Source organism: Pleurodeles waltl, chromosome 12 (assembly GCF_031143425.1).
Source record: "Pleurodeles waltl isolate 20211129_DDA chromosome 12, aPleWal1.hap1.20221129, whole genome shotgun sequence".
NCBI classification, from domain to species: Eukaryota; Metazoa; Chordata; class Amphibia; order Caudata; family Salamandridae; genus Pleurodeles; species Pleurodeles waltl.
Window position 1 is genome coordinate 573,001,535 of NC_090451.1, and position 72,089 is coordinate 573,073,623.

Sequence of the window (72,089 nt, forward strand, 5' to 3'; positions counted from 1 at the left end):
ACAACAGGTACAGCCGCCACCCAGCGCACCAGCCCCGCCCTCCCAGGAGCCCCTCAGCCTTCGCTCCGTGCCCGCTCGCCCAGGAAGGCGGGCATCTCCTTCGCCCCAGGCACCTCAGGCCCTGCCCCAGTTACCCCTGCTGCCCTCAGTGAGGTGGTCATTGACCTCCTGAGGACGCTCATTGTTGGGCAGTCTACCCTTCTGAATGCCATCCAGGGTGTAGAAAGGGAGGTGCATTGGAGCAATGCATACCTGGAGGGCATTCATTCGGGTCAGGCTGCCCATCAGCGATCGTTCAACGCTCTGGCCTCAGCACTGACGGCAGCCATTGTCCCTGTCTCCAGCCTCCCTCTTCTGACTCCCTCCACCCAGTCCCAGTCTCCTGTTCCTCTGCCTATCCCATCCACACCATCAGACCAGCCTGCACACACCTCTACACCCAAGGGCAGCTCATCCGGACATAAGCACCACAGATCCCACAAGCATTCACCCAAGCAACATCCAGATGCAGACATGCCAACAGTCACTACCACCTCTGTGTCCCCCACCTCCTCATCTCCCTCCTCCCTCCCTGTGACGTCTCCACTCACACCTGCATGCACACCACCATCAGCCAGTACTTCCATCACCAGCACACCCTCCATTACAGTCCGCACACGTGCAGTCACCACCCCCACTGCCATTTACACGTCCCCTGTGTCCTCTCCCAGTGTGTCTGTCACCCCCTCTTCCAAACCACACAAACGCAGGCAGCCACCCAACAGCCATCCACCTCACGACAGCCTCCGTCACAAGCACCTGCACCCAAAGACAGCACACTTGACTCTCCTACAACCACATCCTCTTCCTCCACTCCCATACCCACTACACCTACCCGTCCCTTTCTTCCAAAGTGCTTTTCCTTTCCAACCTTGAGCTCGTTCCAATCACTGACCCACCCCCTCCATCTGGTAAGAGTAAAAAAAGCACCTCAGCCACCACCAGCCCTGCATCTACTGTGACCATAGTGCAGGGCTATTGGAGTCCACCAGCTCCTAGGGCAGGAACATCGGCCAGCAGCAAGGGGACAGCCAGCCCACCCCCTGGGAAGAGGACAAAAAAAAATAAGGGCCGTCGCGACAAGCCTGAGACGGCTGCCACCAAGGACAGTAGCCTTGCCCCGTCACCTGCCACATCATCAAAGGGAGGCAAGGGCCACAGAGCTTCAGCGAAGGAGGGCAAGGGCAGCAGGGCGGAGAAGTCAGGCAGCAGGCGAGCTGCCCAGGAGGGCCCCACCAGCCCCATTCCGGCTGTGACGGACGACACCCACGGGCCCAGGACTCCATCACAGGAGGGCCCCGCGACCGCAAGGTCGGATGGCGACTGAGCGGGAAGTCTTGGCCAGGTCTGGCTCCCTAGAAACACAGGACAAGCACCGCTGAACAGGGCCCCGCCGTGACAAGAACCGCTAAACAGGGTCCCGCCGTGAGAAGCACCGCTGAACAGGGCCCCGCCGTGACAAGAACCGCTGAACAGGGCCCCGCCGTGAGAAGCACCGCTGAACAGGGCCCCGCCGTGAGAAGCACCGCTGAACAGGGCCCTGCCGTGACAAGAACCGCTGAACAGGGCCCCGCCGTGACAAGAACAGCTGAACAGGGCCCCGCCGTGAGAAGCACCGCTGAACAGGGCCCCGCCGTGAGAAGCACCGCTCCGCTGGGCCTTTCCTGTCAAGCACCGCTCCGCTGGGCCCTTCATCTCAGGCACCGCTCCGCTGGGCCCTTCCTGTCAAGCACCACTCCGCTGGGCCCTTCATCTCAAGCACCGCTCCGCTGGGCCCTTCCTGTCAAGCACCGCTCCGCTGGGCCCTTCCTGTCAAGCACTGCTCCGCTGGGCCCTTCCTGTCAAGCACCACTCCGCTGGGCAACGCCGTCTCAAGCACCGCTCCGCTGGGCCCTTCCTGTCAAGCACCGCTCCGCTGGGCCCTTCCTGTCAAGCACCGCTCCGCTGGGCCCTTCATCTCATGCACCGCTCCGCTGGGCCCTTCCTGTCAAGCACCGCTCCGCTGGGCCCTTCCTGTCAAGCACCGCTTCGCTGGGCAACGCCGTCTCCAGCACCGCTCTGCTGGGCCCTTCATCTCAAGCACCGCTCCGCTGGGCCCTTCCTGTCAAGCACCGCTCCGCTGGGCCTTTCATCTCAAGCACCGCTCCGCTGGGCCCTTCATCTCAAGCACCGCTCCGCTGGGCCCTTCATCTCAAGCACTGCACCGCTGGGCCCTTCCTGTCAAGCACCGCTCCTCTGGGCCCTTCATCTCAAGCACCGCTCCGCTGGGCCCTTCCTGTCAAGCACCGCTCGCTGGGCCCTTCCTGTCAAGCACCGCTCCGCTGGGCCCTTCCTGTCAAGCACCGCTCCACTGGGCCCTTCCTGTCAAGCACTGCTCCGCTGGGCAACGCCGTCTCAAGCACCGCTCCGCTGGGCCCTTCATCTCAAGCACCGCTCCGCTGGGCAACGCCGTCTCAAGCACCGCTCCGCTGGGCCCTTCATCTCAAGCACCGCTCCGCTGGGCCCTTCATCTCAAGCACCGCTCCGCTGGGCCCTTCATCTCAAGCACCGCTCCGCTGGGCCCTTCCTGTCAAGCACCGCTCCGCTGGGCCCTTCATCTCAAGCACCGCTCCGCTGGGCCCTTCCTGTCAAGCACCGCTCCGCTGGGCCCTTCCTGTCAAGCACCGCTCCGCTGGGCAACTCCGTCTCAAGCACCGCTCCGCTGGGCCCTTCATCTCAATCACCGCTCCGCTGGGCCCTTCATCTCAAGCACCGCTCCGCTGGGCCCTTCCTGTCAAGCACCGCTCCGCTGGGCCCTTCCTGTCAAGCACCGCTCCGCTGGGCAACGCCTTCTCAAGCACCGCTGGCCCATTGACAGTGCCGGTTCTGTGTCGAGCAGGGATTCACGAAGCACTATGGGCACCATGACTCCTCCATTAACAGTGGAGTCGGTAATCCATCTGATGGACTGTGGCTTGGCACTTCCCAGGATGGAACAGTGGGCAAGCCATCCACTGTAGAGACTTGTGAGACTGTGGCTTTGCACTTCCCAGGATGGAACAGTAGGCAAGCCACCCACTGTAGAGACTTGAGAGACTGTGGCTTTGCACTCCCCAGGATGGCACAGTGCGCAAGCCACCCACTGTAGAGACTTGTGAGACTGTGGCTTTGCACTCCCCAGGATGGGACAGTGGGCATGGAGGCCCCTCGTGGATCTGGCGTCGTGGACTCATGTGGCTGAGGTGCCCCCCCTTCCCTTCCCCCTGAGGTGCCTGTAGTTTTATCATCTGATGCCCCAGCAGTGTTCTCTCCATTGGTATCTGGTCTCCTGTGTGGGCTTTGCCCATGTGTTTGTGCACATTGGGCCACGGACTATGGGACTTTGACAGAATGGGCTGGACTTATTGCTTATGTATATATTTTTAACTATGTTCATTCCTTATTTTGTATCTTTCATTATGCATATTTCCCATGACTTCAATGCAGCTATTTATACATATATTTTATAGATCATTTTAATTGTGTCTTTGCATTATTCCGGTGGGTGTGGGGGGTGTCACTCTGACTTGTTGCTCTGCATTGGGGTGTTGGTATTTGGGGTGGGGGGGTGGGTGTATGGCGTATGTGTGTGCCCGTAAGCTTTCCTCCTCCCCCCTCCCCTGTGTCGTAGGTGCAGTACTCACCGTTGTCGTCTGCGCCGGCGTTCGTACTCCTGGTAGATGAGCAGGTAGACAATAGCTGGTAGGATGTTTAATTCGGGTTCCATGCTGTCCTCCTTCCTCGTGGAGTGTGTAGAGGTGAGCGTTTTCCCGTTCGTAGTCTGTTTCCGCCGTGTTTTTATCGGCGGGCTCCCGCCCCGGAAAAGGTGGCGGATTGGTGAGTTGTGATAGGGTGGGTGGTACATTGTCTGCCGCCTGCCTGTTGGCGGTGAACGCCGCTCTGTTTGTCTGTCCCGCCGTGGCGGTCGGAGTGTTAAAGTGGCGGCCTGTGTTGGCGGTTCCCGCCAGGGTCAGAATTCCATTCTTTTGACCGCCTGCCTGTTGGCGGGTTGGCCGCCGCTTTATCACCAACCGCCAGGGTTGGAATGACCCCCTATATCCTTCATTTTGATAGCTTTGATCAGTTGTTTGTTTAAGGCCCGGCCCTATTATACCAAGGGTGTTTCCCTTTGAGACGTTTGCCGCCAAGGTTACCACCTACCATGAAATGGGCCGCAATACTTTCAAAGCAAAGAGCATGACATGCGATCAATTGCACATTAGTTATAGAGCCCGCTTTAATTGTGCCAGCCAATACCTCCAGACAGCATTAACAGAACTTAAAATGTCAGGCCGGGCTACTAATTCATGCCACTTCAAATGTCTTTTATCGTTGGTCATACTAATGTATGACTTCAGGTCCCATAATGCACTGCCTGGTAGTCTGTAAGACCTGTAATCTTCTGTCCATTGCTTCCTATGGGAAAAGTCCAGTTGTCCCCTTATACTGGATTCTCTCCTCCACGACTTGTGAGAGACTGAAGCTGCACACACCTGTGAGCTCTCTCGTGCAGCCCAGCCATTTGACTCTGCCTTGGCCTTGCTGCTCCCTGGAACTGCTTAGAAGCTGCCATTCCCTGAAGCTCCTCGTCATGCATTGGAGTACAATTCATTTGTGTACCAGAGCCCTTGTTGGATTGTGTTACAGTACTGATTACACCTGAAACTGGTATCTGTTTACTCAGTGCTGATCCTGCTTTTTCCAGTCCACCCTGCTCCCTGTTTTTCAGCCTTGGTCGTGGTTGTTCCTGACAGAGCCTGATTTCTGTTACCGAGGCCTGTTCCATTCTTTGTGTCAACCAGAGCTTGTTCACTGTACCTGCATTTGCCTCCTAGATGGTTCCCTTACCCTCCGTTTCCTCTTGGGGTATCGTGTCTGGTAAGTGTACTATCAGTCCTCAACTGTTTAGAATTGTTTCATTTTGTATTTGTTCTGGCACCTGTTTTACAAAAGGCGAATACAGCCCCCATCCTTTGTCTAGTTTTGCATGTATTCATTTGTGCCTAACGATGGCAGTGTGCTATGGCTGTATTCAAGGATTTGATACTGTGTCTCCAGCCCTACAAACAAGGGCTAGTCTTGTGTAGGTAAGGACAATCCATGTTTATCCCATGAGGGTCCAGACACAGATTCACTTCTGCTGCCACCTTTTGATGGGGGTTGCGTGGTGACTCTCTGTGAGATAAATCTGCACAGAGGCACTGATGTTTCCTGTTGCTGTGGGAAGTTCTGAGCCCTACCCTGTGTACACTCTTAGTGATAAGCCCTGCGTGTTTGTCCATTACTGACCCGTTGCATATTTGTACACACTAAGGTTGCTCTGTATTCACTCTTCTGTATTATCTGCCGTTCCATAGCTTCCCTATCCCCTTGTATGCCTTTAGCTGATCTTCTGCTTTAGGACACATCTGTCTTGCAAGATACTCTGTGAACTCAAGGGTTGCCCTAACAGACTCCTGACTAGACCTGCACGAAACAGTAACACCATCGAGCCCAATACTGACACAGGGTACACATGCCACACACTTGAACTGGACACTTTTGTGCAATGCACCTCTAAAAATATGTGAACACATGGAGCCAGGGCTGCAGGCCCACCACAGCCACAGGAGGAACATAAGTAATTTACATCAGTCAAACTGACGTGTACATAACAATTTTATGATTGGAACTGAGGTTCAGTGTCACAAACACTGTATCTACCACACATGTACAAATGTCCAACATATGGGTAGTTTACACACAAGTCACCAGGAAGTCGTAGTCAACAATTAACGACATGTGAGGGGTAACATATCCAACAAAGCCCTCATCAGCCATCCTTGATCTTCCCATTGAATTGTTTATCATGGGAAATGTAATGTCCCCACAGTCAAACAACTACACACATCAAATGAGTCAACACATATTACAAACACATATCATGACTGTTGTACATCAATGATTGACATCTGATGTTGATACCCATTTGTAACACATTCACACATGACCATTATGTCAAATGTATTGCATGCCGTTCACTCAGAAGCACACATATAGTTGTAACAGTCAATTCACACACAAAACACACAGGCCATGATTTATACTTTTGAAGCGCAGCCTTGCTGTCATTTATTGATGCAAAATCTGTGCAAACTTAAAAATTCCATTAGAATATCCTAATTTTGCGCTGCTTCTGCGTCAGAAAAAAAGGAAATCCTGCGCAAAGATAGTATAAATGTGGTCCACAGTTGCATGGTCTTCCACATGTGGCCAAACACTATAACACACCCTGCAGGCCATACCACCATATCTTCGTCTAGATTCAGGCCGCATGCATGTTAAATAATTAAAAATCACACAAACACAGTTTGAGGCAGAAATGTTGATGCAAATGTGTAAAAAAACACGCAAACGCATACTAAACATCAATGGGTCCCTAGCGTTAATTCCACCAGGGCACCCCATGCATGCGGATATCCATAAAAATAGTTGTTTCCCAGTTATGCGTGGTATTGTGCGGCACATGTAGGTTATGCATCAAATATATTCATGCAAACCACGATTGCATCAAAAAAATACACAGAAGACGGAAAACGGGGCGCAAAAGGGACAGGAAGTGATGTAATAGGAAATCCCGTTTACAGACATGGTACAGTGGGTGTACTTTCACTTTGCAGTCTGACTTTTCTTGACTGTGTTGCTGTGTGTTGGTGTTGCTCTCGTTTGGATTGTGTATATTGTATCATGTGATGCCCATCTTTTGCCTTTTGGTGTATCCTATTTGTATATTGTACCTGTGTAAGTGTTTTTGTGTATTTTATTGTTGTCTGAATTGTATTTGTACTGTCGGGTGTCTGTTTGGGGTTTATATTAGTTGGGCTAGTTGGGGTCTTTATTTTGGTTTATAAGTTTCCTTTTTTCTTATTTGTTTTCCTTTTTTTTTCACTTTTCTTTTTGAAATACTGTACCATACCATGTCGGGAAGGGCGAGGCTGAACCGCATGGGCCAGGAGGAGCTTCGGGCATTTGTGTGACTGGTGTGCCATTTTCTTCCAATGATGCTGGAGGCGGGGCTGTGTAATACAGGGGTATGACACGGAGGCAAGGCGCCTGCATTGGGCGAAGGTGCTCTTCCACCTGAAACGTGTCTTCACCTCTCGGAAAGAGCACCAGCTGAAGCATTGCTGGGCTGACCTGAGTGGCATGAGAACAGGACCTGCTGGACCACCCGGGTGTGGTGATTGGTATCCCTGTTGGTGAGTATCACTTTGACAAATGTATACAGTAGAATGCTCCTGAGTGACAGTAGCAGATGTCTTGACGTGCTGCATGCAATGTTTGTGGCCATGTGGAATGCTAGTTGAAAAAAGTGTTAGTGTACCAGTACTGAGATGTACTATGCATGTTTATACATGTCAACAATGCAGTCCAGAGTTTCATTGAGCCATGTCCAACTATTACTTAGGGCCATATGTGGCAAGCTATTTATAACTTTCACAAACTGCCTAGTTTTCTGTATTTTTGTGTTTACGTCAGGACAAATATTCATTCACATGCACAATCCAAATTTTGCCATTCGGCTATCATATTGCACAATCACAACACATGGTTTTCAAGTGGCATTTAGGAATAGGCGTTCCTATCCTATTATTGAGTCGCAGGCGGCTAATTGTTTTTTTCTTGGGCACAAATGCTAGCACTAAGCAATTACAGTTACCATCCGTTTCAAGTTGGTGCTAACCCATTTGCAAAAGGGGAGGGGTCCCCATGGGATCCCTTCCTCTTCGTGACTGCATGGCCAAAAATGTATTATGAGCTGGAAGTTGTGCCACAGGCCACTGACTGCTTCCAAAAATATTTTTCAGTCATAAAATAGGTTTTTCAAATACTTTCTGTTTATCCCTGCTGAAATAAGGCTGCAATTAAACAAATATTGACATCCCAACACGAAAGCAGTCACAGACAGGGTGGTCTGCTGAGCCCAGCAGGCCAGCATCCCTGTGAGTGCCACAATTCCCAAAGGGTTTGCAAAACGAGACCTACCTCATCATTATTCAAGAGGAAGGTCATTTGCTTCCCCATTTTTGAATTGCAAACAGTGCCATTTTGAGTGTTCTACCTCAGATCATTCTACTTGCTAATTGCTAGTTGCTAAGTCTCGCAATGTGTGACTCACAAAACCTGATATAGGTACATATGGCCCTGAGGGACACATTTCAGGTGCAATGACTAAACCTGTGCTCATGCATTCTGTAAATGATGATCAGCTAAGACACTGTCAGCATACCATATTTTACAGTTTTGGGACAGCAAAGTGGGCTATCCATGAATACACTACATTGCCATCATTACACACACACAATCCCTGCCATCATGTTGGCATAGGGGGCACATACGGCTTAGGGGACACTGCCAGTGGGGCATTTGTTACCTATATACAACTATGCCACATCTGCTATGGACCACTGAATGGACAATAAATGCTGACTGAAAATTGACCCACTTGTCTATCACACAGTTAATCATTGTCCCTTGATACACAAGCCACATACCTGAGTCACCTGTATTGCAGTGCAATAGGGAAGACCATTGCAATTGTCACCCAATTACAAATCACGACATGGAGTACCATATGAAATACATTAGCCACCAAACTTTGTAGTCCAGTTTAGCACCACATAATTGTTAGGCCCAGGGCATGTGTGCATATGTGTATCTATCACTCACTGGAGTGTCAGTGTCAATGCATGTTTGCAGTGGTATGTCTGTTGGATTGTCTACATGCTGGATCAGTAGCTCACTCATATAAAATGTCACACACTGTGATATGTTGTCCACACGTTTATACAGTGATCAGAGATTGAGCATATATCTCCTTTCAATATCTTACAGGTGGACCGGCGTCCTATACCATCGGGGAAGTGGCTCGATTTGACGACCTAGACATATCCAGTGAGTGTGAAAATGTCTGTCCTGTGTAGTGATTGCAACTGTTGTGTGATTGACTCTTGTGTGTTGGACTCATTGCAAGATATCATGGGCTGGCACATGATCTGATATATGACTTTACTGGAGATTGACATAGGTGGTCATTCCAAGTTTGGCGGGCGGCGGTTGCCGCCCACCAAACCTACGCCGCCACTTGGCCGCTCCGCGGTCAAAAGACCGCAGGGGCCATTCAGACTTTCCCGCTGGGCCGGCGGGCGCCCGCCAAGGGAGCGCCCGCCGGCCCAGCGGGAAAGGCCCTGCAACACAGAAGCCGGCTCCGAATGGAGCCGGCGGTGTTGCAGGGGTGCGACGGGTGCAGTTGCACCCGTCGCGATTTTCACTGTCTGCTATGCAGACAGTGAAAATCATGCTGGGGCCCTGTTAGGGGGCCCCTGCACTGCCCATGCCAGTGGCATGGGCAGTGCAGGGGCCCCCAGGGGCCCCACGACACCCGTTCCCGCCATCCTGTTCCTGGCTGTATAAACCGCCAGAAACAGGCTGGTGGGAAGGGGGTCAGAATCCCCATGGCGGCGCTGCTTGCAGCGCCGCCATAGAGGTTCAGCCCAGCCAGGGGAAATCCGGCGGGAAACCGCCGGATCCCCTTTTCTGACCGCGGCTTTACCGCCGCGGTCAGAATGGGCAGGAAAGCACCGCCAGCCTGTTGGCGGTGCTTTCCGTCGTTCACGGCCCTGGCGGGTTTTACCGCCAGGGTCGGAATGACCCCCATAGTATTCCATGCAGGGGTTAGACATTCACAGGCAGAGAGTCATATCTTGGGAGTCTTATGCTGCACAATAGGCAGCAGCATGTGAACAAGGTGATTAGTAGCCACATGTAGGCCCATTTTTGATTTCGAGGTGGTCCAGTGTATTGACAGCACATCATACACTCATTTACACAAAACAGTGATGCATCACTTTTCCACACAAAATCACACATCCCTGTATTATAATGTACATGTAGGACTGTATGGGTGACTGTCCCCTAGCATCTAGCCCCAACTGTTGTACTCCATTTACGTGGCACTTATGTGGTATGTTATAAGCGGGCATGCAGGTCAAGGCAGATGTGTGCTTGCATCAATGTGGGTGATTTTGGACATGTGTTGGCAGATCAGATGTTGATGGTTGTCCACAAATGGAAATATGAATGTAGATGTGATTGACTAATGGATACCTCACTCCTAGTTGGCAGACTTCCTCACATGTGTTCCACTCACTAAATCCATGTACAGCTGGACATGGCTTCGTGGTTGTCCTTGACGATTGTGATGATGTATTGCATGCCCATCCCCCTTGAGGCACAGGGGTAGGGGAGAACATATATGTAGGTAGGTGTGATGGTCACAGTGTAGATGATAGACATCTGATTCAAGCATGCATGTGTCCCAAACAACACTGACCCCTTATGATTAGCAACTGCATACCATCCTGCCAAATATATATACAAATCACAGGTCTTGTGTGCCTTGAAGTTGATCCAGATGATAGGGATTAGTCGGCCTGGCCCATGTTAAGTACTTGCTGCATTTGCATTGTGGCACATTGTACTACATAAATGCACATATCAGTTTATTTGGTCCACACCTTATTGTGCTTTGCTGTGCTGTTAAATACTTGATAGTTAGGCCGTGGTGCAATGTCATTCCTCGGGGGCAATGTATCATCTATACTGTGATTTGGACTGCAGGTGCAATTTGAGGGAGGGTGTTAGATTATCATCTGTACATGCATCACACAATGATGACACTAATGGTTGCCTGTCTCATTTTTACAGCTGCCAACATGAATGCCGCTAAGATAAGGGAGTTCCAGAGGCGGGAAGTGAGATACAGGCATATCTTGGATGTGGAGCCTGGGTTCAGAATGATGGTAAGATGCTATCTTAGGGAAAGAGCCACAGGAGCATGACGGGCTTTCAGCCAAGGGGGCCTGGCATTGGCCTCAACAGGTGTCACCACCACCACGACTGCAGCCGGTGGCACAGTGGCCACCAGTACATCAGCCCCACCGGCTGCACCCTCAACCTCAGGAGCTACAGCCACAACACCTGCTGCACCTTCACTTACAGCACTCCTGACCACGGCACCTGCAGGAGCGACAACTTCAGGGACACAGACCACAACAGCAGCTGCTTTGGAATCAGGCAGCTACAGAGGGACATGAGAAAGGTCTTAAGGAAGATTGGCACTCTCCAGCAGGACGTGGATAGGAATAGGCGGGGGCTAAGATCTGTTTAAAAAACTCTGAAGAGGGCAAACCTCTGAATTCCTGCATCGCGTCACCCCTAATTCCGTCCCCTCCCTCCTCTTTCCTTATCCTGTTAATTAGTGGGTTTAGGGGGTTTAGTGATAGGTTAGAGTAGGCTAGTAATTTAGATAGGATAAGTAGGTTGGAGGGTGGGGGAGGTTTATATTATTACATGTTAGTTTGTGGGTGGGTGGGTGGTTGGGGGTTGATTTTGGGACTTTTGTGTATTCTAAAAAAAAATATATAAAACATAAAAAAAATACAACAAAATATGTATTTGTTTAGTATTAGTATCTGTTTAGGTTAGTCTATGTTGCCCTACATGTGTCCCGTCATATAAGGGGGATGGGGGCTAAATGTTTAGAGTGTTAAGTTAAATGTGGTAAGTAAGTTTAGCATAGGGTAGTTAGGGCCAGTTGTGGGTAATGTATAGTTAGGATAGGTTAGGTTAGTATAGGTGTGTGACATAGTTTTAAGTTCTCTTTTATACATAGTTATTACAAAGTTTTAGGTACTCCTTCACGGCATGTGTCATAGGCTTGGGATTCTAGGTCTTTGCATGAGCGTACAGTGCCAATTGTCTGTTGGCTTGTGTATTCCGTCCTGCATCCACATCCCACTCTTGACATGTTAATTCCCTCTTCTAACTGAGCTGTCACATTGGCAGCTACAACAAAGCTAAATCTCTATGCATCTGCCATCCATTGTACCCACCACTCAAGGTGACTATGGCTCCCATGTATTGGACAGGTAGGTGTGATTTTAAAGCTGTCATCATTTGGGTCCTGTGTTGGAATGTTGGGCACTGTGGGACGTCTGCCTGCAGCCTGATGTTCATGTGAACACTGATAAAATGAAGGGTGTCAATTTCTGATGAGGTTAAGTATACAAATTTCACTCCTATGGGTTTTAATTGTACTCCCATCTGAAGTTATTGGCAAAACACTCTTACACAGCCATTCCTGCTGTATGTTGTGGAGGGTGTGCCATGTATGTTTTGAGTCTAATGTCACATACACAATGATTGTCTTGTAGGGGATGTGGCCAGCATTGAGTTTAATCTTGTAGATACCTTGGGCCTGAAATATACAATTTTAACACAGCATTTGCCTCATTTTTTAACCAGCAGCAGCGCAAACTTACAAATTCCAATGATATTTCGTAAGTTTGTGCTGCTTTTACTTCAGAAATGAGCGACAGGCAGCACAGATGATTAAAAAGTCCTGACCCTTGCGCATAAATATCTGCGCCACATTATTTCTGCACTCTGGTATTGACACTCTGTGACCATTGACATGTTACATGCATCACAAATCTCTAGCAAAGTAGATGTGTCACATTACACAGAGACAAAGTGGTGTGTAGGTGCTGTTTATTTTAAAGTGCTGTAGTGCAATATTTACATAGTCCAGGTTTGTGAGCCCATTAGTGTAAAGCAGTCTATTGTGATGCAATACAAGTGCAAGGTTGAGGGGACATGTCATTGGACATGCTGAGATGAAGTGTCATTCAGTGCAGAGGAACATTAATTGCCAATTGGGTAGTGGGAGACCATTGCAGAGTTGTATGTCGGAATGCCGCCTGCCGCAACAATGAGTGCCTAAACAACAAGGTCAGAACAACGACCTCGTTGTTACCACTAATGCCTTTACCACGAATGCCTTAACAACGATATTTCTTTGTAAAGGCATTCCTGGTAAAGGCATTAGTAATAGGCATCCATTGATCCTGCATGCGTCACCCCGACCCCCCACCCAGCCCCAAAACCTAAAACCCCCTGACCCCACACCCCACCACAAAACCTAAAACCCTCTGACCCGCCACCCCTGCCCCAAAACCTAAAACCCCCCGACCCCCCACCCCGCCCCAAAACCTAAAACCCTCCAACCTCCCACCCCCGCCCCGCCCCAAAACCTAAAACCACGACCCCCGACCCCCACCCCAAAACCTAAAACACTCCAACCTCCCAACCCGCCCAAAAACCTAAAACCCCCAACCCCCGCACCAAAACCTAAAACCCCCCGACCCCCCACCCCGCCCCAAAACCTAAAACCCTCCGACCCCCCACCCCACCCCAAAACCCAAAACCCCTGACCCCCCACCCCGCCCCAAAACCTAAAACCCCCTAACTCCCCACCCTCGCCCCAAAACGTAAAACCCCCCAATCACCCCCACCCCAAAACCTAAAACCCCCCCGGCCCCCCACCCAAAACCTAAAACCCTCCGACCCGCCCCAAAACCTAAAACCCTCCGACCCCCCCACCCCGCCCCAAAACCTAAAACCCTCAGACCCCACACCCCGCCCCAAAACCTAAAACCTCCCGACCCCCCACCCCGCCTCAAAACCTAAAACCCCGACCCCCCACCCCTGCCCCAAAACCTAAAACCCCCGACCTCCCACCCCACCCCAAAACCTAAAACCCTCCGACCCCCCACCCCACCCCGCCCCAAAACCTAAACCCCACGCCCCCACTTACCTGAGTCCTCGCCTTGTTGTCCGCACCGTCCTCCTCAGCCGACTCCCTTGTTTGTGCCTTAACCACGCATGTTCGTTGTTCAGGACATGTGTGGTTAAGGCACAAAACAACAAAGTCGTGGTTAAGGAAAGCGTTGTTCCGCTTTCGTTAACCACGAATTCGTTGTTACAGAGTCGGCGTAGAAGACGTTTCCCCAATTGCAGTCCATAGTGGTAAGGTTAACAGTGTGTGGGTGAAGAGTGCATGTCAACAACTGTAACAACACTGGCATGTTGTCAAGCACAGGAGAAAGGAAAAACAGTGCCCATGTGTCATGGGCTGGTCCTGCCGGGTACTCCTACGGGTGAAGGTCATCTGTTCCACATCTTCATCCTCTGATGTGTGTGTTGTTTCCTCGGCACTTGATGGAGGTAGTGGTCGGTTTGAGGGGGCAACACACACTTCAGTGTTTGGAGAAGTGGACTCCAAATACCTGGCAGCTGCTATCTGTGTAACTAGATATGGCATAACTGCAGCAAGGAGGAGCTGCTGATTATTGAGTATGGCAGCAACATCCCTGTGGTAGGCAGTTGTGTCTGCCCTGAGGGAGTCCAGCTTGTTGTCATGCATGCAGCTGCAAGATTGGGAGGGCAGGTGTTGTTGCAACTCCCTCACATCAGTGGTGAGATCCCTCACACACTGTTGGACTCCTTGTCATTGTGATTGGGTGAGTTGTATAGCTGCTGACTGTTCTTCGGATGTCATCATGCATTTGTGCATCCCCTCAAGGCTGGCTGCCATAGTTTGCATCTCCACCCGCACCACCTTGGCCAGCTCCTGCTGTACTCCCACAACTGTCCTTTCAAAGGTGGTCCCAGTGTCATCAGAGTCCTCAGCTGGGTTTGAGCTGGCAGGTCGTACAATTGGGATGGTGGGTGATGCCTCTGGGATGGCTGCTACATATGTGCTCCTTGCAGCTGGAGGTGGTGCCTGGAGGGTTTCGTGGCTGATGGTTGTCAACTGGTCTTCCATTTCATCAGGATAGTCCAGGACAGGCAGATCCACAGGAGAGCCATCGTCCTCTGTAATGAGATATTGTACAATTAGTGTGTCTTTGTTGTGGCAGTTGTAATGTGACGTCACTGACTTCCTATTGGTGATACATTGTAATCTTGGTTCCCATGCTTTCTTCCTGCCATTAATGTTTTCAGTCTCTCCGGCCTATGCCCCACCTGCATGTCACAAGTAGTGTGGGCACTTTGGGGATTTGTCTGGGTCACATCTTCTAGGTATGATTTCTGTCCAAATTGTGGCTTGCCACCTTCTTGTCCTAATCAACCCGCCCTCTGCTTCCATTAGCATGGTGAGGCCTTACAATGCATGTTGGTGTGCTGATGCCACATGTACCACACATAAAAATTTGGCCCTGTCCCAGTCTATCATTTTTCACATACACCTATACAGTGCTGAGACCTAGCACCATACCATGTATTGCATTTCCATGAAACGATACAGGTGTCACCATTGGTAGTTTCTCATGTTGATGTTTGCTTATGTGTGCTACTTTGCATTGCACTGATGGGCCATGGTAGAGTTCCATTTCCTCTTATGACTGTGCAGATGTGTTTTCCTAGCTACACACATATGTCCTCCCCCTCAATGCAGTTGTCTAAGCACTATGACACCTGAGATGTTGCATGGTTGCATTGCAGCTATTGTGACACAGGTGCCAGGATAGACCCTGGAATGGGAAGCATGGGTATGAGATTACTGCTGTGTACTTCATAATGTATGTAACAGTGCCTGGTGTTTATTTGGTCTATGGACTTGAGCAGTTGACAGGAGTTGCACTTGGTTAGGGATTGATGGGGACTGATCACGTAGTCATACTGACCCCTCATTTTGGGTGTGTTTGTGCCACGGGCACCTAACTGTCATTTCCTATTTGACCAGCACACACAGCACAGGTAGTAGTGGCAAGTGTTGTCAATGCTAAATGCGGCTTGAGCCAATGGCCTGAGACTGGGTTTTGTCCCCTAGCTTACATTCTGACAATACCAGGTGTCCTGTGACAGCAGCCCAGCTTTACATTCTTTCCTACCCTCCTGGTCTTCTTTCGCATTTCCAGCAGCCTTGGCATGGCGGTGTACCCCCATGCAAAGGTTGTTTGTGTTGTGTTGTGCTGTGCCCCGGATGCCCCTGCGCAGCCCATGTACCTGTGCAGTGCCCCTGTGCCCTTTCCAATGCCTGATTTTCAGGGCTGACATGCAATGTGTATTAGGTATGTGCCTCCCCCTTCTTGCACTTAACATTGAGGCATTTTTGTTCCCCATGCAAATTACCCTGCATATGTGTTGTTTCCTGGTAGACTGTGCTGTCCTGTCCTGCGATTCCTGTGACAATCTCCTCTGGGATGATGGCTGCAACCATCTCCTCCATCTCGTCCAGGGCCTCTTGCGGTGCTGGACTCCCACCTCCCATCTGCAGTGCTGCCTTCCTGTTCCTTGCCATTTTCCCCTTTGTCCTGCACTTGCACTCATGCCAGTGTTTCTTACACTCGGTGACAGTTTTCCTGACCTCTGTCACACTGATAATCTTGTCAACAATCTGTTGCTAAATTGCCTCTCTCCTCCCAATTGGCAATTCAGAGGTGATGAATAATTGATGCTAGTGCTCCGCCACCTCTCTGACCTGAAAGTCATGCTCCTCTGCAATGAAGCGATGCTTCTTCTTCTTTTTGTCTCTCCCCTGAGTCTTGTCTGTGTCCTCCAGGCTGGTTCCTGGTTGATTGAGATCTCCCTGGGATCTCTCCTGGCTTCTGAGATCCATTTTGGGGCTCCTTAGCACTGTTTGCTGCATTTGCGTCGCTTTTTGACGCTATTGCAGTGAAAAATGGCGCATATCCATTTTGCAAAGTTTTTCCATGTCGCAAACTGGATTAGAGTAATTTTTCCTGCGTTAACGTCATTTTGCCTTAAGACAACGCGCAATGGTAAACGTAAAAAAAAGTGACTCTAACCTGTTCTTAGCGCCACCGTGCTTCAAAGTATAAATTTGACACAGGGGTGGCGTTAAGAAATGGCATTGGCTTGCGTTAAAAATTTTGACGCAAAACTGTGTTGGTGCAGTTTTGCGTCAAAAATTATAAATCTGGCCCATAGTTTGTTGCTGAAGACAACTCCATTGCTGTTGCGATGAAGGAAATGTGGAAGGAGATTTCTGCAGAAAAATCTCTATCCACGAAATTGTACAGTTTCAGCTTGAAAATGTTTTCGCATTTGAGTTCTTTGACAGGTTGAGTTAAGCTAACTTGTACTCAAAGTCTAGGGGAATTGCTTGGGTTAGTATAGGCCATGCCAACACATGAAACAGAGTCTTGAAATATTTCCCAGAAAATCAATACCTAGCAGAGTTTGATCCGGAAGGTACAGATATTGTAAAAATAAATATATTGGATACTTACTATCCAAGAAGAAGTGCATACTTCAAAGTATGTGTCTTTACAAAATTCTGCAACACTTTAAGTACAGAAACAATGTGATAGAAAACATCAATGAAGGGAAATATGCTGTAGTTGGGTCCAACAGTTTGGTTCAGCATGTTAAGGGTAACTTAATAAACCACAGAAAACATACTTGTCAACCTGCTGAGAAAATAATGATATTTCTAATTAGCACTTCTCCAGCTATTTAAACCTTGGTTTTCTGATACAGTTACTAAGAGTATATGACTGCTATGAAGACTCTTTCAAAGCTATAAAAGACAGCTTTCCAGGGCATATTTATACTCTGCACCAAATTAGCGTCTCTTTTTTACTCTAATTCTGTGCAAAACTAACTCCATATTTATACTTTGGTGCTAGACCTGTCTAGCGCCAAAGTTATGGAGTTAAAGTCATTTTTTGGAAGTGGAGACCTACCTTGCCTTACTGAGATGCAAGGTAGGCGTTCCCATGCAAAAAATGTCTCTATGGCCTTAACGCCATATTTAGGGGCATATTTCTACTCTGGGGCATATCTATTCTCTGTTTGCACCGAATTAGCGTATTTTTTTTTTACTCTAATTCGGTGCAAAACTAACTCCATATTTATACTTTGGTGCTAGACCTGTCTAGCACCAAGGCCCTGATTTATACTTTTTTGCACCACATTAACGTCATTTTCTGACGTAAAAGTGGCGCATACTTACAAAGTATTGGCCCTTATTTATACTTTTTGGTGCAAAACTGCGCTAACTCAGTTTTGCACCAAAAAGTTTAGCACTGGCTTGCACCATTTCTGTGCACCAGTCGGGCACCATATTTATGGAATGGTGCAAGCCGGTGCAAAGGGTAGGCTAGAGTAAAAACAACTGACTTTAGTGGGTGGGGCTGGCGGTTTAGAAGAAAGGGGTTTAGCACCAAAAAATGATAAGCTGAGAGCTGTTCTAAAAACATATAAAGCTGTGTGTTTTGAGGCTAAATCTGTTTATTTGTCATCAAGAATTAAAGATGTGTCGAACTCCCTGAGAGACTTATTCAAGGTGGTCCGATCCTTGACCATTCCCCCTCCCTCCACTGACGCAGTAATTCTCAGGAAATCTGCAATCAAATTGCTTCTTTCTTTGAAACTAAAATTTTACAAATTTATTGGATTTCCCTCAATCTGCTGTGATGCCTGCTTCCCCTTCTGTCCGGGACCCCATCTCTGACCTTGATATTCCTTTGCTTATGAACTTCCCTCCTTTACTGCCAGATAGGATTAAAGAATTGTTAATGGGGATAAAGTCGGGCTCACCATCTGACCCCTGCCCACCTTATATCCTTCAGATGGTTCCTGAACTTGTCGTACCGGCATTGATGATGATTTTTCAGGAAGTATTATCTTCTGGAGTATTCCCCCCCTCTTGGAGGGAGGCTACCGTCATTCCCCTGAAAAAGAAGCCGGACCAAGCCCCTTTTGAGTTGAGCAATCTGCGTCCTATCTCATTACTGCCCACATTGGCAAAGATTTTTGAAAAACATATTAATCATGAACTTTCCACCTTCTTTCATCGTGCTGGTTGTCTTGATCAGTCGCAACATGGTTTCCGGATGGCCCATAGCACTGAATCAGCACTTCTTACGACTTCTGACTCCATCCAAAGATTATTGGATGAGGGGCAGGGCGCTGTCTTAGTCCTATTGTATCTCTCTGCGGCATTTGATACCATATCCCCGCATATTCTGGTGTCTCGTCTTTACCAAGCTGGGATAAGAGACTCCGCTCTTAAGATCTTGAAGTCCTTTTTAGGCAACAGACCCATTACGGTGAGCAGGGCTGACTTCAAGGCACCGGCCTTCTGTCTGCCTTGTGGGGTTATGCAGGGCTCAGCTCTCAGTCCTACTTTGTTCAATCTTTATGTTGCCCAGCTGGTTAAACTGATTCGTTCATATGGTTTTATTCCAACCTCCAATGCGGAAGACACTCAACTTATCATCCCTGTGTCCAGGAACAACTGGGAGGAAGTGGTCTATCGGTTCAGCAACTGTATGCACGAGATTAACTACTGGATGGGCCAGAACTGGCTAAAGCTTAACACTGACAAGACAGAGATTGTTCTGTTTGGTTTCAGTAATGAGGTGTGGAACACTCGATGGTGGCCTTCAGAGTGTGGGATGCTCCCCTCCCCCAGTGTTGCCACCAGAAACTTGGGAGTGATCTTTGACAACTCTTTGAGTTTTAGGCCACACGTTAATGCCATAGCGAAATCCAGCTATTGGATTTTAAAGACCTTGAGGAAAATGTTGCCATACTTGAAGCAGGAGGAGAGAGTTACGGTCATTCTGGCTTTGGTCATGTCCAAGTTGGACTAATGCAACTCCTTGTTGCTGGATCTGGACTTAGGCGGTCATTCTGACCGCGGCGGGCGGCGGTCGCCGCTCGCCATGCGGTCACCGCCAAATGCCCACTCCGTGGTCAGGAGACCGCGGATGCCATTCTGGCTTTCCCGCTGGACCGGCGGGCGACCGCCAAAAGGCCGCCCGCTGGCCCAGTGGGAAAGCCCCTGCAACATAGAAGCCAGCTCCGAATGGAGCCGGCGGTGTTGCAGGGGTGCGACGGGTGCAGTAGCACCCGTCGCGATTTTCACTGTCTGCAAAGCAGACAGTGAAAATCTTCATGGGGCCCTGTTAGGGGGCCCCTGCACTCCCATGCCAGTGGCATGGGCAGTGCATGGGCCCCCAGGGGCCCCACGACACCTGTTCCCGCCATCCTGGTTCTGGCGGTGTAAACCGCCAGAAACAGGCTGGCGGGAAGGGGGTCGGAATCCCCATGGCGGTGCTGCAAGCAGCGCCGCCATGGAGGATTCCCTGGGCCAGGGGAAAACTGGCGGGAAACCGCCGGTTCCCCTTTTCTGACCACGGCTTTACCGCCGCGGTCAGAATGGCCCTGGAAGCACCGCCAGCCTGTTGGCGGTGCTTCCGTTGCCCTCCACCCTGGCGGTCATAGACCGCCAGGGTTGGAATGAGGGCCTTAATGTCCTTGATTAAACTTCAGTTGATCCAAAATAATGCGGCCCGTCTGATATTGGAGCTCCCTCGCTCGGCTTCGGCCAGCCACAGTCTTAAGCATCTTCACTGGCTCCCGGTCGGGAAGAGGATTATCTTTAAAATTCTTTGTTTAATGTTTAAGGCTGTACCTGGAGGGGGAGCAGACTTCTTTGCAGCTAGACTTCGGTGGTATTGCCCACCCAGGATGCGAACTCAGATCTAAAAATGCTTATTTGATCCATGTTTGTTGAACATGAAGAGCTAAATGGGGAGACAAAGCCTTCACTCTGGCAGCTGCTAGGTATTGGAACTCCCTTCCTTTGGATGTCAGGAAGGAACAAACTTCCTGACTTTCAGGAAGTGGGTGAAGAGTTGGCTGTTTCCAGGCTAACTATCTGGTTAGTCTGCTGCACTTCTCCCTTTCAGGCCCTCTAGCGCTTCGATGCCAAGGCCGGAACGCGCTTTAGAAATATCTATATACATAAATACATACTTTAGGCAGCTTAGAGTAACAAAAAAATGACTCTAACCAGATTAGCGTCATTTTATGGTGCTAAACCTACCATGCCACGACTCCTGCATTAGAAAAGGCAGGCGTCATGCCCACCACCCCAGTGGCCAGCACAGAGCACAAGGGTCCCCTGGGCATGGCCATTGCACCCTGTGCCATGTATGGGGGCCTATTTCAGGGCCCCCTATGGCACTTTCAAAAATGAAATGCAATCCTAACTGTACTTACCAGGAATGGGGTCCCCCATCCTCCGCAGTCCCTCTGGTGTAGGTGGGGGTGTTCCTGGGGCCTGGGGAGGGCACCTGTGGGCTTATTCCATGGTGTTCCACCATGGAAATTGGCCCACAGGTCCCTTAACGCCTGCCCTGACCCAGGCTTTAAAAAAATGGGGCAAAGCAAGCTTTGCACCAATTTTTGACCCCTCCTCCCTCCCTTGCACCATTTTTGCATGGGGGTATAAATATGGCGTTAAGGCCATAGAGTAATTTTTTGCACGGGAACGCCTACCTTGCATCTCATTAAGACAAGGTAGGTTTCTACTTCCAAAAAATGACTTCAACTCCCTCAATTTGGTGCTAGACGGGTCTAGCGCCAAAGTATAAATATGGAGTTAGCTTTGCACTGAATTAGAGTTAAAAAAAATTATGCTAATTCAGTGTAAACAGAGTATAAATATGCCCCTTAGCGTTAAAAAATTACGCTGATCTGGTTAGAGTCATTTATTTTGATTCTAACCTGCCTGACGTCATTTTTTTTTTTATGCTAGCCTACCCTTTGCACCGGCTTGCACCATTCCATAAATATGGTGCCCAGCTGGTGCTAAAAAATGGTTTTGCACCAAAAAGTATAAATAAGGCCCTCAGGGCCATATTTATACTTTTTGACACAAAACTGCGCTATCGCAGTTTTGCGCCAAAAAGATTAGCGCCGGCTAACGCCATTCTGAAGTGCCATGCGGGCGCCGTATTTATTGAATGGCGTTAGCCGGCGCTAGCAGACCGGCGCTGCCTGGTGTGCGTGGAAAAAAACCACATACACCAGGCAGCGCCGGCGTTGGGGAAAATGGCGTTAGGGCGTCTTAAAATGGGGCAAGTCAGGTTGCGGCAAAAAAATCGCCTCCACTCGATTTGCGCCATTTTTAACGACGCCCAGACGCCATTTACATGACTCCTGTCTTAGTAAAGACAGGAGTCATGCCCCCTTGCCCAATGGCCATGCCCAGGGGACTTATGTCCCCTGGGCATGGTCATTGGGCATTGTGGCATGTAGGGGGGCACAAATCAGGCCCCCCATGCCAAAAGAAAATATAAAAAAATATATATATATACTTACCTGAACTTACCTGAATGTCCCTGGGATGGGTCCCTCCATCCTTGGGTGTCCTCCTGGGGTGGGCAAGGGTGGCAGGGGGGGTCCCTGGGGGCATGGGAAGGCACCTCTGGGCTCATTCTGAGCCCACAGGTCCCTTAACGCCTGCCCTGACCCAGGCGTTAAAAAGAGGCGCAAATGCGGGTTTTTTTGCCCCGCCCACTCCCGGGCGTGATTTTTGCCCGGGAGTATAAATACGACGCATTTGCGTCGCAGTCATTTTTTTAGACGGGAACGCCTACCTTGCATCTCATTAACGCAAGGAAGGCGTTCACGCAAAAAAATTACGCTCATTCCTCATACTTTGGCACTAGACGCGTCTAACGCCAAAGTATAAATATGGCGTCAGTTTTGCGCCGAATTTGCATCGAAAAAAACGACGCAAATTCGGCGCAAACGGAGTATAAATATGCCCCTCAGTGTCTAATAATTCCTAACTACCTGAAATCATTCAATGAAGAAATTGATCAAGAACAAACAATTGCTCCTGAAATGCAAAGGAAGGTTCACAACACCTCCAGAGTTCTGCATTTCTCAGTCAGGATACTCTTGGACAGCCAATGAAGCTACCATTGCAATGAAGAAAGCAGAGACAGCAAAGCAACAAGTAAGAGAAGAAAATGCTGACTTGGAACAGTTAGTAGGACAACCTAATAATGAGCAAAAAGAAATATACATAGAAGTGAAACAAGAAATAGATTGTGGATTCCTTCACGAAAACCATAAATGTAAATATTGAAGTGTTACCCTAATTCTTGTGCATGTCAGCGACAAGTTGGAACTGGAAAAAAAAATGTAATACAAGTTTTAACCATCTATTTACAGAATACCACAAACTCTATTTTATCATGTTTAGTATTAGCCCCTACTGAATTAAATGCACACATCATCAAAGGAATTACTTTGCATTATCTTCTTATGCTCCCTGTTGGACACAACAATAAACTGGAGTCCCAAATGTTATCTGGATAAGTCTGTCACAAGGTTTCCAGAGTTTTGAAGAAATTGAAACTTTTAATCATAGATGAGGTGAGCATGGTCTCATACCTAATGCTGGCCTTTGTCTATTTCAGAATAAAGCAGATACTGAAGACAGATTATGATGTACTTTTGTGGTGGAAAACATGTTTTCTTTTTGGACATTTACCACAACTGACCCCTGTAAAAGGACAGCCTGTCTTCAAAATACTTCCACATGAAGAAACTCAGAATTCATTAGGAAGTATTGAAAATGTAAACATATGGTTATATTTTTAGTACAAACAACTACATGTTTCAAGCATGTGATATGGAACGTGTAAATACTCTAAAATATATTAGAGTAGAAATTCTTTAAAAAAAGGGATCTATTCTTTGGAAACACGACTTATAAAGAACTTAGGCCCATATTTATACTTTTTGATGCACAACTGCGCCAACGCAGTTGTGCGTCAAAAATTTTAATGCCGGCTAATGCCATTCCAAAGCGCCATGCGGGCGCCTTATTTATTGGATGACGTTAGCCGGCGCTGCGGACTGGTGTGCGTCAAAACAAATGACTCACACCAGGCAGCGCCGGCGTAGGGGAAAATGGAGCTTGGCCGTCAAAAAATGGGGCAAGTCAGGCTGAGGCAAAATTTTGGCCTCAACCCGATTTGCGCCATTTATTTTTACGCCCAACCCCCATTGAAATGACTCCTGTTTCAGCAAAGACAGGAGTCATGCCCCCTTGCCCAATGGCCATGCCCAGGGGACTTATGTCCCCTGGGCATGGTCATTGGGCATAGTGGCATGTAGGGGGGCACAAATCAGGCCCCCCTATGCCACAAACAAATTACGAAAAAAATACTTACCTGAACTTACCTTAAGTTCCCTGGGATGGGTCCCTCCATCCTTGGGCGTCCTCCTGGGGTGGGCAAGGGTGGCAGGGGGTGTCCCTGGGGGCATGGGAGGGCACCTCTGGGCTCCTTCCGAGCCCACAGGTCCCTTAACGCCTGCCCTGACCAGGCGTTAAAAAATGACGCAAAAGCGGCTGGACGTCATTTTTTAAGGCCCGCCCACTCCCTTGCGTCATTTTTGCACGGGAGTTTAAATAAGGCACACATGCCTTAGAGTCATTTTTTAGAAGGGAACGCCTACCTTGCATCTAAATAACGCAAGGTAGGTGTCCACGCTAAAAAATGACACAAACTCCAAAATCTTTGGCGCTAGACGGGTCTAACGCCAAAGTATAAATATGGAGTTAGCTTTGCGTCGGATTTGCGTAAAAAAAAACGACACAAATCCGGCGCAAACAGAGTATAAATATGCCCCTTATTCTCTACAAAATATCTGCAGCACAGCTAATATATGTTTATACAAGAAGAAAAATCAATTGTATGTCTAAAGCCTACTCTTCAAAAGATTTCCACTTTTGATGAACACATTCTTTAACTGGAAAAACAAGAAATATTGGATCTGACATCAATTGATAAGATGGAGAACCAGGGAGTAACAGTACTATTGAATGAAAAACTGCAATCAAAATTGGATGCACTGGAGGAGTCTCTTTTAAAAACTGCAGGATTAGAGAAATGTTTATGAGTTTGTTAGCATTGTCAGGTGATTTTGCACTGTAATTTAAATGTTGAGGAAGGATTAGTTAATGGAGCCATCGGCAAAATAATGTATTTCATTTTGTTTCCAAACAGGAATGAGGGTAGAATACTTGGCACTAAAGGTTGATCAAATTGAAGGTGTAAAGGAGGTAGCAAGATCTGTTGTGAGTTTCTTACTTGTAAAAGACTTGTATGTTTGCAGAAAAAAGTTTACGGTGTCTTCAGCATATGCTGTAATAATATATAAATCTCAAGGTTTAAGATTAGATGCTGCAGTTACTAATATTGGTAACACTGTATTCAAAGAAGTTAAGCCATATGTAGCATTGTCACAGATTAGAACTTTGTTTGATTTGTATCTGATAGAGTTTGATGACAGTAAAGTAAATTTGTATTCAAGTTGTGAGGTAAAGTATAACCGTTTGAGGTGCCTGTATGCTCCTCACTTAGGACAGGACCCAGTTCATAAAAAGACTTGAATCTTTCTGAAACAAACAAATTCAGAGGACCATGCTGATATTCCTGAGAGAAAAAGGAAAAAATAAATGAAGAAAGTATTGGAGGAAAAAATACTAAAAATACTGAAAAAAATTGTTGCCAGTTTTTAAACCTCTCTGAAATCAACTTCTATGCCAAGTGTAGTTCTCAATGCACTTTTCTCTTTACTACATCTTGTTCATGATATTAAACAGAATAAGGATGAAAGATTGTACTCTTTAGCTTGTTAGAACGCTTTTGCAGTGATAGAACAAAAACAAATTGTGCATCTTTTATGAGAGATCTTGCAGATCTATGCACTGGATCTGTACACTTCACTCAAAACACTCAAGAGGACGCACAAGAATTCTTGATGGTCCTACTTGGTATCTTATAAGAAGAGATGGTACCTGTTGCTGACCTATTTGGACTAAGGTACTCTTGGCAGCATGACTGTGAAAATTATTCCTTTTCTCCAAAAACAGAAATAGATTCAGAATGATTTATCTACATAACTCTACCAACCTGTAAAACTTTCAGTTGTGACAAATTGATCAAAGATGCACCACAGAATAATACCTGCACAAACTGCAACTCAGATATGCTATCAACTTTGAACATAATAAGAACTAGCAAGCATATCATCCTAATGCTTCAGCAATGCAATGCAGATGGAACTAAATGAAAAACTCAAATTACTAATTTTAAAGCTGGACAAATCTCTATTTCTGGTCAAATGTGGACCTGAATAGCCAATATTTTTCATGGAGGAATAAGTGTGACATCTGTTCATTATACCATCTATGTAAAAAATAGAACTGGATGGACAGAGTGTAATGATAGCAACCTTACATTAAAGCAGAGATTACCCTATAAATTGCTAAATTATTACCTTCTCTTTCTCAAACCAAAGTTCTAAGGGGTATTACTACAGAAGAAATGGATTAGTACACCTCTGTGACTTTTAATACAATACCATAAGACCATAAGTTTAAACCAAGACAAACATCTACTGAAGAGAAGAAGGGACAATGCTAAACTTCTATTTGAAGAACAGCTGGAAAATTACAAAAATGATACCCATACTGATACACTTTACTCCTGTTGAATACATTACCTAATTTAATGACATCATGCGACCTACCAAGGGTGATGTCTTTATTCACCTTTCTACCTGCCACCATGATCCATACACATTAATTATATAATAAAACTATAATATACTTTAGATTATTTAACAAGTATAGGTAAAACAGCTGAAACATATTTGCTGTGAGTGTCAATCATAGTAATGTTCATTTGAAATAAGAATCTATGTACTTTGTTTTTTTTTCTACAGCCCATATGACTGTTTTCCCCCCACTGTTAAATAATGGGTATCTGTACACACTTTAATTATAGTGCAAAAGTATAGAAGCTGAGAACAGTGACAAAGGGAACATGAGATGCTAAAATAATATGCATAATTGCTCAACAATGATAAAAGTATCCTGTGTTTTGTTATTAATAACTTGTCTTTTACAGATTGTGAAGTTTTATTATATAAATTAATAATATAAACTGTAACCAACACAGATTAAAGGACATCTTTCTTTGCAGTACGTAGGTAACTAACTTCATCTTGGTTGATTCATATATCACCCGTACATGTACTTTGTCCAAGTAGCCGATAAATCTACAACAGCAATACAGATCAATTAAAACACAGCCTGGCATAGACATATGCACACATTCTCACACCCAGGCACACACTCATGCATACCCTAACACCCTCAGACACACATAATCATGCACACGCTAACACACCCACAAACACACTGATGCATACACTGAGACACCTAAGTAAACACTCATACATACACTAACACACCCAGGTACACACTGATACGGACACTCACACACCCGGACATACACTGATGCATACACTGACACACCCAGATACACTATGATATATACACTAACACACCTACGCACACATTCACATACACTCACACAACTTTGTACACACTGATGCATACACTAACAAAGCCAGGAACACACTAATGCATATACCTAAAAACACAGAAACACACTGATCCACACACTGACACACCTAGGTACACACTCATGGATACCCTGACGCAGCCAGACAAAAAATAACACATGCATTAATGCACCAAAACACACGCTGAAGCATACAATGACACACCCAGGTTTACACTGACGCATACAGTAACACACCCAGACACATTTTAATACATACTCTAAGACACCTAGGCACATATTCATGCATACACTGACCTACCCAGACACACATTGATGCATATGTTGCTGCAGCCAGAACACAATGAGTCATACAGTAACATACCCAGGAAAACAGTGACCCACAACCTTAGACACCCAGATAGACACTGATGTATACACTAACACACTGAAGTATACACGCTTGCATACACTAACATACCCAGGAACACCCTGACACACATGCTGACAGACGGGGGGTCCCCCACACACACTAATGTACACACTGATACACCCATGTTAACTATGATATATACAATCACACACCCAGGCACACATTGATGCATAGAGTGACAAACCCAGGCACACACCTATGCATACACTAACACACCCAGACACACACTCATGCATGCACTAACACAACCAGGAACAAACAAATGTATATACCAACATAACCAAACACACACTCATGCATACATTGACAGAACCAAGCACACAATGATGCATATACCTAGACCTGCAGAGACACACTGATGTACACACTGACACACCCAGGTACACATTCATAAGTACCCTGACACAGCCAGGCAAACAATCACACATACTCTAACACACCGAAACACACACTGATGCATACACTGACACTTCCAGGCACACACTGATGGATACACTAACACAGCCAGACATACTCTGATATATACATTAACACACCTACCCGACAGTCACATACACTCACACACCTATGTACACACTGATATATACACTGATACACCCAGGCACACACGTATACATACACTGATACATCCAAACACATTCTGATACATATGCTAACACACCTAGGCAAATATCTATGCCTATAGTGACACACCCAGACACACACTGATGCATTTACAGTTACACCAAGCACACACTGATGCATATGCTAACACATCCAGAAACACACTGATGCACATCCTTAGACCCCAGGTACACTTAGATGTAAACACTAACACACTCAAGCACACACTCATTCATGCACGGACACACCCAGGCACAAACTGATACATATATCAGTACACACAAACACACATCGAAACACACGCTGACACACCCAGGCACACACTCATGCATACACTAACACAGCATGGCACACACTTATGCATACACTGACACACTAAAGCAGATGCTGATGCATACACTGACACATCCAGCCACACACTGATGCATACCAGGAACACACTCATGCATACAATCACACACCCAGGCACATACTGATGCATACACTGACACACTCTGGCACACACTAATGTTTACACACCCAGACACACAGGGATACATACACTTACACACACAGACACACTGATATATACAGTAAGACACCTAGGCACACATTCACATACACTCACACACCTTTGTAAAGACTGATACATACACTAACACACCCAGGCACACACCTATTAGACATAAAGTGATACACTCAGATATGCTCATATATACACTGACACACCCAGGCACATAATGACACACACACTAACACACCCAGAAACATTCAGATACATATGCTACGACACCTAGGCACATATTCATGCATACACTAATACACCAAGGCACACACTGATGCCTACACTGCTACAACCAGCACATGCTGACACATACGCTAACATACCCAGCACATCCTTAGACACCCAGACAGACTCTAATGTATACTCTAACACATCCAAATACACACTAATGCATACACTAACACACCCTGGAACACAATGATGCACATGCTGACACACCCAGGCACACATTGATGTACATACTGATAAACCCAGGGAAACACTGATATTTACACTCACACATCTGGCACAAACTGATGCATCTACCAACACACACAGGAGCACATTGATGTATACACTAACATTACCAAGAACACACTCATGCATACACTGACACATCCAGCCACACACTGATGCATATACCTAGACACACAGAGACACACTGACACACCCAGGTATCCATTAACACCTACCACACATTCACATATACTCTCCCACCTTTGTACACACTGATACATACACTGACACACCCAGGCACACCCTTATACATACAATAACACACTCAGATACAGTCTGATACATATGCTAACACACCTAGGCAAAGGTTAATGCATACAGTGACACACTCAGACACACACTGATGCATACACTACTACATTCAGCACATGATGATGCATACTTTAACACACACCCAGGAGCACACCTATTGCTGACCTATTTGGATTATGTTACTCATGGCAGCATAACTGTGAAAATTGTTCCTTTTCTTCAAAAACAGAAATAGATTCAGAATGAATTGTAAAAAGTGACAGCCGCACCTAAAGCATGGGAAAAAAGGGCAGAGACTTCCTGTTACTATGATTGAAAAGTATGGTAGCCAATAAAAAACATTTCTTTCAGAGTCACATGGAGTTTGCGATACCATCGCGGACTCCAGAAAAGTCATTTAAACATTCATAACACTTTTTTTCATTTTCATTCATTAAGTTTTACCACTAAACCCCTGAAGTCAAACAATAAATGTAATGTCTGTATATATGTTTTTGGAAGTGCTATAAAAACCACACCGGATTCGCAAACCTTCCGCAAATCTGGAAAGACGAGACGGGAGGGGTTGTGATGGATTCACGAACCCCAGCAAAAAAATAAAACAAAATGTACTGAAAAAACAAACAAAGTGATAAATAATAATATAGGCGTTGGACATTATTCCTCTCATAATATTATATAAAACACTCCAGGGATGGGTTACTTGGAATAGTGACGATTACAAGGTATAGGACTCACTTATTGTTCATACCTCATTAGACTATATTAGAACCATTACAATTTATAAGCTATAGCTAACAAAATGATCCCCATTTTAAAAGCATTAGCACACTCACTTATCTACATAATATAAAATTCTGTCATGATGTGCTTCCCAGAATGCATGTTAACCTTCTATGCTACTATATGACCAAGCAAATAACCTAGACTTCCACGGTAATCCTATGACTAAAGTAATTCTATGCGTACAAACAATGTGACATCAATAGAAATGTATTACATTGTGTATTTCTTTAGACATGTTATTCCAGACATAAGGTGTATATTTCTTTAAACATGTTATTCTAGACATAAAGTTCGCATTTGTCTGAATAGGTGCTCCTAGTCAAAACAGTGAAGGTGAAAAAAAGTGCAAAGAAGTGAAGGTGATATATACACAGTATGTACAAAGAGTGGTTTTCAGAATATTAAGGACTTCTAGTGGCTCCGTCAGTCCAGGAAGCGCTGAAGACACATAAAAGTCCTTTATATTTCTATATTCCACACTCAAAGATATGTCGACGTTTCGACCCAGTTGCAGAAACAAATCAAAATTGGGTCATCATCAGGACAGGGAGATTCAAGTCGGTAGCACCTAAAATCCAGTGTGGGAATACAATCTGGTGGTCAGGGACATCTTCGTGTAATTGCTTGATGGTGTCCTGAGGTCTGGGGGTCGAGTAATTATCCAGTGGTAGGTATTTGTGTTCCAGATCAAATACCTTTAGAGCGCCGTGCATCAATGAAATCCAGGGCTCACGTTATTAGTCAGATTGAATCTGATGATATACTTTCAACGGGCCAGGGCAACTTGTCATGGAACTCCTGGCTGTGCACGATGGACTGTGTGTTATTCAGAATAACTTACCCCCTTGCATCGACCATTATTCTATTTGCATTTACTTCCCTGGTCATAAGGGTTAGAGGGTATTTGCCTCATTGTTTGTTATGTACTATAAGACCAAAGAAGGTACTTATAACTACTCCACTTATAATCTCACTCACAGATTTGCTCACACATTTATGTAGTAAATTACGTACCAACTCACACATTCACAACACACTGACAGATAGTCCAATTCACTGAATAAAATAGGTTAAAATTATGTTATACTTACGAATTAAAATGAAAAAAACTCTTTGAAATTCACTAAAAAACATATTTTACATAAATTACATAGTTAGGGATTAAAATAAAAAACCTTTGAAATTCACTAAAAAACCCAAAGGTTACAGGGACGTTATAGTTGGGAAATAGAAATAAAAACCCTCAGAAATTCACTTAAAAACCAAAGGTTACAGTGACATAGTTAGGCTCACATTTCACATGTAAAAAACAGTGAAATTCAGCAGTTATAGTTACCTGAGCTAACTATAACTTGCAACCCCGTAAAGCACTGCTTATGACCTCACATATTACATCAATCATGACAAGGTCAGTAACATCACTGATGACATTGCTGATTACATCATCCACATAACCACTCCCTCACCCACTCGTGCCCCATACAAACTCTTGTACATCCACACACATACAACTACTCATCTAGTCATTCACAGACCCATAAAACTACTGACACACACCCACTTACTCACTCAGACAGCCACTGACACAACCACTCACTCACCCATACAGCAATAACCTCCATATTCACACACTCATACAGTTACTCACATATCTACTCACAGACGCCTACAGCTACTCACACACCCACTCATATATCCATACATCCACTCACATACACACTAACGGACCCACACACCCACCGACATATCTACTCACTCACCCATACAACTACTCACACATCCACACACACAGCCATGTAGCCACTCATACACACCCTCACATAAGAGGTGCTCCTCACATACATATGCTTCTATGGGTAAATGATGCTCTAAAATTTGGAACTGACACTGATGAGTGGGCACTGTATTTTATAGAAGATTGTGGTGGTCATTACAACCCTGGCGGACGGTGTTAAAGCTGCGGTAATACCGCAAACAGGCCGGCGGACAAAAAAATGGAATTATGACCGTGGCGGAAACTGCCAACATAGACAGCCACTTTAACACTCCGACCGCCACGGCGGTACAGCAAGCAGCGCAGCGGTCACTGCCAACAGACAGGCGGGAGACAATGTACCGCCCACAGTATCACAACCCGCCAATCCGCCACCTTTTCTGGGGCGGATTCACCGTGGATAAAAACATGGCGGAAACAGCTTTTCCAATGGGAAAACACTCACCTTAACACACTCCACCATGGAGCCCGAACTACAAATACTCCCTGCGCTTGTCTTCCTGCTCCTCTACGATCACCAGCAACGTAGGCGCCGAAGACAACGGTGAGTACTGCACATACGACATAGGGGAGGGGGAGGCAAAAGTCAGGGGGACACAAACGCAACACCCCCACCCCCAACCCGACCCTCACCCACTACAACACACACACCAATGCATTTCCAAACAGCACAGTAACAACCCACAACCCCCCCGGAAGAATGCAAAGACAAAAGGAAATCAGTTCAAACATTGTAATGTACAATACAGTAACCAAATATATACAGATATATATAAACATTCAAAAATCATACATCACGAGTAGTACTGCAGGTATGCACATATCAATGTCCGGGGACCACTGGGCCCAAAATTCATGGGCGAGGCCCACACTAGATACCTGTCCACAAACGGAGAGAACACTGCAGAGGCATCAGATAGAAATACAACAGGCACCTCAGGGTGAAGGGAAGGGGGGGCCACCTCAGCCGGATTACAGCACCACGCCAGATCCACGACGGGGCTCCATGCCCATTGATGTATCCTGGGGAGTGAAAAGCCACAGTCTCTCAAGTCTCTACAGTGGGTGGGTTGCCCTCTGTACCATCCTGGGGAGTGCAAAGCCACAGCCTCTCAAGTCTCTACAGTGGGTGGGTTGCCCACTGTACCATCCTGGGGAGTGCAAAGCCACAGCCTCTCAAGTCTCTACAGTGGGTGGTTTGCCCACTGTACCATCCTGGGGAGTGCAAAGCCACAGTCTCTCAAATCTCTACAGTGGGTGGGTTGCCCACTGTATCATCCTGGGGAATGCAAAGCCACAGTCTCTCAAGTCTCTACAGTGGGTGGGTTGCCCACTGTACCATCCTGGGGAGTGCAAAGCCACAGCCTCTCAAGTCTCTACAGTGGGTGGGTTGCCCACTGTACCATCCTGGGGAGTGCAAAGCCACAGCCTCTCAAGTCTCTACAGTGGGTGGTTTGCCCACTGTACCATCCTGGGGAGTGCAAAGCCACAGTCTCTCAAATCTCTACAGTTGGTGGGTTGCCCACTGTATCATCCTGGGGAGTGCAAAGCCACAGTCTCTCAAGTCTCTACAGTGGGTGGTTTGCCCACTGTACCATCCTGGGGAGTGCAAAGCCACAGTCTCTCAAGTCTCTACAGTGGGTGGTTTGCCCACTGTACCATCCTGGGGAGTGCAAAGCCACAGTTTTTCAAGTGGATCAAGGTCTCCACTGGTTCTGGAGGGGGACTCGTGCCCAGAGTGCTTCATCCTGCTAAGGACAGACAGAGTGGATGCAGATCTCCATTGGTTCTGGAGGGGGAATGGTGCCCAGAGTGCATCACGCTTCCCGTGACGGTCCCAGTTCCGTCACTGTCCCAGCTGCACATGGGCTAACGATGCTTGATTTGGCGGTCTTTGCCCTGTTCAGAGGTCTTCACCATGGCGGTCTTTGCCCTGTTCAGCAGTGCTTGCCTTTGCTGTCTTTGCCCTGTTCAGCGGTGCTTTGCCCTGTTCAGCGGTCTTCACCATGGCGGTCTTTGCCCTTTTCAGCGGTGCTTTGCTCTGTTCAGCGGTCTTCACCATGGCGGTCTTTGGCCTCTTCAGCGGTGCTTTGCCATGGCGGTCTTTGCTCTGTTCAGCGGTGCTTTGCCCTGTTCAGCGGTCTTCACCATGGCGGTCTTTGCCCTGTTCAGCGGTGCTTGCCTTTGCTGTCTTTGCCCTGTTCAGTGGTGCTTTGCCCTGTTCAGCGGTCTCCACCATGGCAGTCTTTGCCCTGTTCAGCGGTGCTTTGCTCTGTTCAGCGGTCTTCACCATGGCGGTCTTTGGCCTGTTCAGCGGTGCATTGCCATGGCTGTCTTTGCCCTCTTCAGCGGTGCTTTGCCCTGTTCAGCGGTCTTCACCATGGCGGTCTTTGCCCTGTTCAGCGGTGCTTGCCTTTGCTGTCTCTGACCTGTGCAGCAGTGTGTGGCATTACGGTCCCTAAGTGCCCAGCGGGGCTGTGGCTGCCGGGGCCCTCCAGGTCACTGATGCTGGCGGTGGTCTCCAGACCAGTGACGATACTGCTGCCCTCCAGGGCACTGACTCTGGCGGTGGTCTCCTGACCAGTGACGATACTGCTGCCCTCCAGGGCACTGACTCTGGCGGTGGTCTCCTGACCAGTGACGATACTGCTGCCCTCCAGGGCACTGACTCTGGCAGTGGTCTCCGGACCAGTGACGAGAGTCCTGGCGGTGGCGTTCCGGCCGGCGGAGAGGATGGCGCCCTTCTCCGCTGTGCTGCTCTTACCAGACTTTGGAGACTTCTTCTGCCCCTTCACCACCTTGGAAGGAGTCACAGCTGACTCGGCACTCCCCCCGGGACCCTTGTGAGCTGTTTTGCCGGCAGGAGTCTTCACCCTCTCCCGTCGGCCACTTTCCAACTTAAGGTGCTTTACAGGGGGTGGACTGGCAGTGCTTTGGCTCCATGTCACACTGGCTGCCCTGGTGGGCGGTGCACTCCACACACCTTTAACACGCACCACTGGTACCGGATTTGTTTTGGCTGAGGTGCTACTACGGGACCTATGAATTGGAGGGGTGGGGGTGGTGGCAAAGAGGTCAACGTTGCTGAGGAAGAGTTTCTGACAAACACTGGGTTGGGTAGCTGGAGGGGGTCTGGGAGTGGAGGAAGAGGAGGTGGTTGTAGGAGGTGTAACTTTAGGTGATTTGGGTGCAGGTGCAGGTACTGGAGGCTGTCGTGAGGTGGATGGATGTTGGGTGTGTGGGTGCCCGCGTTTGTGTACTTTGGGAGGGGGCGTCACAGACACAATGGTAGTGGACACAGGGGACGTGTAAATGGTAGTGGGGGTGGTGAGTGCAGGTGAGCGGGGTGTGGTGCTGGGTGTTCTGGTGCGAGTCCTAGTGCCTGTAGATGTAGTGCATGCAGGTGAGAGTGTAGACGACACTGGGAGGGAGGAGGGAGACGACGAGGAGGGGGACACAGTGGAGGCAGTGGATGTTGCTGTGTCTGTATGTGGGTGATGCTTGTGTGAGTACCTGTGGGTTGTGTGGTGCTTATGTTTGCCTGAGCTACTTTTGTGTGTTGAGGTGTGTGCATGCTTGTCTGATGGTGTGCTTGGGATAGGCTGGGGTACAAGGGACTGGGTCTGGGTGGAGGAAGTTGGAGGGGGGAGGCTAGACACAGGGACAATGGCTGCCATCAGTGCTGAGGCCAAAGATTGCAGGGTTCGATGAAGGGCAGCCTGACCAGAATGAATGCCCTCCAGGAATGCATTACCGTGTTGCAGCTCCCTTTCTACACCCTGGATGGCATTCACAATGGTAGACTGCCCAACAGTGAGTGACCTGAGGAGGTCAATGGCCTCCTCACTGAGGGCAGCAGGGGTGACTGGGGCAGGGGCTGAGGTGCCTGGGGCGAAGGTGATGCCCACCCTCCTGGGTGAACGGGCACGGAGCGAAGGCTGAGGGGCTGTTGGGAGGGCGGTGCTGGTAGGGGTGGTGGTGGCTGTACCTGTAGAAGTGGGGGGCACAGATGGTGCCACCACCACAAGGGAGCCCCCATCGGCGGACGAGTCCGTGTCGCTGTTTGGTGATCCAGTGACCGACGTGAATCTCCCCTCGCCCTCCGTCCCACTGGTGTATTCAGAGTCTGTGGTGTGGCCCTCCATGGCCATGAGGGATGCAGCTCCCTCGTGCTCCGGTGCCACTGTACCTCTGCCTGATGATGCTGATGAACAAAAGAACAGGGGGAGCACAAAAAGGGGGGGGGGAACGACAGAAGAAAGACAGGTTGAGTGCATGGCTTACCGCTACCGTTGGCGGACAATACAGACACAGCAGCCCCCTGCACTATGCCATGCTCTTGGCCTCTACAGATGCAATTCCTGGGATCTGGCCTACATGGCTATGGTGGACATCTGCACACATAGATGACACAGGGGCATGTATACCTGTACTTGGCACTCTACAGAGGTGGGGTGGAGTGCCACATGGCCTGCATTACGGAGGGGCCTAGCCTACGTAACTCGCCCTGGCCTAGGGAAACCCACAGCGCTCCTCCCCCACCCAGACCCCTCCACTGCGCACAAAGTCCGCAGAATGAGAGTGTACTCACCCCCTTGTGTCTGCTGTGATGCCCTCAAGCGCCCATCTTACTCCGGGTAGGCCACCGCCAGGATCCAGAACATCAGGGGGGTCATTGTGCGACGGGCACCCCTCCCACGTTGGGAGGCCACCCCCAGCTGAGCCTCCGCCATCTTTTTGCTCCAGCGGCGAATGTCCTCCCATCTTTTACGGCAGTGGGTGCCCCGTCTCTGGTGGACCCCCAGGGTCTGGACGTCCTTGGCGATGGCGCGCCAAATGTCCTTCTTCTGGTGGGCGCTGACCTACATGACATGTACAGTGACATGTACAGGGGAAGAAGAGAAGTCATTACCAACTGCACCGTCGAAGTGAGTGGCCCCCATCCCTACCCTTGCCATGTGGCACATGCATTCACATTCCTTCATGGTCGCTGAACTCTGCCCCCTTCCTACTGACATCCAGCCCTCTCCACCCAGCATAGCCCATACAACGTGCTCCCTGTGTACTTACCTGTTGGTCTGGAGGACCGTATAGTAACGTGTACTGGGGGAGGACCCCGTCGACTAGCTTCCCCAACTCCTGAGCAGTGAAGGCAAGGGCCCCTTTCCCCAGGCGCAGCAGCTTTGTCTCTTCCAGACCAAGGTCACAGCAGCACTTGCAGTGTAGGTCCTCTCCTGTCGAAGATCAGGTATCGAGTGATTAAACAGATAGAAGATGGCAGTCACGTCCGCGGCGGTGACGTCCGCGGCGGTGACGTCCGCGGCGGTGCGTATCATCACCGCCGGCGCACTTCATCATTGGCTCCTGGGACCCATAGGGTCCAATGTTAACCAATGCAGCATTGCGCTGCAGTCTACGACCGCCTACCGCAACGGTGTACAATGCCAGCGCAGATACCTCACATCCCATTGTCCCAGTTTAGAGGTCAGGCAGCCGCCATTTCAAGGGCCCACATGGCTTCATTTACTACTGCGTCACACATACCTAGGCCTACACTCAACACACATACAGGAAGAGTTTTGTATTTGGTGCCGTGTTCTGTGTAGCTGTGGGTACATACTTGGGAATTTGTTGACTCTGTGGTCGCTGTTGTCCTTCTAAGGCACCTTCAGCTGGGACATTTGAGGAGATGGCGGAATCCTCCGGTGTACCGACCGCTGGTGGACCTGTTAACAATGGAGGAGCGACATTTGATCATCACCTACAGGTTTGACCGTGCCACAATCCAGGAACTGTGTACCCAGTTGGAGCCAGACCTGATCTCAGCAATCCGCCATCCCACAGGAATACCCCCTGAAGTGCAGGTGCTATCAGTGCTCCATTTCCTTGCAAGTGGATCATTTCAAACAACTGTGGCCATGGCATCAGGGATGTCCCAGCCTATGTTTTCCAACGTGTTGTCCAGAGTGTTGTCTGCCCTGCTGAAACACGTCAGGAGCTACATCGTTTTCCCTCAGGTGGAGGATTTGGCTACAGTGAAAGGTGACTTCTATGCCCTGGGACATATCCCCAACATCATAGGTACTATTGATGGCACCCATGGAGCTCTGGTCCCCCCACGCAGGAGTGAACAGGTGTACAGGAACCGGAAGAGTTATCATTCGATGAATGTACTGATGGTATGTTTGGCAGACCAGTACATCTCCCAGGTAAATGCTATGGAAACTGAGCTCAGAAACGAAACGACCCACCATTGGAGACACAGGGAACAACCACGTCGCCATGGAGCCTGAACTGCATGGCTTTCCCATGATCTTCTACGTTCTGCTCCACCACAAACACCAACGCCGGTGAAGACGACGATGGTGAGTACAGCCACCTAGCACACAAGGGGGGGGGAGAGAGTGACACCCACACGCACATCACACACCCCCAACACCATACACACAAACAGCAGCATTACAAAAACAATTTTACCCCGTAACTCGGATGAATAATGCAAGGACAAAACGATTTCGCAAAAGTGAATATAATGAGATCAACATAGCATGAAAAATATGTTAGGAAAGATAATAGATATACATATTTTCAGAAAAAGGGACACAGCCCAGTCCACTATTTGTGTAGGCCACAAGGCCATAGGCCAAAGTCCAAGGCCACACATGTCACCTGCTTCACCATGGAGAGAACACTGCAGGGGCATCAGTTGGTAAATAGGCAGGTACCTCAGGGGGACTGGGGATGGGGGGGCACCTTGTCCGGGAGATGGAACAAGACCACTGGTTCTGGAGGGGGCAACATGCCCTGTGCTTGGTCCTATGGAGTGCAAGGTCACAATCTCTCTTGTGGGTGTCTCACCCACTGGTTCTGGAGGGGGCAACATGCCCTGTGCTTGATCCTGGGGAGTGATGGGCCACAGTCTCTCAGCTGGGTGTCATACCCACTGGTTCTGGAGGGGGCAACATGCCCTTTGCTTGGTCCTGTTGAGTACAAGGTCACAGTCTCTCAAGTGGGTGTCTCACCCACTGGTTCTGGAGGGGGCATCATTCCCTGTGCTCTTGATCCTGGGGCGTTGTTGGGCATGTGAGTGTCTTACCCACTGGTTCTGGAGGGGGCATCATGCCCTGTTCTTGATCCTGGGGAGTGTTGGGCATGTGGGTGTCGTACCTACTGGCTCTGGAGGGGGAACCGTGCCTTGTTCTCGATCCTGGGGAGTGTTGGGCATGTGGGTGTCTTACCCACTGATTCTGGAGGGGGCAACATGCCCTGTGCTCTTCCTCCTGGGGAGTGCAAGGTCACAGTCTCTCAGCTAGGTGTCATACCCACAGGCTTTACAAGGGGCAGGCCGCACAGCAGCCCATGGAGGCAGGATTACATACGGTCCGCCGGCGATGACGGCTGCTCAGTGGTGGTGTTGCTGCTGGTGGGGGGAGGCTCCTGCCCATTCCCTGCAACCTCAGATGGCTGCTCAGTGGTGGTGCTGCTGCTGGTGGGGGAAGGCTCCTGCCCATCCCCTGCAACCTTGGACGGCTGCACAACCATGGTTGGTGGTGGGGGCTCCGTCACTGTTCCTTCTCCAGGCCCCATGGTCCTTCTGCCTGCTGGTGCAAGCTCCATGGTCTTCCTGGCAGCTGGGGCAGGTTCCTTTCCCTTCTTGCCTGCTGGTGCAGGCTCCTTGGTCTTTCTGGCAGCTGGGGCAGGCTCCTTTCCCTTGAGGCTGCCTGGTGCAAGCTCCTTCACCTTCAAGACATGTGGCCTGGGTTGTTTTCTACTACAAGTGGGTGTGGTGATGACTGGACTCGGGGACTGTGTGGCTGAGGAGCTTGGCTGGGTTCTTCCTACCCTGCCCATACGTGCAGGATGGGGGAGAGGTCAGAACGAGGTCAATGGTTGATAGGAACAGTTTTTTAGGGACATTGCGACGGGAAGAGGGAGAAGGAATGGGAGTGGAGGAAGAGGGAGTGGTTGTTGGAGGTGTCTGTCTGCTGCTTTTTATGTGCAGGTGCATGGCCTGTATGCTGTTGTGAGGTGGATGGCTGTTGGGTGTCTGGGTGCTTACGTTTGTGTACCTTAGGAAGGGGGACAGACACAGTGTCTACTAGTGAGGTGTGAGTTCTGCTTGGTGTTGTGATGCTGGTAGTGGATGATGATGTAGTGCATGCAGGTGTGATTGTGGTCAGAACTGGGTGGGAGGTGGTGAAGGAGGAGGATGGGTAGACAGTGGAAATAGTGGATGTTGGTGTGTCTGCATCTGGATGGTGTTTGTGCAAGTGCCTGTGGGTTGAAGTGTGGTGCTTGTGTTTGCCTGTACCACTCTTGTTTACTGTCTTGTGTGCATGCTCGTCTGCCTGTGTGCTTGGGATGGGTTGGGGTGAGGAGCATGGGACTGGGCAGTGGAACTTGGAGGGGGAGGGTAGAAACAGGGACAATGGCTGCCACGAGAGAGGAGGCCAGAGCCTGAATCGATCTCTGTTGGGTCGCCAATCCAGTGTAAATGCCCCCCAGGAATGCATGAGTTTGTTGCATCTGGGATGCCAGTCCCTGGATGGCATTCACAATGGTTGACTGCCCTACAGAGATGGATCTCAGGAGGCCAATAGCCTCCTCACTCAGGGCAATAGGGCTAACTGGGGCAGGGCCTGAGGTTCCTGGGGCAAAGGAGATGCCCACCCTCCTGGGTGAGCCGGCATGGGCAACTCGATGAGGGGCTGTTGAGAGGGTGGTGCTGGTACGGGGGTGGCGGCTGTACCTGTAGCTGGGGTGGTCACAGAAGTGTCCACCACCACCAGGGAGCTTCCATCGGAGGAGGTATCTGTGTCAGAACTGTCCCCTCCAGTCTCTGCCGTGGTGCACCCCTCGCCCTCCGTCCCACTGGTGCCCTCAGCGTCGGTGGACTCTGCCTCCTGGGTCCTATGGGATGCGGCTCCCTCCGTCGACAGTGCCTCTGCTCCTCCGCCAGATGATGCTAATGCACATAAGGACAGGATGTAAAAACAAATGGGGGGAAGGAGACAAAGGAAACACTTGGTCAATGGCTGCACCAACACCACCATTGGCGTACACAGCACCCTCACACACAGGGAACAGGCCTAGGCAATATGCCATATCACTAGAAGAGAAATAGTTAGCAGCTAAGGCATGGGGAGGGGTACAAATGCAGCACACCTGGGACCCACGCAACCCTGACCAGTTGAGGATGCTTACGAGCTAGGTAGCAAGATTATCCTTCTGAACCCTAGCCACCAGGGTACCTATGCTGCAATGTCAGGCCTGGCCTAGGGGCACCCACTGACACACATCCCCCACCCGGATATCACCCTACCATGTGTAATTTGTAATGATGGACACTGTACTCGCCCTCTTGTGCTGCTGTGATGCCCTCAAGCACCCATCCAGCTCAGGATAGGCCACCACCAGTATCTGGGCATCAGGGGGGTCAGGGTTCGACAGGCACCCCTTCCTCGTTGGGAGGCCATCCCCAGCTGGGCCTTCGCCATCTTCCTTGCCCAGCGTCTCAGGTCTTCCCACCATTTCCGACAGTGGATGCTCCGCCTGCCATAGACCCCCAGGATCAGTACCTCCTTGGCGATGGCACACCATATACCCTTCTTTTGATGGGCGCTCCCATGCAGAGGAAATAGATACAGGGAAATAGATTTCGACAAATAGTTCAGCCTGTTAAACATATGGCCCACCATACCCGTATCCATCACCATTTACACACACATGGCCCTTACACAACCTATACCCCACCAAGGGAACATCTACCCACCCCCCTTACACGAGGCCTTCACGCATACCTCCATATATGCATACCACATGCATTGTGCTCACAGTGTACTCACCTGTTGGTCTGGAGGCCCATACATCAGTCCGTGCTGGGGTAGGACCCCATCCACCAGTCTCCCCAACTCCTCCGAAGTGAAGGCTGTGTCCCTTTTCCTGGTCACACTGGCCATGGTAGGTTCCAGACACAGGTGACAGCAGCACATGCAGTGTAGGTTCTCTCCTGTGGAAGATCAGGTAGCAAGTGAGGGATCAGTTAAAAAATGGCGGTTATGTCCACAGCGGTGCATACCGTTACCTCTGGCGTAGATCCCCATTTGCCACTGTAAACCGTAGGGCATAATGTTAACCAATGAGGTGTTGCACAGCGGTTCCCGACCACATCCCGCAACGGCACCCAACATCAGCGGAATTACCTCACTTCCACCTGTCCCTCCACACAGGACAGGCGGACGTCATTTCAGGGTGGAGGGGCAGGCCCTGGAAAATATCATTGTCACTGGTGAAATTAGGACATACTGGACAAATCACACTGACCCATGACAAGTTAACAGCATGCAAAGTTCTGTTGTAGCTCCATTGTTCAGTTTGTGACCGGCTCCTCACTCTTCAGATGAACAGGAGATGGAGACATACCCCCGTGTACAGACAGACCCCTGGTGGACTTGGCAACACTAGAGGACAGGCACATAATACTCGCCTGTAGACTTGACAGGGCCACGATCACTGAGCTGTGTGCCCAATTGGAGCCTGACCTGATATCTGCTTACCGTCACCCCACTGGGATTCCCCCTCTTGTGCAAGTTCTATCAGTTTTCCATTTCCTGGCAACTGGTTCTTTCCAAGTTACAGTGGGCTTGGCAGCAGGAATGTCACAGCCAATGTTCTCAATCGTGCTGACAAGAGTGTTGTCTGCCCTGATTAAACACATGTGCAGCTACATTGTATTTCCCCAGGTGGAGGATTCGACCCCAGTGAAGGCTGACTTCTATGCAATGGGACATATCCCCAACATAATTTGGGCGATTAATGGAACTCATATTGCATTTGTGCCCCCCCCACAATGAACAGGTGTACCGAAATCGTAAGAGCTTTCATTCCATGAATGTACCGATGGTGTGCTTGTCGGACCAGTACATCTCCCATGTCAATGCAAATTATCCTGGGTCGGTGCATGATGCATTTATCCTGAGGAATAGCAGCATCCCAAATGTGATGGGCCAACTACAGAGGCACAGGGTGTGGCTAATAGGTAAGCCCTGTTTCCCACCCAGTATATGATGGTGTATGGGTATGGAGTGGGCCATATGGGAAAGTGTGTGGCTAAATGTTGTCCCTCAATATTTCAGGTGACTCTGGTTACCCCACCCTCTCATGGCTACTGACCCCTGTAAGGAATGCCAGGACAAGAGCAGAAGAACGTTATAATGAGGCCCATGGGCGAACCAGAAGGATAATTGAAAGGACCTTTGGCCTCCTGAAGGCCAGGTTCTGGTGCCTGCATCTGACAGGTGGATCCCTGTGCTACTCACCAAAGAAGGTCTGCCAGATAGTGGTGGTATGCTGCATGTTGCATAACTTGACCCTCAGACGCCAAGTCCCATTCCTGCAGGAGGAGGAGGCTTGTGTGCCAGCAGTGGACCCTGTGGACAGTGAGGATGAGGAGACAGAGGATGAGGATGAGGACAACAGAACATCAGTGATCAGACAATACTTCCAATGGCACACAGGTAGGACAGTGTTACTTCACATTTGAATGACATTTGTTTGAATTTCTGTGGCACTGGCATGCTGATATTTCCCACCTCTATGCCCACTTAATGTTCCCTCTGGCAAATCATTTTGCAGATGTTGGTGACCTCACAAATACTCCTGGTGTGATCACTGCAGCCAGCTACAGGTCATTAATCTATGCTCATTTTCTGTACAGTTAAATTGCAAAGTTTGTACCTGTTTTAATGAATACATAATTGATATACATGACATACTCCAAAGTTTTTTTTCCAACTGTGTTTATTGAAGTGTCAAATTATAGGGGGACAAGTGCAATGGGATGGGATGATGATGGAGGAAAGCCCAGGGTATTGTTCCAGTCAGTAGCACAGGTGCAGTGTCCAAGAGGACATAGGAAGGGGAGCAATGGCAGTTCAAGGTGGACAGGGTGACTAAGTGGGACACAAGGGTGACAATCAGGAGAGTCTCATTTCCTGGCGGGGGTCTTGGCAAGTGTCTCTGGCTTCTGTCTGGTTCACTGGGATCGTTTGCAGGGTGGTTCTCCTTCTGTAGGGGGAGGGGTGCTGGTGGCCTGTGAGTCCTGTGGCAGAGCCTCCTGTCCACTAGCAGTGGCGGAGGTGGAAGGCTGTTCAGATGTCCGGCTAGTGGCAGGGGTCTGCTGGTGTGAGACTACCTCCCTCATAATGTTGGCCATGTCTGCCAGTACCCCTGCTATAGAGATCAGGGTGTTTTTGATGGCCTGCAAGTCCTCCCTGATCCACTGGTACTGTCCCTCCTGCAGCCACCTGTTCTCTTGCACATTGTCCAGGATCTGGCCCATCGTGTCCTGGGAATGTTGATAGGCTCCCAGGATCTCTGCAAGTGCCTCCTGGAGAGTCGGTTCCCTGGGCCTGTCCTCCCCCTGTCACACAGCAGTCCTCCCACTTTACCTGTTGGCCTGTGCCTCTGTCCCCTGAACGGTGTGCCTACTGCCACTGACCCCAGGTCCCTGATTGACTTGGGCATGAGGTGTGCCCTGGGGTCCCTGTAGAGAAGGACATACTGCTGATTGACGTGTCCTGGGGACAGAGGTATGGGTACGCTGGGTTGATGCTGTGGTGGTGTTTCCTGATGGGGGAGGCTCTGTGGTGGTGTGTTACTGGGCATGGGTAACCAGCTGTCCAGAGGTCCCTGATGGGCCAGGTAGGTCATCCAGATCCTTAAAACCACAGTTGCTGTCAACACTGTGGGCCTCTTCTGTTGGGGCATTGGATATTGCTGGCACCTCCTCTCCGCTGACATTGACTGGGGTACCTGTAGGGATGTAAATGGTGCATTATGGTTTCTGTGCCTGACATATCGTGCATCCGTGGCTTGCCCTCATTGGTTGTATTTGCCCTGGCAGCTTTCACTCGTGTACGTTGGTGTATGGTGGGATGATTAGTTCTCTATAGTGTGCATGCTTTAGTGATGAGTGTCCATGCAGGGCTGTGAGGGTTGTCCATGCATTGGTACAGCATGCAGGGCTTGGCATTGGGATTGAAGAGATGTGATGGTGGAGTTTGTAGGATGTAGTGGAGTGATGGGAGTGAGGGTGGGGGTATGTGATGGCATGCAGGTAGGGGGGTGATAATAGTGGAGAGTTGACTTACCAGAGTCCAGTCCTCCTCCTACTCTGGTCAGGCCCTCAGGATTGCCAAGACTTGCTCCTCCCATGCTGTTATTTGTGGGGGAGGAGGTGGCATTCCACAGCCAGTCCTCTGTACAGCGATCTGGTGTCTTGATGCAAAGGAACGTACCTTCCCCTGTAGGTCGTTTCACCTCTTCCTGATGTCATCCCTAGTTCTTGGGTGCTGTCCCACGGCATTGAGTTGTCCACGATTCTCTGGCATAGCTCCATCTTCCTAGCTATCGATATCTGCTGCACCTGTGCTCCAAACAGCTGTGGCTCTACCCTGATGATTTCCTCCACCATGACCCTTAGCTCCTCCTCTGTGAAACGGGGGTGTCTTTGTGGATGCATGGATGTTATGTGAGGTGTGTAGGTGAGGGTGTGTTGGGTAATGTGTTGGAGCGTGTGATGTGGGGTGTGTGAGTGGTATATAGGTGTGTATAGTGTGTGGCTTTGGTTGTGTCTGTGGTCTTGATGTCTCTCTGCTGGCAATGGTTTGGAATGGTAAAGGGTTGTGGGTAATGTGCGTGTGTTTTTTATAGTGGTGTGGGTGTGTGGCTGTAGTGGGTGCATGGGTGTAAGGGTGTCAGGTGTGTGTTGTTTGAATTACCCAATGTGGTGTTGTTTTGTTTGTGTGTGTCCATTTTGAGAAAGGCGTTATGTACTGCCAATGGTTTACCGCCGTTGAATGTCCGCCGTAGTCAGTCAGTCAGTCAAAAAATTATTTTATTTGGCATAAGCCTTAAAAGTATAAAAACAATAAAATTTACAATTACATATTACATTAACACACAGAGTTCGTAGATCATTCTAATTCTTATTAACCAACTCTAGTTGCATAATTCATTTGATTAAAAATCAAGTTCTTACAGTTCCTGAAAGTGAAGCGTGCCAACTTAAATTATCCCACATACAGTTCTCTTTAGACTCTGGGCCTTGCGATCTCCTAAGTGCATTTTCCCATTTTGGAATGCTCCACGTTTTATTTCTTGCCTTGTTATGCGTAGCGAGGTTATCTAGAATGCCATCAACCAATACCATTTTAGAATAAACAAACTCTTCTTTCCTTTTACTTGCTCCATAATTCAGGTTCTTATAGTTTCATAAAGTGCAACATGCAAGCCAATTTATCCCATATACTGCTCTAAAAGAGCTCCATCCTTACTTTATCATAAAGTGCTTTTTCTATAAAAGGTGCTCTCCATATTATTTCTTGCCTTCTCCTAGCATAGAAAATTTCCTAAAATACCATCAACCAATATGATAGTAATCAATTCTAACATTTAAAACTGTACATTCCACATTATACCCTACCTTCTATCAACCCCTATAAATCTGAATATTTCTCTTCTTAAATCGTTTAAAAATAGGCCCAGTGCACAGGTTACATTTAAAAATCTCATATCAATAAGTAGCCTAAGCGCTTGGTCCCGATTAGTAATATTATATTCCTTAAAAATTGGTTTGAAAAACGTCTTGCGCACTCCTAAAAACCATTGACAATCCACAAGTAAGTGTTGCATAGTATATTTCTGTTGTAAGCCACATGTACACAGACCTTGGCTATCCTTAAGAAATGCTTTTGCTTTGGGATCCATATATCCAGGGTTCAGCCCAATTAGGAACTGTAGCACTAAGGTGGTCATTACAACCCTGGCGGTCGGTGTTAAAGCGGCGGTAAGACCGCCAACAGGCCGGCGGTAAAATTTTTGCAATTACGACCGTAGCCGAGACTGCCAACAAAGACAGCCACTTTAACACTCCGACTGCCACGGCGGTACAAACAAACAGCGCGGCGGTCACCGCCAACAGACAGGCGGAGGACAAAGTAACGCCCACAGTATCACAACCTACCAATCCGCCACCTTTTCCGGGGCGGATTCACCGTGGATAAAAACACGGCGCTCACCTCTACACACCCCATGAGGAACGAGGACGCCATGGACCCGGAACTCCACATACTCCCTGCGATTGTCTTCCTGCTCCTCTACCAGGAGCACGAACGCCGGCCGCGAAGACCACGGTGAGTACTGCACCTACGACACAGGTGTGGGGGGAGGGAAAAAACAGGGATACACACACGCAACACGCAACACCCCCACCCACTACAACACACACACTAATACAGCATGATACATCACAGTTACACCCCCAAACTCCCCGGAAGAATGCGAAGACAATAGAAAATGAGTGGAACCATTGTAAAATATTAAAAGAAAGTAGGCAAAAATATATATATACACCATGTACAAAATATATACCAAGCATAGTAATCCAGGTAGTTCTCCAATTAAGTCCGTGGAACACTGGGCCCACACGGTATGGGCGAGGCCCACACAAGATCCCCGACCATGACGGAGAGAACACTGCAGGGGCATCAGATAGCAATAAAACAGGCACCTCAGGGGAAGGGAAAGGGGGGCCACCTCAGCCGGTTGAGTGCACGACACCAAATCCACGAGAGGGCCACATGCCCACGGTTCAATCCTGGGGAGTGCAAATCCACAGTCTCTCAAGTCTCTACAGTGGGTGGGTTGCCCACTGTTCAATCCTGGGGAGTGCAAAGCCACAGTCTCTCAAGTCTCTACAGTGGGTGGGTTGCCCACTGTTCAATCCTGGGGAGTGCAAAGCCACAGTCTCTCAAGTCTCTACAGTGGGTGGTTTGCCCAGTGTTCAATCCTGGGGAGTGCAAAGCCACAGTCTCTCAAGTGGATAACAGTCTCCATTGGTTCTGGAGGGGGCATGGTGCCCAGAGTGCTTCATCCTGCTAAGGACAGAGGTAGTGGATGACAGTCTCCACTGGTTCTGGAGGGGGCATGGTGCCCAGAGTGCTTCATCCTGCTAACGACAGAAGTAGTGGATGACAGTCTCCACTGGTTCTGGAGGGGCATGGTGCCCAGAGTGCTTCATTCTTCTGGTGACAGACTCAGTAGCGTCAGTGCCCTTGGCGCTCATGGGCCAGCTTTGCTTGAGATGGCAGTGCCCTGTTCAGCGGTGCTTGAGACGGCGGTGCCCTGTTCAGCGGTGCTTGAGACGGCGGTGCCCTGTTCAGCGGTGCTTGAGACGGCGGTGCCCTGTTCAGCGATGCTTGGAGCGGCGGTCTCCTTTGCAGTGACTCAGCTGCTGGCGGTCCTCCAAGGACCAGCGGGGTTTGTGCTGGTGGTCCTCTCTGTCCCAGCGGGGCTTTTGCTGGTGGTCCTTCATGGCCCAGCGGGGCTTTTGCTGGTGGTCCTCTCTGTCCCAGCGGGGCTTTTGCTTGCGGTGGCCTCCTGGGCAGCTGGGCTGGTGCTGGCCTCCTGGGCAGCTGGGCTGGTGCTGGCGGTGGCCTCCTAGGCAGCGGGATGATGGCGGTGGCCTCCTGGGCAGCGGGGATGATGGCGGTCTTCTCCGCCGTGCTGCTGTTCCCAGACTTGCTGACTTTCCTGTGGCCATTCCCCACCTTGGAAGGTGTTGCAGCTGACTCCACACTCCCACCTGTACCCCTGGGAGCGGCTTTGGTGGCTGGAGTCTTCCCCCTCTCCCGCCGGGCACTGGCCAACTTCTGATGCTTCACAGGTGGGGGACTGTCTGTGCTGGGGCTCTGTGCCACACTGGCTGCCCTGGTGGCCGGTGCACTCCAGATTCCAGTGACTACAGGCACCACTGGTCCCAGAGATGTTGTGGCTGAGATGCTAGTTCGGGCCCTAGGAGACGGACGGGGTGGGGGAGGTATGGGAAAGAGGTCAAGGTTGGACAGGAAAAGTTTTTGGGAGACACTGGGATGGGTAGCTGGAGGGGGTTTGGGAGTGGAGGAAGAGGTTGTGGTTGTAGGAGGTGTCTGGTGACTTTGGGTGAAGGTGCATGCGCTGGAGGCTGTCGTGAGGTGGAAGGCTGTTGGGTGGGTGTGTGCCTGCGTTTGTGTATCTTGGGAGGGGGCATCACAGACACACTGGGAGAGGACACAGAGGACGTGTGAATGGTAGTGGGGGTGGTGGGTGCACATGAGCAGGGTGTGGTGGTGGGTGTGCTGTTGATGGTAGTAGTGGCTGTAGAGGTAGTGCATGCAGGTGTGAGTGTAGACAAGACTGGGAGGGAGGAGGGAGACGAGGAGGAGGGGGACACAGTGGAGGCAGTGGATGTTGGTGTGTCTGCATGTGTGTGATGCTTGCGTGAGTGCCTGTGGGATGTGTGGTGCTTATGTTTGCCTGAGCTTCCCTTGTGTGTTGATGTGTGTGCATGCTGGTCTGTAGGTGTGCTTGGGATAGGCAGGGGTACAGGGGATTGGGTCTGGGTGGAGGAAGTTGGAGGGGGAGGCTAGACACAGGGACAATGGCTGCCATCAGTGCTGAGGCCAGAGTCTGAAAAGCTCGCTGAAGGGCAGCCTGACCAGAATGAATGCTCTCCAGGAATGCATTGGTTTGTTGCAACTGCCTTTCTACACCCTGGATGGCATTCAAAATGGTAGACTGCCCAACAGTGAGGGACCTGAGGATGTCAATGGCCTCCTCACTGAGGGCAGCAGGGGTGAATGGGGCAGGGCCTGAGGTGCCTGGGGCGAAGGTGATGCCCACCCTCCCGGGTGAGCGGGCACGGGGCGAAGGCTGAGAGGCTGCTGGGAGGGCGTCGCTGGAAGGGGGGGTGGTGGCTGTACCTATAGATGGGGGGGCACAGATGTTGCCGCCACCACAAGGTAGCTCCCATCAGAGGGCGAGTCCGTGTCACTGGTCTCAGCTCCTGTCCCCGCAGTGGAGCTCCCCTCACCCTCCATCCCATTGGTGAAGTCCGATTCCGTAGTGTGGCCCTCCATGGCCATGTGGGATGCATCCCCCTTGTGCTCTGGTGCCACTGCTCCTCCGCCTGATAATGCTAATGCACACAAGAACAGGGAGACCACAAAAAGGGGGGGGCGACAGAAGAAAGACATATTGAGTGCATGCATTACCGCTACAGTTGGCGGACACGACAGACACAGAAGCCCCTGCACTACGCCGCGCTCTTGGGCTCCACTGTTCAATTCCTGGGAAATGGCCTACTAGGCTTTGGACGACATCTGCACACATGGATGACACATGGGCATGACTAGGTGTACTTGGCACTCTACAGAGGTGCGGTGGGGTGCCACATGGCCTGCCTTACGGAGGGACCTTGCCTACGGAACTCACCCTGGTCTAGGGAAACCCACAGCCCACCTCCCCCACCCAGACCCCTCCACTGCGCGCAAAATCAGCAGAATACGAGTGTACTCACCCCCTTGTGGCTGCTGTGATGCCCTCAAGTGCCCATCCAACTCTGGCACGCCACCGCCAGGATTCTGAACATCAGGGGGGTCATGGTGCGACGGGCACCCCTCCCATGTTGGGAGGCCATCCCCAGCTGAGCCTCTGCCATCTTCTTGCTCCAGCGGCGAATGTCCTCCCATCTTTTCCGGCAGTGGGTGCTCCGTCTGTGGTAGACCCCCAGGGTCCGGACGTCCTTGGCGATGGCACGCCAAATATCTTTTTTCTGGTGGGCGCTGACCTACACGAATTGTACAGGGGGAAGAGAAAGTTATTACCAACTGCACCGTCAAAGTGATTGGCCCCCAGCCCTACCCTTGGCATGTGGCACATGCACTCACTGTCATTTCATGCACGCCGCACTCTCCCCCCTTCCTTCTTACATCCACCCCTCTCCACACAGGCATAGCCCATACAGCATGCTCCCAGTGTACTTACCTGTTGGTCTGGAGGACCGTAGAGTAGCGTGTACTGGGGGAGGACCCCATCCACGAGTTTCTCCAACTCCTCCGATGTGAAGGCAGGGGCCCTTAACCCAGATACTCGGGCCATTATCTCTTCCAGACCGAGGTCACAGCAGCACTTGCAGTGTAGGTCCTCTCCTGTCGAAGATCAGGTATTGAGTGATTGAACAGATAGAAAATGGCGGTCACGTCCACGGTGGTGCGTACCGTCACCGCCGGCGTACATCTTCATTGGCTCCTGGGACCCATAGGGTCCAATGTTAACCAATGCAGCATTGCGCCGCGGTCTTCGACCGCCTACGGCGACAGTGTACAACGCCAGCGCTTCATCCCATTGTCCCACTTTCCAGGTCAGGCAGCCGCCATTTCAGGGGCCCACATAGCTACATTTTCAACTGCATCACACATACCTAGGCCTAGACTCAACACACATACAGGCCACTTTTTAGATTATGAATGGTGTTCTGTATAAGCTGTGGGTACATACCTCTGAGTTGGTTGACTCTGTGCTCGCTGTTGTCCTTCATAGGCACCGTCCGCTGGGTCATGTGAGGAGATGGCGCCATCCTCCGGTGTACCGACCTTTGGTGGACCTGTCGACATTGGAGGAAAGATATGTGATAATCACATACAGGCTTGACCGTGCCACAATCCAGGAACTGTGTACCCAGTTGGAGCCAGACCTGATGTCAGCTATCCGCCATCCCACAGGAATCCCCCCTCAAGTGCAGGTGCTGTCAGTGCTCCATTTCCTTGCAAGTGGGTCATTTCAAACAACAGTGGCCATAGCATCAGGGATGTCCCAGCCTATGTTTTCCAACGTGTTGTCCAGAGTGTTGTCTACCCTGCTGAAACACATGCGGAGCTACATCATTTTCCCTCAGGTGGAGGATTTGCCTACAGTGAAAGGTGATTTCTATGCCCTGGGACATATCCCCAACATCATAGGTGCCATTGATGGGCCCCATGTGGCTTTGGTCCCCCCCTACAAGAGTGAACAGGTGTACAGAAACCGGAAGAGTTATCATTCTATGAATGTGCAGATGGTACGTTTGGCAGACCAGTACATCTCCCATGTGAATGCCATGTTCCCTGGCTCTGTGCATGACGCCTACATCCTGCTGAGTTGCAGCATCCCTTATGTGATGGGTCAACTCCAGAGGCACCGTGTGTGGCTATTAGGTGAGTACCTGGAAGCTAGTCAGTGGGAATGGTTGTGTGGGTCTGGGAATGTCCCTCCAGGTTAGTGTGTGTCTAACAGTTGTCCCTCGCCATTTGCAGGTGACTCTGGTTACCCCAACCTGCCATGGCTACTGACCCCAGTAAGGAATCCCAGGACAAGGGCAGAGGAACGCTACAATGAGGCGCATAACACTACTGCCTCTCTACTGTCTGTCGTTTTCACCCAGTGTATGGTCACTGAGTTGTCACTTTCCCTCATGATTTCACAGATATGGGTCCCACAGTGTGTCATCTGCTTTGATTCCTCATGGACTAGAGGTGTGTGACATCGGTATGTTGACATTACAAATGAAAGAGCTTTTTGCAACAGTTATTGCTAATACAGTATTCCAAAATCACAGACAGACTCCAGATTGTTTTGTGCTTTAAGGGTGTTTATTTAAGTGCTCAATATTGGAGGGGATTGTAAAATGGTGAAGGTGATGGTGGAGGAATGTCCATGGCAGAGTCCAGTCTATTAGTCCCACAGGTGCATTGCCCAAATGGGCAGTTTAAGGATGACGGGTGACAAAGTGGGACAGTAGGATGACAATCAGGGTGGTCTCCTTTCTTGGCGGGGGTCTTGGCATCGTTCTCTGTCTTGTTCCTGGAACTGAGGGACCGTTTGCGAGGTGGTTCTCCCTGTGCAGGGGGTGGGGTGCTGGTGTGGTGGTCCTGTGGCGGTGCCTCCTGTTCACTAGCGCCGGCAGAGATGGTGGGCTGTTCATCATCCATGCTAGCGTCAGGGGCCCCTTGTTGTGCCACAGTGTCCCTCCTGGTGTTGAGTACTTCCTTCAGCACCCCTACGATGGTGCCCAGGGTGGAATTGATGGTTCTGAGTTCCTCCCTGAAGCCCATATACTGTTCCTCCTGCAGGCACTGGGTCTCCTGAAACTTGACCAGTACCGTTGCCACCGTCTCCTGGGAGTGGTAGTAGGCTCCCATGATGGAGGAGAGGGCCTCGTGGAGAGTGGGTTCCCTGGGCCTGTCCGCCCCCTGTCGCACAGCAGCCCTCCCAGTTCCCCTGTGTTCCTGGGCCTCCGTCCCCTGGACCGTGTGCCCACTGCCACTGCCCCCAGGTCCCTGTTGTTGTTGGGGTGGTGGGTTAGCCTGGGTTCCCTGTAGTGGTGGACACACTGCTGATTGACGTGTCCTGGGGATGGAGGTATGGGCCCGCTGGGTGGGTGCTGTGCTGGTGTTTCCAGAGGGGGGTAGCTCTGTGGTGGCCTGTGACTGGGTGTGAGGAACCGACTGTCCCGAGGTCCCCGATGGGCCGGGCTGGTCATCTAGATCCAGTTGGACAGAGCTGCTGTCATCACTGTGGGCCTCTTCTGTTGGTGGTGTGGACATGTCTGGACCCTCCTGTCCGGTGACGTTGGGTAGGGGTCCTGCAGGGGTATAAAAGGATGTTTATTACATCTGTGTGTGCCATGGTGCGCAATGGGTGGGTGACTGTGTACCCCAGTGCTTGCATTCCTGTGTGGGACTTGTGTGATAATGGTTTAGGGGGGTGTATGGGTATGTGCAGTGGGCATGCTTTAGTGATGTGTGTCCATGTGTTGTTGTTGCATGCAGGGCTTGGTGTTGGGATGGGTGGGTTGTGATATTGGGACATTTGTGAGGAGTTGGAGTGATGGGGGTGAGGGTGGGGGTATGTGCTGGCATGCAGGTAGGGTAGGGGATGTAATAGTTAAGATTTGACTTACCAGAGTCCATTCCTCCACCTACTCCTGCCTGCGAGGCCCTCAGGATGCAGAATCGCCAAGACCTGCTCCTCCCATGTTGTTAGTTGTGGGGGAGGAGGTGGGGGTCCGCCGCCAGTCCGCTGTACCGCCAGGTGGTGTCTTGAGACCACGGAACGCACCTTCCCCCGTAGGTCGTTCCACCTCTTCCTGATGTCCTACCGATTTCTTGGGTGCTGTCCCACTGCGTTGACCCTGTCCAGTAGTCTTCACCATAGCTCCATCTTCCTTGCAATTGAGGTGTGCTGCACCTGTGATCCGAATAGCTGTGGTTCTACCTGGACGATTTCCTCCACCATGACCCTGAGCTCCTCCTCCGAGAACCTGGGGTGTCTTTGCCGTACCATTGGGTGGTGTAGGTGATGTGTGGGGTGGTGTGTGGGGTGATAAGTGTGCTGATATGTAGTGGTGTGTAGTGTGAGGTGCGTGGAAGTTATGTGGGTGATGGTGTTGTGTGCCTGTGGATGCTAGTATTGTTGATGGTGGTGTCTCTCTCTGGCCTTCGTTCGTGAAATTTGGTCGTAGGGGTTTGTGGGTGATGTGGGTGTGTGTTTTATATTGTATTGGATGTGTGGGAGTGGTGTGTGTATATGTATCAGGTGTGTGTATTTGGAATTGTCCAATGTGGCTTTATTTTGGAGATGTGTGTGTATTTTGAGCGTGACGGTGTGTACCGCCAATGGAATACCGCGGTTGAAAGACCGCCGCATGGATTCGTGGGTCGTGATAGTGTGGGCGTATTTCTGTTGCCGTGACGGTGGAGGATTTGTTTTCGCCAGTTTATCACTGACCTTTGGTGTGGCAAACTTGTGTGGTTGTCTGAATTTTGGCGGATTCCGTGCTGTGGGTCATAATAGCTGTGGCGGTTTTCCGCGGCCGCGCTGGTGTGTTGGCGGTCTTCTGCACAGCGGTAAGCGGCTTTTACCGCCAATGTTGTAATGACCGCCAAAGTTTCTTAATCTTGAAATTGGTAGAGCCTCTATATACAGGAAGTTTTCCGGATTCCCACATCCAGCTATCATAGCCTAAGTTGATATTTTACTTTTAAATACTCTATGCTTAACTAAAACTTCAGTGCGGCTCGTAGGCCCAAATAAGTCCACGCCGTCATTTGACATTCTGCTCTTATAGCTTGTAACATACTCGAGGGGGGGCAATGAAAGCATGCGCTTTACGCAGATGCTTTCTTCTATTTCACAATTTAGCTTCCCTGAGAAGGTTGAAAACTTCCACCCCATATTGGAATTGGGGGAAAACCATAGCATTAACAGTAGAGATAACCGGCTGAAGAGAAGGACCTCCATATTTACTATTGAATTGTTTTAATCCCCAGACTGAAGATAAGGCTTTGTTTTTTAAAGTTTCAGTATGGACTTTCCATCTGAAGTGTGAATCGAACCATATGCCCAGATATTTATACTCTTTTACCTTCTCCATTCCCCCCAAGAGTATAATTAAATGCGCTTTTCTCTTTCCCTATACACATTATTTTCGTTTTCTCCATATCTACTACCAATTTTGTTCCTTTGACAATAGGTATGAAACATCTCCAACTTCCTTTGTAGCCCTAACTCTGTCATATCCGTTATCACTAAATTATCAGCGTATAGTAGGCAGGAAACATGCACACCATCCATTTTTGGGCTTAGCCCATTAACCTTCTGTAACAACCCTGGCAGATCTGACAAGAATAATGAGAATAAAATTGGGGCCAACATACAACCTTGACGGACACCATTCATTATAGGGATCCTTTTTGAAAGTGAGCCACTCATATCTAAAATTACTTGGGCCCAATTTTGTGAATGCAGGCCCTGGAGAAGAAATAGTATATCCAAATCAATTCCTAGCTGATTCAACATATCCCATAGAAATTTCCTGTCTACCAGATCAAATGCTGCACGAAAGTCGACAAAACAGCAAATTATGCTTCCTCGCAATTCAACTGATTTTTTTGCTAAGGCCCACAGACTAAAGCAGTAGTCAATTGTCGAATACCCTTCCTTCAAACCACCTTGCTCTGCTGGTATCAAATCTTTATCATCTGCCCATTCTTTGATTGACCCCAGCAATAGCTTTGTGAAAACCTTTTCCCATACGTCTAATAAACTTATCAGCCAATAGTTTTTTGGATGAGTTGGGTCCTCCTTTTTGTAAATCGGTCTTATCATGGCACCCTTCCAACTCTCTGGAAAACGGCCATAATCAAGAATTTTACAAAACGTAACATAGAAGAATTTAGTCCACCAATCAATATTCTTTTTTATTATTATTGCCGGGAGGTTGTCTGGGCCTGCTGCTTTAGTTAATTTCAAAGCTGCAATTGTTTCTTTTATTTTCTGTGGAACAAATGCTAATCTTATCTTCTCACCAAGCTTCCTGGCAATACCATAGCCCTCTTCATCCTCGATACCTTTATATACAGATGACAAATATTTATACCAATCTTCTTCTCCGATCAAATACCGCACTGCTCCTACCCTTTTCCCCTCCCTTACCAACTGCCAAAAACCCCTAATATTCAGTGTTTTTATCACCTCCATCATAACATCCCAATTGTTGTTAACGTATTCTTGTTTCCTCTGTCTTATCAGCATTTTATAATCCTGTTTTGCTTGTCGAAGCTTCTCTTCTTTAACAACGGAGGGTCTTTTCTTCTAATCTCTTAGTAATCTTCGCATCTTTTGCTTTCTACACCTACATTCCTGATTAAATCATATTTTCCTATTATTCATCATATATGGTTCTCCCTTCCTCTTTCCCTCTTGAAATATTTTTAATTTTATTTTAAGGCAATTGACCATTAACGCAATACCCTTATTATAGCCTTTGAATATGTCATTTGGGTCTTCTTCCATATTAAGGATGGGATAGTTTACAATCAAATTATTAAGTGCTTCTAAGCTGCTATCTGTTAGTCGGGTCGTTACCCTACGGGGATACTCAACCAACTCTATCAGTGCCTTTTCTCTTTCTTTTTGAATTTTATCGGATGAGCGTATTGTTATTTGGAGCGGCCAATGATCACTGCCCTCTGTATGCCCAACCTCAAAATTGTGCACTTCTCCAAAGAACCAGGTGTTTACAAAAGCATAATCAATAGGGCATTCCTGATTACCTATTCGAAAGATCTTTTTGGCCGGACGGTCGTTCTTCATACGCCCATTTAGGCAAAACATGCCCAAGGATCCTAGGGCCTGATTTCAACTTTGGAGGACGGTGTTAAACCGTCCCAAAAGTGACGGATATACCACCTACCGTATTACGAGTTCCATAGGATATAATGGACTCGTAATACGGTAGGTGGTATATCCGCCACTTTTGGGACGGTTTAACACCGTCCTCCAAAGTTGTAATCAGGCCCCTAATGTTCTTGCTAAGGACAAATCACGAGCGGAACATTCTATGTTTGGAAAGATACTTCTAGGGATTTGTGCTGCTGCTAATAGCTCCTTATATAAATTGTCACTGCCATTAGGATCGAGTTGATGATTAAAGTCTCCCAACATTAAAATCAGACAGTCAGCGTTACCAGTGCATAATAGTTCCAGATCTTCCTCGAACAGTCCATGCTGTGTATTATAATCAAACACATTCCTCGGTTGTATGTAAACATTGAGAATCAGAAGCTGTATAGCGCCACCTATTACATTGTAGAGATCTACCTGGCCTGCCAATAGCCAACGACATTTAGTTTTTATTTCTGTGAACCTATTTGCTATTCTGGTAAATGCTAGGTTTATTAGTCCCCCTGATGCACATCCTGACCCTTGCCGAGTTGCTCCCCTAAACAGCCCCATGAAACCATCCACTGGTTACGGATCATCGCACAGCCAAGTTCCTTGGAAACACATTACATCGTACTCTTCAAGCTCTCCTTTAAACCGCTCTTGTTTTAAATGGTTATTGTAACCTCCCAGATTCCAAGATAAAACCAAATGGCTGTGCACGGGGCTTAATTTCTAATCCACATCACTCAACTCACCCCTACTATATTCATCACAGGGATTTACAAAGGGTTCAAAACAATTCCTCCATTGTGGGTCGTTACATTCTGAGACTACAGTCACACTTAAACTACCATTGTTTCCATCCACACTCCTACTGCAATTTTTATTATATGACAGATTACATTGGACTTGATTTGGGAGCATACCTGCATGGCACCTAAGGGCACGCTTATGGTGTATTACATCATTTATCGCGTTTCCCTGCACTACTCTTATACCCTCTTTCATCAGCTCTGCCTCTGCTTGTAATACCAATTGCCTAATGTAGTCAGAGTAAAAGAGTGCTTTAGTCACCTCTTCCCCCTCCGAGTTTAATATAAATCCTATTTGTTTTATATCGTCTGACTCGATCTCACATAAGCTTGGGCAAAAAGCCATAACTTCTAAGAGACGGGAACTATTTAATGGTTTTAACTTCGTTAGGCGTTTCCTCCCAATTTCTCTTCTCCACAGCGCCAAATATATCCACCTTCCTTTACTCCCACCAAAACTTTCCTGCTCTTTCTTATTCTCAATGCTTATAGATGAAAATAGGACCCCACTTGTCACTGGGCAGGTTGTGTTAACTACTTCTCTGCACCACCTCCTTTTTTCTGATCTCTTGATAATTATTTCTCCCCCAAACCACTACTTTGCTCTCTTGATTCTTCTACTACTTCCATATCCACTTCCATTCCTTGTCTACCCTTCTTTCTTTCCCCTCGCCAGCTAACTTCTTTATTGGATATACTAGGCACTATTTGTAACGTGACCCCTTGCTTTGGGGATTTGGCTCCCTACCTTTGTCGCGGCCTGGTCTTGAGAAGTTGTCCTGAACAACCTGCTCTAACTTCCCCTTCCTCCTTCCTGCTGTTTTACACCCAACATTACCTCGCTTACTTTGCTTCCTATATTTCAATTGGTAGGTTAGCCTATACGGACCATCACCCTTTCTCCTCCATTCCCGATTCCTCTTTATCACTGACATTGGATGTTTGGAAACATATACTGGAGGGTCATTTAATGCCTGTAACGCCTGTAATGTCTGAGCTATGGCTATTTCTCCTCCTTCGTTATTTTGTTCGGGGGTATCAAGGGTATCTGTTTCTGTTTCTTGATCCCTCTTTTCCAAAATAGGTCATACTAAAGCAGGCATACTACCATTAATATATTTCAACTCTTCAGTAATCCCTTGTAGTTGACTCTAATGGGATTTCCCCAGACTATTATTTGCCGTCAGTACCTCTAACATCGCTTGCATTAGGAACATTACATCTAATAGTGACTCTGCTGATACGGCAGTAGTATCTAACGCAGATACAGACTGTCTACCCAGGGATGAGGACAGCAAAATTACATCCAATTTACTCCCCTCTCTGACAGCCCCCCCCCCACCTTTTGGGTCATCCTCCCTCTCATCCATTCTCTCAAAGCCAAGGCTGGTGCTGGATGGGGGTCCCTCTTCTAATCTTTTACTATCCCTAACACGCGGCGGGGGCATGGGGACGAGGATTGCCCAGGCTCCAGTGAGACCTTATGCCCATCTACCTGTTCAAACCCCTTCCCCTAGGAACAAGTCCCCCATCTGCGATAAGTTTGAAGCTTGAAAATCATTTCTCAGAGGACAGCCTGATTAGAATCCAACATGATATTACCCTCTGACGTTTGTGACATATGGTGCGTTTTTTTAAAAGTACTTCCCTACAAAGTCTCTGATTGATACCCCCAGAGGAGTCCCCGAGGTTTTTTTACCACTGTCCCCATTGTCTCTAGAATGGTCCTCCTGGTCCAGCAACTGTGGTATATTTCCTCCACTACCTCCAGAGCTTTTTTCACAATTTCCATATGGTGCCTCCGAATGCTGGTGTTTCCCCAATGTTTCTTTTGTTTTAAAACCTAACTTTGGCCCCTTTTTTGCGCCCCGTACTCGGGATTTACTCACCGGCATTCTGAACACTACACACTAGGTACTATATTCTGTGTCCAGCAGATAGTAAATAAAAATAAATTTCCACAATGATCCAAAATTCGCCACAGTATTCCACAAAGTTCCACTTTACTCCCTTACAACAGCTTCAGCAGCTCGTGAGGTTGTAAGGTCCGTTGAGCGGAAGAGAGGAGTAGAAAGGTAGAAGGGTGAGACACAGGGTGAGTGAGGAAGAGACTGGCAGCTTTCCTTGGTCTCTGCTCGAGGGTACGAGTTCAGTTCTGGTTGACTGCTGCACACTGTGATCTAAAACTGTGCTTCCACTCCGAATGCTTGGGGTGGAGAACAGTACTTCTCTATTATTTGATATATATCCTTCCTATCGGTATCCTTGGGCTTCCTGGCTCCTTAACTCTATCTTCCTCCTCTCCCTCCTTCAGCCGGGATACTCCCTCTCTCCTCCCCTCGTGACAGGGGGAGAGATTAGGCGCAGAGAGAGATATCGAGGGCTGGGGAGTGAGGGTGCGAGGGTGCAGGGGTGCGCAGCACAGGGGGCACTTGGGGACCGAGAGGATGCTCCCCGGTCCTCCACGCAGGAAGCAGCAAGAAGCAGCAGGAAACTGCGCCTCAAAACCTGGAGCTTAATACCTTGTTACCAGGTATACGGGAGGTCTCCGGGTGCCTTCGTAGAGTGGCTCCGTAACTCAGGGGTCAGGCTTGCCTCACTCCTCTAATCGCTCCTCTGCAGGTTACGGTCCTTCTAAATGCCCACAGGCCCTAGGCAGGGAGCCCCCCCCACTGCACAGGCCACTGGATTCAAACAATTTTTAATTTTTAAAAGTCAAAAGTCTCTCCAAATGCCACTAGCCCGGTGCTACACAGGGCGGCGGGAGGCGGGAGGCACACCTACCGCTGGGCTGATGGCTGTAGGCTGGACGATGTAATTTCAGGCAGGCAGGCAGGCAAAGTGTCCTACGAGCAGGGACTGGACTGGGGGACAAGGGCGATAAGCAGTACGCCGGTCGGAATGCCTCCCAGCCGCCCCTACCGGCCCTGCACCCGCACCTCTCCCCTCAGCCGGCTCGCGTCCTGCACACTCCTCTCCGTGCGACGCGAGCCACCCGGCACTCTGACGCCCAGCGTCCAACGTCCGTCTCCGTCTCTCCGTCGCGTACTTGAATACCGCCATAGTGATTCGTGGGTCATAATGTGATGGGCGTAGTTCTGTTGGTGTAATGGTGTGGGTTTTGATTCCACCAGTCTATCACTGACCTTTGGTGTGGTGGATTTGTGTATGTGGCTGAATAGTGACAGATTGGTGTGTGTGTGTCATAATATAGTGAAAGGATATCCGGGGTGGCGGCAGTAAGTTGGTGGCAGTCAGCGTGGCAGTAAGTGGGATTTACCACCAATGTCATAATGAGGGCCTTATTCTCTGTAAACAATTCTGTGGCAGAGCTAATGTATATGTTTATTCAAGAAGAAAAATCTATTGTATGTCTAATGCCTACTCTTAAAAAAAGTTCCACTTTTAATGAACACATTCATTAACTGGAAAAACAAGAAATATTGGATATCTGACATCAATTGATAAAATGGAGCACCAGGGAGTAACAGTACCATTGACTGAGAAACTACAACCAAAATTGGATGCACTGGAGAAGTCTGTTTTAAAAACTGCAGTAGTAGAGAAATGTTCACTTGTTTGTAAGAAGTGTAGGGTGATTTTTGTGCTGTATTTGAAATGTTAGCTAATGGAGCCATGTGTAAAATAATTGATTTAATTTTGTTTCCAAACAGGAATGAGGTTGAATACCTGACAATAAAGTTTGATCAAATTGAAGGTGTAAAGCAGGGAGCAAAGTCTGTTGTGCATTTCTTACTTGTAAAAGACTTGTATGTTTACAGAAAACAGTTTTCAGTGTCTTTTGCCTATGCTGTAACAATACATAAGTCTCACGGTTGAAGTGTAGATGCTACATTTATTAATATTGGTACCACTGTATTAAAAAAAGCTATGTCATATGTAGCATTGTCACAGGTTATACATTTGTCTGGCTTTTAGTATAGAGAGTTAGATGACAGTAAAGTAAATGCTGATTCCAGTTGTGTGGTAGAATATAACCATTTGAGAAGCCTATATGTTCCACACTTAGGACAGTGCCAAGTTTATAAAAAGCCTAGAATCTTAACAAAACGAAAAATTTCAAAAAACATACTGACATTCCTTAGAAAAAAAGGAAAAGGAAAAGAAGGAAGTATTAGAGAAATACAACTTCTAAAAATACTGATGAAGTTGTTGGTTACCAGTTCTCAAACCTCTCTGGAGTCAACAGCTATGCCAATGTAGTTCTCAGTGCGCTTTTCTCTTTACCACATCTGGTTCATGCAATTAAACAGAAAAAGGATGAAAGATTGTGCTCTGCACTCTTTAGCTTGTAGAAATGCTTGTGCAGTCATAGAAGAAAAGCAAATTCTGCATCTTTGATTAGAGATCTTGCAGATCTGTGCACTGGATCTCAACACTTCACTCAAAACACTCAAAAGGCGGGACAAGAATTCTTGATGGTCCTACTTGGTATCTTAGAAAAAGAGATGGTACCTATTGACAACCTCTTTGGACTAAGTTACTCATGGCAGCATGACTGTGAAAATTGTTCCTTTTCTTCAAAAACAGAAACTGTTTCAGAATGATGTATCTACATAACTTTACCCACTTGTAAAACTGTCAGTTTTGACACATTGATTAAAGATGTGCCACAGAATAATACCTGCACAAAATGCAACTCAGATATACTATCAACTTTGAATGTAACAAGAACTAGCAAGTATATCATCTTAATGATACTGTGTTGCAGTGCAGATTGAACTAAATAAGAAACTCAAATTATTAATTTCAAAGCTGGACAAATCTCTATTTCTGGTAAAATGTATACAGGTATAGCCATTTTTTTTCATGAAGGAGTAAGTATTACATATGGACATTACACCATCTACGTAAAACATAGAACTAGATGGACAGAATGTATTGATAGCAACCTTACATTCAAGCAGAGATTACCCTATAAATTACCAAATTCATACCTTCCTTTTCTTGAACCAAAGTTCTGAGGAGGATTACTACAGACGGAATGGAATAGTACACCTCTGAGATTTTTAATCAAATACCAAAAGACATTATACAGCCTAACAAGCATGATGTTTTTATAAAGGATTCTAAATCTTGAAATCTACTTATTCTTGCAAGAAAACAACAGACATATTACTAAATTGCAAATACAGATCACAATATTTAAACCAGGACAAACATCCACAGAACAGATGAAGGAACATTGCTAAATGTTTGAAAAACAGCTGGAAAATTATAAAACTGATAACACCAGATATACTCTACTGCTGTTGAAACATTGCCTAATTTTATGACGTCATGCGGCCTACCAAGGGTGACATCTTTATGCAATTTTCTACCTACTACCGTAATTCATACACTTTAATTATATTACACAACTACAATATACTTTAGGTTATTTAACAAGTATAGGTAAAACAGTTAGGAAAATATTTGTAGTGAGTGTCATATATTGCAATGTTAATTTGAAACAGTTTTCTATGTACTTCTGGGGTTATTTTTATGATCCAAATGATTGTTTTTACCCCACTGTTCAAGGATGGGTATCTACACATACTTTATTCATAGTGCAAAAGTATAGAAGCTGAGAACAGTGGAAAAGAGAACATGAGATCCTTTGACAATATGTATAAATGCTATACAGTGATAAAAGTATCCTGTGTTTTGTTATTAACAATAATTTGTTTATTACAGATTGTGAAGCTTTAATATATAAATTAATAATATAAACTTTAACTTTTATTTATCTTTTCTCTCTTCTATCACAGATTAAAGGACATTTTTTGAAATAATGTAGGTAACTAAGTTAATCTTGGTTTTTTCATATATCATCCATACATGTACTTTGTTCAAGTAGCTGATAAATCTACAAGAGCAATACCGACCAATTGTAACACAGCCTGATGTGGACATATGCACACACTCTCACACCCAGGCACATACTCATGCATACACTAAAACCCCCAGGAACACACTGATGAATACATTGAGACATCTAAGTAGACACTCATGCACACAGTAACACACCCGGGCACACACTGATACTGTACTGAGAGTACCTTAGAAGCTTTATGGGCATGTTATGTTAGACATAGGCCTACAGCCTGTGGCCTTTAGCTTAGTTGCAATTCATTTTTAATTTTCCAAGCAGAAGCTCTCTTCTGTTTTCATGTTTTATTTCACTCTATCCTGTATGCTGTTTTCATTCTTTGTACAATTACATTCTCGTTCTGTGCTCTGCTCAAGGCTGTCTTCAATATGTTGCTGGCACAAAGTAGAACACCTCAATCTCTGCCACTTCACGGACACATGCATGTTTTGTGTTCATGCAGTTTTCTTAGAACATTAGCTGTTTTATGATAAAACATCTCTGTACCACCTATATGTTTGAGCATGGGTACTCGCAAACATTTTCACGGGGGGCGCAGAGTTTGTTCTTTGATGTGACCAAGGGCCGCACTGATGGCACCAGGGTAGCAGTCGGATGTTGGCAGTAAAGTGGGTGTAAGGGACGCAAAGCATATACTTCTAGTGTCTGAATAGCACAACGTGAAACCATAAACTTGGGAATAATCACGGCTTCTCCACTTAACCAAACTGTGTGATCCTAAGCAAATGTTTTATTTAACTTTCCCTGCTTTTTGTTCATTATCACATATGAGGACCTCGCATGACTTCAGGATGAGTGCTGCACAAAACCTTTTTGTGTTTGATTTAATAAACTATAATGTTTTTGTATAATTGAAACCTAGGCCACCCAAAGAGTGCACATAGCTGACTTGCCTCTTAGCTCACCATAGGCATTGTTGTCGGGGTGGGAGATGGGGATTAGAAAATTATCATTTGAAAAAATATATTTCTTCAATGCACTGATATAATCTGGTGTACTAAGGTGACATTTCTGCGTGTTGATGAAATACACTTTTTGAATTTTGAGCAGAGTTGATCGTGCTTTTACATTTTTGCTTCAAATATGTCTTTAAAAATGAAGGTGTTTCTGATGTTACATTGTACAGAAACCCTCTGTTATCTCTTTTCTTTACCTTCAACTCACCTTAAATAAATGCTTGCCTGTTAATTTACATGTTTGTAATGTTAGTGCTGAGGCTAGTTAAGGGCAGCCCAGTGCCGCTGGGCTGCCTGTAAAGGTTTAGGAGGGCCGCTTGCTGCCCCGGGCCGTATTATGAGTATCACTGTGTTAGAGGGAGAGTTCCAGCCAGACGTTTGCCACGGCATGCTGTAGCTTCATTGCAGCTGTCTGCTGAGAATTGACATCTTTCTCTGTCTACATGGGAGAACTCTGAGTAGACTAAGAGCCCTCTTCACTACTACCAAATGCAGGTATGGTGTCTTTCTAGGGATTATGAAGGGTGGGTTAGGGCTAACACTGCTGTGCTCTAATATAGTACTTTAGTGGTATAAGTAGGAATTCCAACACCTAGCATTCTGACACTATGGTGGGACTTTTCTTATGTTTCACTTTCTTTGATATATATTCTATTTTTGAGTATTCTTTTTACAATCAGTTTTAGTATTGTGGTAATATATAATAAATGCTGTTGAATATATTGAGTACTGGATCATTGCTGACAGAACTATAACTGTCCAAAGGATAGATTTAATTGGTTAATTAATTCATTAGCAAAAACAAAAATCTGCCTGACTGTTTAAATTGTTTTTTTTTTACTGAGTTTCACATGACTGTTGTTCCTTCTGTTATTTAACCCGAATTCCCTTGAACAATTGGGTTTGTTCTTGTAGCTGGTGATAGCCATTAAAGAGAGACATCTGGCTCAAGGGAAACGCATTTTTGTCATCTCTCTGATCCCAGGCCTTGAGGCTATTACAACGGCTAGATTTCTAATTGCAAAAGCATTACATCCACGATGGATCCAATGGGCAACATCTATGACGACCACTGATGTTGACTACATTTTTGATCCCAAATTACAAACTCAATAATTCCTTCAATACCTCCTCTTGTATCAGGGAGCAACAAAGGGTTGGTCAAAAAGGTCGGGATACATTTTCTGAATTTCTTCAAAGAAACTTGATAGGTACTTCCTTTGTGGTTCAATTACTTTCCAAAATGTATTACGAATAACTTTTGCAAGGTCGATAGTGGCTCATAAAACAATTATTTTATGACAATAACTATTCAAATAACAACACATGGCACAAACAAAATTGACACTACATTACACATAGCCTAATGGTTTTTTTGAGGGCAACAACAGACTTGTTGGAGCCTAGGAAGCAAACGGACTGTCAACCGGGGGTTGTCCCCAACTCAATTTCTTTGACTGGAAATAGTGGTTACAGCTAGTATTTGTGGTTGTAATCCACTATGGTGCGATGATTGAAGGTTAGTGTATCTGCCTCTTTAGAAAACCTGTGTGTTTTTTTAGAGGTATCTATCCATGTGAGGCAAATTCTTTTTAGGATTGAGTACAAATCAAGAACCCAATCTCACCAAGGTGTGTCTTGACGCGTTTCGGCCTCTCCAGTCTGGGCTTCATCAGGACTATCAAGGGACAACGTGGCCTGTGGCGGTGCCTCCTGTCCACTAGCGCCGGCGGAGGTGGAGGGCTGTTCATCGTCCAGGCTAGTGTCAGGGGCACGTTTGAGTCCCACTGTGTCCCTCATGGTGTTGACAAGGTCTGTCAGCACCACTGCAATGGTGACTAGGGTGTTGTTAATGGACTTCAAGACCTCCCTGATCCCCAGGTAGTGTTCCTCCTGCCGTCGCTGGGTCTTCTGAAACTTGGCCTGTACCATGCACATGGTCTCCTGGGAATGGTGGTATACTCCCATGTTGGAGAGTGCCTCGTGGAGTGTTGGTTCCCTGGGCCTGTCCTCCCCCTGTCGCACAGCACTCCTCCCAGCTTCCCTGTTATCCTGTACCTCTGTCCCCTGAACCGTGTGTCCATTGCCACTGATCCCAGGTCCCTGATTTTCTTGGGTTGGTGGGTTTGCCTGGGTTCCCTGTAGTGGTGGACACACTGCTGATTGACGTGTCCTGGGAACAGAGGGATGGGCCCGCTGGGTGGGTGCTGTGCGGGTGTTTCCTGAGGGGGGAGAGTCTGTGGTGGCTTGTGACAGTTGCAGGGTAACTGACTATCCAGAGGTCCCTGATGGGCCGGGCTGGTCATCTTGATCCAAGCGTGCAGAGCTGCTGTCATCACTGTGGACTTCTTCTGTGGAGGACTGGATATGTCTGGCACCCCCTGTCCGGTGACGTTGGGTATGGGTCCTGCTGGGGTGTAAATGCATAGTTTTAGTATCTGTGTGTGCCATCTTGTGCATTGGGTGAGGTACCCCCTACTCCTGTGCTTGCATCATTGTGTTTGCCCTTTTGTGATAGTTGGTTTGGGGTCTGTGTGGGTATCTGTACTGGACATGCTTTGGTGGCGGTGGTCCATTCATAGGTGTTGCATGCAGGGCCTTGGTATTGAGATGTGTGGGTTGTGATAGTGAGACATATGTGAGATGATGGAGTGATGGGAGTGAGGGTAAGGGTGGGGGTAGGTGATGGCATGCAGGTGGGGTGGGGGGATATGGTAATAAAGATATGACTTACCAGAGTACAGTCCTCCTGCTACTCCTGCAAGGCCCTCAGGATGCAGTATTTTTTCTTTTTTCTTTTTCAGATCCTCATTTACCTTCCAAATTTCTCTCACATGACTGGGGGAGCAGTTAAGGTTCTCACACAACTGCTCACCACCCATCTCCGCCCTTGTCGCCCCTGTCTGGGACAAACTTTCCACCCAAGCTCCAGTGTGGAAAGCAGAGGAAAGAGTATGATCACGGGATCACATCCTACCTATTCATACCTCACCCCTTCCCAACCATTGCTTCAGCAGATTCCAAAATCTGATCTTCTTACAAACTTTATGGCAGTCTAACTTAAGATGGTAAATTAGAGAGTTTTTCCATTCCACAAAAGTAGGGGGAACAGGGCTGATCCATTTCCTACAGATCTCCCTTCTTGCCACAAGCATCATATAAAACAACTGTTTAGCTCCATCTCTACCCATCTTCTGTGCCTCATATGAACAGCCAAACATTACTATCAGAGGTCTTTCCTTCGGGCTTGTTGGAAGAATCTCCTTAATTGCATCACCCATCCCTTGCCAAAACATACGGAGTAGAGGGCAATCAATAAACATATGTAGATCATCAGCTGATGCAGAACCACACTTCTTACACCTCACCATGTTATCCTGTCTCAGCCTGGACAATTTTTTGGGAGTCCAAAAGGCTCTGTGAATAGAAAATAGATGATTTCTCCTTAACGCAGCAGGTTTAACAGTATTATACAGAGGTGTAGTGGATACTTGCCGAAGGTCTTTAAGCTGCGGCTCCGGCAAGCACGCCCTTTCTTCCGGGAGGTTAAATTCACCAACCACAATGTGCATCATCAGCCAATACCATCTAGCCACTTCTTTCTTCTGGGTGTTCATGCAGGGCTGTGAGAGGTGTCCATGGTATTGGGATGGGTGGGTTGTGATGGTGGGGTGCATGTGAGATGGTGGGGAGATGGGGGTGAGAGTATGAGTGGGGGTATGTAATGGCATGCAGGTAGAGGGGTGAAAGTAGTATAGAGTTGACTTACCGGAGTCCAGTCCTCCTGCTACTCCTGCCAGGCCCTCAGGATGCAGTATTGCCAAGACTTGCTCCTCCCATGTTGTTAGTTGTGGGGGAGGAGGTGGGGGTCCACCGCCAGTCCTCTGTACAGCAATCTGGTGCCTTGATACCACGGAATGAACCTTCCCCCGTAGGTCATTCCACCTCTTCCTGATGTATCCAGTGTTCTTGGATGCTGTCCCACTGTGTTGACCCTGTCAATGATTCTCCGCCATAGCTCCATCTTCCTTGCAATGGAGGTGTGCTGCACCTGTGATCCGAAAAGCTGTGGCTCTACCCGGATTATTTCCTCCACCGTGACCCTGAGCTCCTCCTCTGATAACCTGGGTTGTCTTTGAGGTGCCATGATGTGGTGAGGGTGATGTGTGAGGTGCTGTCTGTTGTGATGTGTGGGGGGATGTGTTGGTGTGTGTTATTTGAGGTGCGTGGATGTTGTATGGGTGATGGTGTTGTGCGTCTGTGGATGATGGTGTTATGTTTGCTAATCTCTCTCTCTGGACGTCTTCCAGAAAAGTCGTTGTAAGGGTTTGTGGGTAATGTGGGTGTGTGTTTTATAGTGTTGTGGGTGTGGTGTGTGTATGTGTATCAGGTGTGTGTATTTTTAATTGTCCAATGTGATTGTGTTTTGTAAATGTGTGTGTATTTTGAGCGCAGCAGTGTGTACCGCCAATGGATTGGTTCAAACACCGCTGCGTTGATTCGTGGGTCGTGATAGTGTGGGTGTATTCTTGTTGGCGTGACGGTGTAGGTTTTGGTATCGCCAGTTTATCACTGACCTTTGGTGTGGCGGACTTGTGTGGGTGTCTGTATTGTGGCAGATTCCGAGATGTGGGTGGTAATAATACCTGTATCAGAATTCCGCCTCCGCAACGGTATGTTGGCGGTTTTCAGCACGGCAGAAAGCTGGATTTACCGCCAGGGTTGTAATGAGGGCCAATATGTCCTTTGCTGTGATATCTGTCAGCAAATAAAAGGGTCCACAGTTAAACGCCCACCAGAGACACCTCTTCTAATTTCAAACAAACCATTAAAATGTGTGTACGTGGACCATAGGGGTCCCCTGACACATGATGATGCATACAAATACATCTTAGTCGCTCTCAACTCATGCTCCAGATTTTTATGGGTATGGCCACAACGATCAACTGATGCTCGAACTGTTATTAAAGATTTGTGCGTCTTTATCAATACATATGCAGTTGCGGCTTTCCACTCAGACCAGGCCCTGCATTCACCTCAAGGGCATTCAGGGACACCATGTCTGTGTTAGGGGTCCAACTACATTTCTCATCTCCCTACCATCCAGAGGTTAGCAGTGTAGTGAAGCAGAAGAATTGAGACTTAAAGCAATCCTTAACAGCAAGAGCATTAGGCATGGGTCGTAGTAGGCTTCTTCACCTGTATGGAGTCCAGAGAGCACTTAATAATCTGCCCAGAAGGTCCTTTGGAGGGTGCACCCATGTAAGATGCTGTTTGGGACACAAATGTATATTCCAGATCTTGATGACTCTGGCTTGGAGGCACACCTTTTGACATAAATTAATGTGTCACTGTGTTGGAGGAATTACAACAGTTCTGAGATGAAAAAGCATCTGCCTGTGTTGCCTCCTTGGGACTAAGGGATGCAACAATAATGTCTACCAGCTGGGTTCCGAAAGTTAGGGATCTAGTACAAGAAAAGATTGCTGTGAAAAAGAAGTTTGTCCATCATATTGTTCACCGATTCCAGTCCTGGGGTACTAAAACTGTTATTCCACCACCAATCCCTGGATCAAAATAAAATCACTTTGGGGGTCATTCTGACTCCCGCCGGCGGCGGTAACCGCACGCCTGGCGGGAGCCGCCGAATTACCGCACCGCGGTCAAATGACCGCGGCGGTCATTCTGAGTTTCCCGCTGGGCTGGCGGGCGACCGCCAGAAGGCCGCCCCCGCCCAGCGGGAAACCCCCTTCCACGAGGATGCCGGCTCCGAATGGAGCCGGCGGAGTGGAAAGGGTGCGACGGGTGCAGTTGCACCCGTCGCGATTTTCAGTGTCTGCTATGCAGACACTGAAAATCTTTGTGGGGCCCTGTTAGGGGGCCCCTGCAGTGCCCATGCCATTAGCATGGGCACTGCAGGGGCCCCCAGGGGCCCCACAACACCCGTTCCCGCCAGCAAGGTTCTGGCGGTCAAAACCGCCAGAACCAGGCTGGCGGGAAGGGGGTCGGAATCCCCATGGCGGCGCTGCCTGCAGCGCCGCCATGGAGGATTCCTCAGGCCAGGGGAAAACCGTCGGGAAACCGCCGGTTTCACTTTTTTGACCGCGGCTTTACCGCCGCGGTCAGAATTGGCCTGGATGCACCGCCAGCCTGTTGGCGGTGCATCCGCGGTCCCCGGCCCTGGCGGTCTATGACCGCCAGGGTCGGAATGACCCCCTTTGTCTTTATTGATAATGTCAAGCTACACCATATGGCTGACCATATTCCAGCCCAGTAGGGAGTGCTAAAACATATATGGATAACTTCAAAAAAAATTCTGGGCACAATGTTAAAGATGCTGCGTCATTTTATTTTGAATTTCCCATCATAGAAATGCACAATGTATTGTTGACTGATACAAAACTGATTTATTTTGATTCCTTTGTTTCCCTGGTGGCTATAGAAGGCTATGAATATTGGATGAAGTAGGTTGACTTAAAGAATGTTTGGGGAACTAAACATTGGCAAATGCAGGGAAGGGAAACTTTATTTACAGCATGCCTGATACCTTTACAAATGATATTTTTAAATGACACAGTACAGCAGACAAGTTGTGTAGGCTTGGCCAAAATGAAAGAATTAAATGCGCCCAGTATCCACACTACAGCAAAATTTTACAAATGGCAAAAATAAATTAATGCAACTGAAGATCAGCTCAATGAGTGGGTCCAAAATGGAACATTTAAGACATCACTTTCAAGTCCTGGTGGGTGGTTATTGTGGCCAGTGGGCACAAATGGTTGTCATGTGCATTTTATAAACTCCACGGGGTTTTAGAGCGAACAGACCAGACCCTCGCTATGAGTCACAAGATCATTCTGGTATTGTGAAAACATGCAGTGTAGGAAAATGTTGCCAGCAATGGTTGAAAAGTGCCTCATTAGGTGCTGTAAATGAACACCTCAGTCTCCACAACACAGACTTACAAGATTTTCTGTTAGGCCCCAGAAGGCAATGTAAAAAGTGCTTCTTATATACAATTCACAATGAGATTTGGAAACTTTCACAACAAGAAGTCTCAGTTGGGTAAGACAAATAGATGAGGAAAACTTACAGAAAGCATTAGCCGTTGTAGTTAATGGGAAAACATCTTGTCCAACACCATATACACTCTTAACAACATAACTTTCTCTGCAATCGACATTATGCAAACTGACATGTCATTTTTACACCATAGACAAAGTCAACTTAAGTCCATTTTGCAGTTAGGTTGGACACTACAGACATTAAAAAATGGTTGCGTTCCATGGCATTTTGTCACGGCCAATGACCTGTTTGCCGCATT